The following is a 72089-nucleotide window of genomic DNA, read 5'->3' as shown; positions in this document are numbered from 1 at the left end:
CCAGCCCTTGGAGAGAAAAGACACACATTTTTGGGTCATTGAGGTTCTCCCTGGGAGCAAGTTGGTACCTGCCCTGGGAGAAAAACGGCACAGCATTCCTCCTCTGGAAGCCTCCTTCTCTATTTCTTCACAAGCTCAAAGGCTCAAAGGTCACAATTTAGAACAATTATTGGGGTCGGAGTTCATGGTTATCGTGGGTAGGTGGAAAAACACGAATGTGGAATTTCATGGTCGACAACAACTGTTTGAAAAGAAATAATATCGAAAGTGGATGGTTTCCACTTTACATAAATACTTCAACACCACTTGACATAGCAGTCTGTAAAATCCAATTAAAACTTGTATGTAATTGATCGAGATCAACACCTGCAAAGGAAGAAGGGATCATGTGCAACGACCCCCTATGGAAATGGCATGCAAATCATATGTATATCACGCTTCATTTTTTGTTCCATATTTGCGCTTTAACCAAGGCATTTGATAATGTCAAAATGTCAAAGGTTTCAGTAATAGCTAGCTTTCTTTAAGTTCATTATATCCGCGGAGATACGCTGCTCCAGGTTCAGTAGCGAGGCCCGAGGCAGAAATCAATGTCCGCAAAAAGGTTTTCTGATACCACAGCAAGTAATCAAGGTTACAGCAAAGGGCACGCATTAACACAATTCCACTGAAATATGCAGAGTTCATGTGCATATGTTCCGAGATTAAATAAAAAAACTCAAATGTCAAGCGTAAATGCATGCAGATGGAAGCAAAAATAGGGCAGAGATGCTGATATTGATACTATGACTGCAAGGCTCAGCGAGCTATAGGCATATAGCTAATGATCAGTCAGTGAAAGCAAATTCAAATAATCGTTGTTAATGATGCCTGATATTTGACCTGTCCCATCCATTTTGATATTAATCATCTGATATGAAAACATGAATACCATGTAAAAAGGTAGAGGTTTTAAAGAGATTGCATAGCATCAAATCAGAGACAGAACTAGACTTTAAACAATAGAAGTATAGAAGTATATACGTTTTTACTGTATGTCATTTAAATTAACACATGTTTGGAAAAAAGCACAATGTATAATAACCAAATTATTTTGATCCAATGGACTGCTTTTCCTGCCATTTGCAAAAGGGTTTAAGATGGATTTAAAAGATATAACATTAACTACCTAGGTATCCTTTTCTACATCCATCTCTAGAGGTTCCCTCTTAGTCCCTAGTGTGAAAGGTAGTAATTTGTCACTTTACGCCGGCTCCAATTAGATTAATTGCATTAGACAGGCTAGTTTAGTGAAACCCCCTCCTCTGGAGCTGAGAGACATGGGTTTTCTGTCTTCTTTTCTTCTCTCCGTCCTTTATACGTTGTTTCTATCCCCAAAGGTTTTAGTCATGATCTTGAAATATTTTGAGATCCACTGTTGGATTATACGTTGGTAATAGCGAGATAATATATTTTAAGAAATTATGTATATTTCTGCATAAAATATGTTGTCTCAAGTGTAGTTAAACACCCTTGACAGTAATTATTTCCTTGAAATAGCTACATTTTGTAATGTTTTTTCCTGTTATATTATTTATCAAACATCAATAAAAACGGCACAACCAGATACCTTCCCTACCTACATGTCTCAACTCTGCTAAAGACACGCAAAAAAGAACTTGTTCCCCCCATAAAATCCTCAGTGCCTGCACCTTCCTCTTAAAAGTATAGTGGCCAAAACACATGTTGGCGCTGCCAAAGCCTTAGTTAGCGCTGTCGCCCCTGCTGACTAGAGCAAGAAGATTAGGGGTCATGTCAGCTCCAGATTATTGGAGGATTTTACATTTATAAACCTGTGCTGGCTCTAATTTAACTGCACCTTCAGGGACCTTAAAGTGCGGCTGGAATGAGAGAAACAGATGTGGGGCCCTGTTAATGGGGAAATAGCAGCGCTGGGATGGCCCGCAGTGACTTGAAAAGAGCCAGGAGAAAGAGCTGTGGACACAAAAGACAAGGCCAGACAGGCCCGCTCATGTCCTAATGTTCTGCCTCTTTGTCCTGTTCTGATTTCCCGACCACTTCCACGCCGTTTCTCACTCAATCTCCCATTTCCTCTCTTGGCATTTCCTTCCCCCTTCTCTTTCATTCCTCTCAGGTGGGGCTTTGGCTAGGTTTCATGCCATGTAATGTTGTGTGGGTTCCCTGCCAAGCACTCAGTGTCCAGGGATACTCGTCTGGCACTGGCCCTCTGGCTGAGGCCCAGGCTTCTGTAGCTCGTGCTCTGGTCAGCTGGCAGAGCAGCAGCAAGTTAAACACCTTGGACTGTGAAATCAAAGCCAGTGCAGTGATTTGACTGGTATGATCTTTGCAGAATATTATGTCACTGTCAAATCCCGAGGGAAAGTTGGATGAAATAGGAAGAGATTATGAGATTTGAGATATTTTGTTCTGTTGCTATTTCTGAATGAGAGACAGTTTTAGCCACAGGATAGTTAGATCATTGCAGGGGAAATAAGTCTAAACTGGAAAGAAAGTGAGAGCTGAGATAAGGCTCAGGATTCTTGCTAACTTGCTGGTGAATACTAATCCCGTCTTTTCAACCTCTGTCCATCTAAATCTCCGTCTCTCCCTCCTTTGGGTTTTCAGCCTGAAGTGGGTCAGAGTTTTAAAGGGATCTGCTTCCCATTTGAGGGCCCTCAGCCGTCACCATGTCTAATGACAGAGGGCACAGATTTCTCTCTCTTTCTAAGTCAGAGAAATCTCACCATGGAAGGATCAGCTACCACAGACAGAGCAACTGCAGTTTGCTGGGTTACAGAACTGCCTTTGCATGCTGGAACTAATGAGCACTATGTTTTCATATGCTGGAAAAGATACCCTGCAGAGTTTTCTTGTAACAAAGAGAGAATTCTTTATGCGTATGGAAATGCAGTGCATTTCCTACATCATTTCTACATATGCCAATTAGTTTATGTATTGAAATATACGTTGTCTATATCAACATATGCGTGTCATCTTTTTTCTCCCTGTCTTTTGAGGCCATGCTGTTACATTTTTTATTGCCACGTTTCTGCCACTAAATGTAGATCATTGGAAAAGCAAGAAACCAAGAATTGTCAGCTTACACGCGCTACACACTTGCAGTACTGCAAAGAAGTTGTTAGAGTTAAATGTTCTGAATGATAAGGAGATTTATTTTAAGGTTAATCCGGGTGTCATTCGCATAGAGGAAAAAAGAAAACGCTTTTCTTGAAAATGTCACCTACTGTAACAGAAGCATTTCAATTGAGAAAATAATGGGTCCAAGTATAGAACCCTGGGGAACCTCACAGGAGATGGGGGCTACATAAAATGCATTTAGACTGATTAATTGGCTAACATTAGCTTTTTCAAAATCTTTGTTATGTTGGCTTAAATAGCAGAAGCAAAATCAAAACAGATGTTTGATTTTATATAGAAATGTGTTACAACGTGTTTGTCAAACAGAGACAACTAATAGTATCTCAGGTGAGTGAGCCACTAAAAGCTTGGTTGAAATATGGAGCAATCGTTTCTAATAACAATACTAATTCCGGAAACGATGGTACACCTAAAAACAGCCTTCTCTATCACAGAATATATCATTTCAATCTTATTTTCATAATGAATTCTTTAAAATCCTTAAATTAAGATTTAGCACAACCTCAATAAATTATATTTGGTTATATTGTGTAAATGTCAGTCTGAACATGTGAAATACAGTGTGTCCCTGACTGTACAAAGTTGATAATGATAAGCTGTCTCTTTAAGTTACCGTACTCAAAATGCTTAACTGAATCAGCCTCCTCCACAAAAAACCCACTACCATAGTGTGCCAAATAACACTCACACACACTTATACACACACTGGGGCATACACCCACCCTTGTCATACACTGGCTTGGTGTGAGAGGGGCAAAGCGGTGCCTCATCAGCGGCCAATCAGTGGTTCTCTTCCATATGGCATGGATCGGGAGGCATCACATGCTCGCCGGCTTCCCAGTCCTACTGCCAGACAGGCCTGTTAATTGGGCGACAAGATCAGAGGCAATATTACAAGCCAATTAAAGCGATCGGGACAGATTGCCAAGTGATGAGCTCCACTGCGTAATTGAGAGTGTGAAGTGCTTGTCGCCTCTCTCTGTCCCTCTCTCTATATCCGTCTCTTTCTCTCTCTGGGTTCATGTGAATAAGTGATGAGACTGCGGAGGACTGAAACTAGTTAGCGCATTAGTGATGTCTCTCGAGACCTCTCCATCATTCATCTTAGAGCAGGACGCAGTGGATTTGGGGCGAGAGGATTTGCTGCACCTCCTCATTCTGACCGTTACTGTTGTAGTTAGTGGGCCCATGGCACTGATGTACCAACATCAAGGCAGACAGCAAACATTATACAGTGAAACTAAAGCTCTCTCTAGACCCATCCATTCAAGTTTGAGAGAATTCGACTTTCATGAATCTCTGTTTGTTTGATTTCCATCGTTCCACTGAGATTTGCGATTGGATATGTCATTAGTTTGTTTGTGGGTTGGTTTGTGTGTGTGTGTGTGTGTGTGTGTGTGTGTGTGTGTGTGTGTGTGTGTGTGTGTGTGTGTGTGTGTGTGTGTGTGTGTGTGTGTGTGTGTGTGTGTGTGTGTGTGTGTGTGTGTGTGTGAGAGAGAAAGAGAGAAAAATAGAAGGAGGGAGAAACAGAGAGAAGAAGGAAGTGAGAGAGGGAGTGATCCATATGACAGCTACTTTAATTTGTTCTGGGAATATTGTTGTACTGGTGCAGTCCACTGGGTAGCACCTGAATGCCAAGTTTGCTTAATCATGCAAAAAGAACAGAAAAATGCATTACAGATGTCAGACTGCGTCCCGGTAGAGACAGAGATTTGACAAACACCTTGAACCCTGGGAGAAAAGTGGTGCAAAATTCATTTTTATAGCGTGTAGATGTGCTTGTCCCCATAATATTAGTTGTTCTACTTATCTTTAGCACATTAGCCGAGCATACAGCAAATAATCATTATCTCTATCATATTTTTAAGCAGTAAAGCCTACAGTTATAGAAAATATAATAGCCTTATAATTAAATTCCTAAAAAGAAAAAAAGCTTTTCAATAAGATAGACTGTTTAAACTCTTAAGGTGCAATTTAAAATGCTGACTGTTGATCATCTACTATTGTTTAATGATGTTTTTTGCGTTCTTATAGACTTTCATTCATCATTACGTTCAATATTCACATTTCATTTATTCATTTCAGTGATGAATTGAGAACATTCATTTCATTTTGTGAGATTAGGTATCACCTTTAGGGAGACTCAAAGAGACACATGTTATTGAAGATTGGACGTCTTAGTGTACAGAATACATACAACGTACAGTACATGCAATTCGTCCTCAAAACCACAGCATTAATAAGAAAGAAAACAAATCCTAATTCTTTGTAAACATGTTATATGTTTTGACATTCTTCAGTTATTTTTGTTGTAATAGGATTTTTGTTAAAAAATGGTTTTACTTATTTATGATTTTACTTGAATATTTGATACATGTTCGAAATAAACCAATAAATAAATCAAAACAAATCTTGACGAACTTGTAAATCAAATTTGGCCAGCAATATTTGACATTTTGCCAATGAGACAACATGACATTTAAAACAGCATATTTAAGAAAAATGTTTGTTCTACAACACAATGAGCCTTGGGTTGGCATTGCCTCGCAATACAACACCTTGGCGATGGGCCCGGATGTCAAAACTATTAATCCATATGAGGTCATGTCCCACAAAAATCCAACAATTCCAACTTCATTATATTCTTCTCTACTTGGGAAACCATGTTTTATGCACTTTCCATTTGTAACTCTTTTCTGTCAAAGAATGGTTGTTTGATAATGAAAATGTTGCTACTGAACCTTCAGTTAGCTTTTATACTGCCATTATTTTGAAAATATTCTGCAGGACTGAACCAAAAAATATTACGATAGTCCAACAAAAATACATTCCATCATACCCAAGACAAATTACCACCCAAACCTTGGCTTGGGTGCAAACCATCAGAAAAATCTTGACTTTTTAACGATAATGCATTGAGCGGCTGGTAGACCATCTGAGAATTTGAAAACAGCTGATGAAACACACTAGCTACTATCAGAAGATATGTTTTCATAAACCAATGGCAACAGAGCAGATTTACAGTAAGCTCCTTGTGATTATGTTACGACAGTTATGAAACTGAAGACTTATCTTTGGCAAATGATCCATGTTGTGCGTGGTTTGGAGGTAGCTGCTAGTTAGCGTAGCTCAAAACTAAAGTCTATGCCCTTTGCTATCGTTTTCTCTCTCCCTCTGCCTCTCCATCACCGCAATCTGTTTCTCCCACAGCCCTCAATAATACCACCGTAGCCCTTTAATAACCAACGGCTGTGATTATCCAGTCAAGTCGTAGATTTTCTCTGATATTTTTCCATCAGATTTCTTATAACTAATGGGGTGTCGGTACGTGTTGTGTGTATGATACACTTTAAAGAATTGTGTGGGCTCCTCCTGAGGGCTATGAGCCATTTCAAATAGCAGCTAATGCTAGACTCAACTGGCTTTGTTTGTTTTAAAAAAGAGGGGAGAGTGACATTTAGTGGCTAACCAAGGGGCGAGGAAGGGAACATGAAAGCGAAAGTTTCGTTTTCAAAAGGAAAATGCCAGCCTTAGGTTTCTGTTACAGGCAGGTTATCGTGCCACACACACCCTCGCAAACCACACGCGCGTGCACAAGCACACAAACGACTTGAATTCCATTCGTAACGACCATTTTCAGTCTTCAACCATCAATCTAAAATGTCCTGCAAGGTGCATCCTCGTCACGTCTAAGCACACTTCTCTTTAAATGGGCCATAACTTTAAAGGGGAGTTGACACCAACTTCCCATTACAAAACAGTTACAACTTTCACAACCTTTTTTATGAGCTTTATTGACAACCCTTCCCTTCAACACGGAGCAGCAGCAGTTCAATAGTTGAATTGTCCCCTCTTTTCCTCCCCCCTGTTCGTTCTGCTGATGTTGTTCTACTGCTACTCGGGGAATAAGAGACCTCACACTATGGGGACTTGTAAAACCACTGTCATGTTGATGGGGAGACTCAGCAGTGTGTATGTTTGCATGAGAGTATGAGAGTGTGTGTGTGTGTGTGTGTGTGTGTGTGTGTGTGTGTGTGTGTGTGTGTGTGTGTGTGTGTGTGTGTGTGTGTCTTTGGATGTGGTGTATGAGCACACTGCGGAGACCAGTAAAATGCTGTCTGAATGAAGTCCCAGTGCAGCAGTGGTGAGTAGTGTTTGATGGCCATGTGATTTGTTTGTTCAGCCCCAATGGCCTTTTCTCCTGGCTGAGGGAGGGATAGAGAGGGAGGGAGAGAAACCAGGAGAGGGGGGGGCTGATCGCTTCACACCTTCTCCCCTCCTAGCCCCGCCAATGAGCCATTTAATCCTCCTTCCTACAGCTAAATCAACACCTCTCACACACTTGTTCGGACCACCGCTGCCGACTGTCTGTAGCTCTTTCTGACGGTCCGTCTTGGTGGGATTTCGGTTGTCGACAGTGTGCCTGAAAAGCCGTTAAGTATATGTATTTGGAATAAATAGGACTCTTTGAGATACAGTATGTGGTGCTTTATTCAAAATCTGAATCAGAAACAGGATTATTGGCAAGTAAGTTTACACATTTGAGGAATTTGCCTTGGTGTATATTGTGCATACATAAACAGAGTTAAAAAGAAATCCTACCAAAAAAATAAAACAATTATAAAAGACGATTTAAAATTAAGCTATTATAACATTAACATTTAGAGAAATATTTACATGAAATATAAATATACCAAAAAACTACGTACAGTATAATATGACAAAATACTTGGAATATTAAAATAAAATATGTGCAGTATTGTTTCGAAAAGTGGAATGCAGTGCAGATATCTTACAGGTAAGTTTGTATAAAAAAAATGCAAAATATTGATACTAAAGCAACAATCTCTCAGTTAGTTAACTAAAATGCACCAAAAATGTTTAAACATGACTCAAGCTTTTGCTTTAACATATATTGGATGCAAGTGTTTTTTATTACTAGCATATGCAAAGAACCCTAAACAGGTGCACTGTGCAAACACTCTGGCACATGACTTAGAAATGGAGAGATGCAACCGAAAATAGGCTGTAAAAAGAAGTCGAATTTCAGAAGTAGTGAAATTAAAGAACAATTGAATACACTTAGGCAAATATTGGCGTTTCATAAACAATCAAAAAGCATCTAAGAGCATCATGTTAGCCATTCTGAAGCTAAACACAAGCAATAATATCCTCCAAGATGTTTTTGGTCTTAATTGGCATTATTTAAATTATACAATATTTTAAAGTGGGCATATATAATTTATTTGGCCAGCAAATGTAATAATTCAATCATTATAATAGATCTAAAATATATAAAGATCTTAATTTGATTATATGATATTTATGGGTTGATGTTCCTTACATTTAAAACTTCTGTTTACTTTCATTAGATGATTGTTGAATTTTAAAACAAAATATATTGTTTTGTATCTCAACCTCTTGTAAAACGATCTCAAACCTAAGAGAAGAGCAAAAATAGAAGACATTTGTATATATTATATTATATATATGTCGTCAGCATCCACTTCAATTCCTTTCCCCTTGTCCTAAAAAAATAGTTCTCTTCTCGCATCATTCATGGAACCATAATGGAGAAAAGAGCCAGGGAGAGATAGTGAAGTTAGGAGTGTAGGCAACAAGCAGGCAGGGTGTGTAAATGATATATACTAATAATGGAGGGAGAAAGAGCAGAAGGAAACGAGGTTGGAAAGAGTACGTAGGAGGGCCTTTGATGCTTACGGTAGCTTGTGGGCGGCACATTTAGCCCGGTGTGATAATTGTGTCTCCTGGGTGAGATCCTTGGACCTGATCCCGGCTTAGATCAGAGAGCGAGGCAGATCACTACAAAGCAGAGGAAGAAAGACAAAGCATCAGAAACAGAGAGAGCAACGGAATGCTGTACCTACACCAATAGGTTGATGTAATTGTCAAACTGAATCAATGCATGCACACTTTAATTACCATTATTTGTATAAAAAAAAACTTGTGTGTGTACAACAGAGTGGAAACTGAATTTCCCCCTCGGGGGATTAATTCTTCTTCATAATGTTTTACTGTAAGAATAATAAGTGACTTGATTCATGAGATTAGATAGCACCCCACATGCTATAACATTTAAACTATAGAAGCAGCAAAGACCTTGGATCAAGAACAGATTTAGAGATGTCTTGATTCTATTGAGCGGGATCAGTTTCAGGGTTCTATTATCCATGCTGGCTCATTGTCACAGCTTTACATACTGCAGGCCTTAGTTAATGTTATGAGGAACACCTGTGGCTTTCTTTCCTACAAAGGCAAAATGTCCATTTTAATCTACTAAGTAGCTGTAACCTTAAAGTATATGTTGGTGTGTTACAACTCGTCTTGTTTTTTGCAGTTTAGGCTACCATTTGTATTAGCATTAGCATAAGCATTTTACAAACCAAGGGAAACTGTCTAGATCTAGGAGGGTGGCGACATTGCAAAAACAAAAAAGTCAGACAGGTTAAAGACATTATTAGTCCGAGAAAGAATTAACCTCCATGACTGTGAAGATATGTTTCTCTTAGTGAATAGAAGGAAATGAGTGTCAACAACTTTTAGAAAAAAGGCGGGAAAAACCAATCCACTTAGAATAATACAATCAAAAATGCTAAGTGTCAATAAATGGTGTGACTGCAAACCAGCAGGTTTTCCTATTCCCAACTTGAAGACATAAATGGAGCTAAGCAACTTAATTTAAATAAATGCTGCATTATCATGAAGGGTTGTTAGCATTGTTTTGACCCACTAGCTCACAATAAGGTGATCTGGTCACACTGTTTATCTTTTCAAACTTTTACATTTTCTCTTCAATTCATGCATCCCTACAACTTTTGGCTGAGAGGCTGATGTGTTTCCTTTCATCAGGATCATCCGTTTATTGCCCTGTCAAACCTTGTTGTTGACATTGCCCTTATACAAGATCTCGAGAGTTACTTTTGTGTGCAGAAATTATGCCAAAACCTACAAAATGAAGAACAAAAGAAACAGTGTCAAAGAGGGTTTTGACAGAAAGGTATCTACACACCACACGACCACGCCGAAACATACTATACGACACAGAATCAACAAATTAAATACCGGTATGTATGCAAAGTAAACAATAGTAGCTAACTCTATTTTAGTGTACTTCCACTTGCTTAGTGCTTATGCTCCGCTAAGCTAAAGTGTGAAAAAGCTGTTCTGGGCTTTTCTTTTGCGAGCCAGTGTACAGAGGGGCCACTACTTTGCTCCCTGCTGAAAGACCAACATACTCTCGTGTGAAACACCTCCTTATCTCCCTCTCCCAGAATGACCAGGTTTGTTTCCCTGCAGGCCGGCCGGCGCGCGCTCACACACACACACACACACACACACACACACACACACACACACACACACACACACACACACACACACACACACACACACACACACACACACACACACACACACACACACACACACACACACACACACACACACACACACACACACACACACACACACACACACACACACACACACACACACACACACACACACACACACACACACACACACACACACACACACACACACACACACACACACACACACACACACACACACACACACACACACCACCCAGGGAGCTAGCAAGACTGTTCGCAGACACATGCTGATGCACACATAAAAATGTGTATGCAGCCGGACAAATGACACACACAAACCGGTTCACATGCAAACCCCCCCCCCCTCTCCCTTCATGTCTCTATCTGGTGACAGCAAGAAGAGAGCAAGGGGGGAAACGTGAGCGTTGGCGGTCCAAGTGCCTCGGTGTCGACTGACAGATATAATTACAGGAGCGGTCTCTAAAAACCTCCCCCCCCTTCTTTTCCCCCCCTTACTAACCCTCTACCTCCCCCCCAACCCTCCAACGCCACTCTTACCCCCTCGGCCCTAACCATTATTTATTTTAGCAGCTCCAGCCCGCTTCAGAGGGCTCAGCAGCACTCACAGGGCCCCTGCCAAAAAGTGGCTTTCTGACTGAAAGCTTTCCAAACAAGCTCCGCTGGTCCATTTGGCCGGGGTCCAACGCTGTGCGGTCTCCCTACTACCGCTCCCTCTCCCTCTCTCGCTAAGAAAAGAGGGAGTCTGGTTTGCATTAGGATGAATGTGTGTATGAATGTGTGTGTGGAGCCACATGTGCGCTCATACTTCTAGAAGTGTGTGTGTGTGTGTGTGTGTGTGTGTGTGTGTGTGTGTATGTGTGTGTGTGTGTGTGTGTGTCTGGCGATTTGACCCAGACCCAGAGTGATGGTCCCTGGAACCTGAAGCCACACCGCGCTGTATAAACAATGAGCGGTGTATTTACACAGAGCTAAGAGAGCAGGAGACTGCGGCTCCTCCGGTGCATCACAGCAGAGCCACGTCTCTGATACTACGCAGACAACCTGTTTATGGCCCTGTGTGTGTGTGTGTGTGTGTGTGTGTGTGTGTGTGTGTGTGTGTGTGTGTGTGTGGACCTGCCAGGACCCTTCTCTGGCCTACATCCCTCCCAGGTATCTTATCGTTGCCCGTGCAGATAGGAGTATATGGAGAAGCTGCTATAATGGCCCCTCAGATAAGTCTGTGTACATGAGAGCGAGGTGGGCAGATAACACATGATTAGATTAAAATAGGTGGTCAGACACTGGAAAATAATATGTTATATACATATAGGGGAGGGCCTTATGAGTTGGGATATGGGTTTTTTTTTTATAGAAGTCTGGATACAATGCTTTATGTGATCCAGTACTTGACCTGAACATGTTTTCTCTGCAAAAGAAAGAAGCCTCCAACGACGCAGCCATTCAAGCACTTTACGTCAATACATTCATTAAAAGTTGACTTAAAATGAAACGCTATCAAAGGGAAAGGTGAAGAAGACAGTGTTTTCAGATCAACGATAAATATTGTATTTGTTCTTCAAATGTAGTCTGTGCTCTTATTTCAAAAAGAGTTTCAAGTTGATATGAATGCACCTGAAACCCAAAATGTATTTATTTTATAACTTTCCTTAAGGCCATCACTGTTTTCGATCAGATTATGAACAAGCTTTTGGTCGTGCTATTTGTAATTGTATTCTCCAGTTACACAAAGTTGTCAGACTAACTGTTACGTCCCCACTAAGGTCTAGGGGACCTGGAGACCATAACACACAACAACCAATAAAAATGAGGGAGTCAGCGTAAAGGTTAACAAAAAGGTTTATTCCTTGTATACCAAAGAACTGAACATAAATACTCTTTGTGTGAGGAGGAGGAGGAGGAGGAGGAGGAGGAGGAGGAGGAGGAGGAGGAGATTGTGCCAAACAAAAGAAATAAATATAAGAAAACCAGGCCTATCTCTACATCTATCCTCTGAAACCAAAACCCTCACCAACTAAACTACTCAGAACTGGACAAAACAGAATACAGGGGTGGCAACAATCCGCTAACCTAATGTGTCTAAACATCAGTTACCTACGTGATGAGAAATGTACAGGGTACCCCAGACTTACCTAACTCCTCCACCTCCCAACACACACACACACACATTCACAAAGGTCAGAAAAAACAAAGTAGTATGAGTTTCTAACAAGGCAGTCAAAGTCAGGCTCCTCAGTCAGCAACAGGCCCAGGGTGAGAGAGAGTGAGAAGGCTTCCTGGGTGCCTCCTTTATGATCGGCCCTGGCTACTGATAGGCCAGCTGAGGGGGAGAGGATCCAATCAGCCGTCAGACTCAGGTGCACAGGCAGGTACTGATCAGCTGCTGATTAGCTGTAGAGAAGACAGGGGTTGCAGTGGAATAATCCAAAAATCAGCTCCTAACGTCTATCCCTATCGTCTATTCCTTGACCTCTGAGTGAAACGTCACGGGGTTAAGGGATAGTGGATAGGAGAATTCAAAAGGACTTAGGAGAAGAGACCGCGGTACTTTAGAGAATCCGAATGCACTCTCACTATCCGACGTGTTTATGATGCGCCAGCGGACGTCATGAATGTGCGTCTGCTGCTGTGGGGAAACTATGGAGACTACAGTTTTCTATACAGCGGACTACAACATGGATGTTTAATAAGAACGAGGGACTACTGTAAACTCATCTAGAGACTCTGCACCGTGCTCTGATGCTGTTGTTTTATGCTTTATGAACGGGGACAACAGAGAAACATATTCTTCATGACCAAAGTTGGAATTGAAATAAAAAATGAAAGTGAAACTTATGCTCGTCACCCTCTCCCTCCGGTCCACATGAATACAAATGATCCCAATACGTATGATTGTATGAACTATGAACATATCTTAAAATCAATACAAATGTATTTATTATAAACGTTAGTCCTTAACATCTATCACTGTGTATATCACCATTCAAACATCTTTTAAAAGATGAACAAACCCCAAACAGCTCAGTAAAGACTGTGAGATGTTGACTTTATTTGATCATTTCAGTAAAAACTAACGTTCATATTTCTCTTTTTGATTATAATACTGATGAACGTTCAGAACAAAGCACTTTGGCAACTTACCACATACGTTTTAAAATGCTTAATAAGCACCGTAACTTTCATGATATCATTTCTCGGTCATAATCAGTTGTTTCCGTGAACGGCCGACTGTTGTGTGACGCAAATGCTGCGGCTGCAATGCATTGTGGGGCAGCATTTTCTCCTCTCCTTTAGTAAAGGGAGGTCCAGTGGTTCCTAAACTAAAGGAGGTTATAAAGGAAGTTTGAAACCTCCTTTCCTATCATCTAGAAAATTTGAACGGCACTTAACATGGCTGCCACTGAGGTACTTCCGGGTCATTTCACTCGGTTAGGGGTTCCTAAGCTAAATGGACTATTGGAATGCAACCAGGGAGAAGAGAGAAAAACAGGAGGGAAGGAGAACCACACAAGTACAGCCTGACAGGCAGAAGTAAGGGCTGGCACGTAACACTAACTAATAGAAAAGAATGTGGCTTGATTTGTAGACGTGTCAGAAAGTCATTTAAATAAAATGTCACATTTAGGCCTATATGACCTGTTGTAATGACTTACGGTTATGGTGATAATCGTTTTCCTAAAATTATATTAAATTCAAGCCTCAAGTACAATAGCTTCCCACAGTTTCCATCTGGCAACACTGGAAGAAGATTACAAACATTATCAGATATTTTACGTAAATGCACAACCCTTGATCATTCTGGAATATGGGCTTGTTAACAAAAACATTATGAATCAACTTTTCTTGAGAGATCAACTTTTAGGAAGAATTAGAGACATAAAAAAGATAATAAGGATGTATTTGAGTTCTTTTTGTGTGTCTGGTGTCAGGGCATTTGGGTGAGATGTTGCAGCTGTCCACTCTTCCAGGAATCAGGAACCAGACCCAAACTCACCTGACCTCCAGCGATCGGCGGAGTGTGACCGAGAATACGCACAAATGCATACACAACCGCATACACACACACACACTCAGGCACGAGCCCCAGAGGAACAGAGCAACAGGACACACGCTCTTCAGCGGACCAGCAGAGAGGAAGGAAGTAAGGGCTGGTGGTCACATAGCACACCAACGGTAAACCTGCCTGTCACACTCTGAGAGTTGCCATCTCCATTCACCAGCATAACCTCCGAAATGAATAGACATTGTGATGAAATATGTGGAGTTATTCATTTTGTATTCCTTTCTTTAATCAAACACAAGCCAGTTCTATTCATCGACATGAAAGAAATTAATATCAACAATATACGCTTTGGAAACTTTGAGACTTGGAGTGAAAACTTCACATTTCCTAAGCTACTCAAGATTTTCCAAAAAACATTATTTGACAATAACTATCATTATTTCTGTAATTGAAGTTCTCAAAGTGGATGGAACAAAATGTGTAATACTAAAGCCATTTCAGAGTGTTGGGTAAGAGGTGACAAGGTTACTTTATGTTCCTTATTCAAAGTCCTAAAAGCCACACTCCATTGATAGAATGCTATACACCTTTTGTACAAACAGTCTTAATGTTCCCAATAAAAAGACTACAGATCTTACAAATGAAGACTGTTATAAGGAATATTCTAATTCAATAGAAGAAGGCAACAAAAGCAAACTTTTTACAAAGAGTGCACACCTCTACCAAGGCCATTTACATTTATGTTTTTATCATCCCCGTTATTGAGATTCATCCCAAAATGTTATTCCTTCCTAGGCCCATGTTACACCCTTTTGTGTGATGAAAATCTTTCCATTGTTTGTTCCATAATGTTTCTGACAAACCAAAGTAAAAACGTCAGAAGTTAATGTGAGATGACTCAAAGTCAAATATCTGACTGCACAGTTACATTCAGGTACCGTACCATTAATATGATCTCTGAGAACAAAATGTGTTTGTATTGTGATTTCAATTGGAAAATTGGAAGTTTCATTGCTCATATTAGGAACTTAAGGGCTATACACTCTTGAATAATGTCATATTTCTGATGAGTTATTTTCGATGGATTATGATCTTAAAAACTTGAATTGGGTTTTTATAGCAAAAACATGTTAGTTGTATCCAGATTTGTGGAGCACATTCTTTGTTTACAACCCTAACCCTAAGTAATATGGAAGTTATGTTGTATTTAGAGTGAGATGTGTGGAATGGTCACTATTTAGCCTTAAAATTCTTCAAAAAGCAATTCTTTTTCATTCTACAGTTCAACCCATTTAGCTGTAGAGAAAAAAATCATTTTAAAGGACCTTTTGATTACTTAGTTGCATGGCACAGCCGGATGAATTACGGTCATTGTTATTGTTTGCTCTGCTGAATGACAGCAAACAATAACAGCCGTTTGAATGACTTGTTTTATGACACCAACAAAAATGTACCAAACTGGAACAGCTGGTTTTATGTGTGTGAACGCAATGTCTATTTAACGACCAGCGTTTACGGGCACACTGACTGAGCGCTGTCGCCGAACAGAGAAGTGATTGTTCAGCTAGTTAGTTTGCAGTTGCAGTTTATCAGAGGGGTCAAGGCTGCCGGCTATTGTTTGAATTGTTTGAGTGCAGCCAGTGGTTGCCTCTGCCGCACGTAGACTAGCGTATGAGCAAAAGGTTGCCCTCGCTGATCAGCGAACCCGCTTGTCACCGCTTACATCAATCATTCCTCCGGCTGATCAATTCACCCCTTTGTGTCCGTTCGTTCTTCCTCACTAACTCTGTTTTCTTTCTTCCTCTTCTTTCTCCAATCTTTTTATTACCCTGCAATTACAGCTTATCTGCAGTGGTAAAATTGGCCCCCTCCACTTCCTTATCTCTCTGGCTGGGCAGAGCAAGGGTCTCTTGAGTAAGAAGACAGGGAGGACAGAAGGAGCAGGGAGAGAAAAAGAGAGAAAAAAAGTAAAAAGGAGACCTCAAATGAATGGGCAAGTTGCTGAAAGGAAGCAGGTTTTAGTTATGACTTCCTACCCTCCCTCCTCATCTGAGACAGCCAGCACCATATATTTTCTTCCTATTTCCACCCGTGCACGCTGTCAGGCTGATAAAAACAACCATATTATTGATTAATTCACATTGAGTGAATACAGATAGTTCAAGGTTTAGGAACTTCTTTTATAAAATGCATTAGAAAAGATAGAAGACTTGCTCTTCATTAACTAATCAGCTGCATTAATGCATATTTGCATATTCAAATATTACAGTTTTTCTCCATTACTAACTAAAATTATACATAAAGCACAATTATTTTAACTGACACTCAAAGAGCAAAACATCGGCTCAAATCTCCAACACTCTAAACACGTTTTCAGCTTTTCACACAATTTGCAAATCAACATGGCACTTTGTGCAAACCACTGCACATGTTTCTCCACGTAAGACACAGGCATCTGACAAAGTCACGTGTTAGCACACACATAACACTGATATTCAAAATGCCTCACACATGGACCAATGATCTAGAAACACGTTCCACCTGACCAAACACCTGGTAGCATAATTGTTGGCTCATCAATCAGGATGTTAGCACTAAAAGACCATAGGTGAGTACTTTCTTACAGCAACAATGGAAGCCAACATGGAAGCAAGAGGAAGAGGAAGAGGAAGAGCTGGGTGAGAGTGAGAGGAGGAGGAAGAGTACTCTCTAATGAAATGAAATGTTATCAACCATGGTTTGACGATGAGAGAGGCTGGACGGAGGGTTCAGCCTAATCCAAGCCGATGTACTGTCGCCTCTGTAATCCGGACACTTAGACTTGAAAACAGGTTAGTTACCAGTTTGTAGCTCTGCATAACTCATGATATATCAGTGCTTATATCTGTTGTGTAAAACATATTTACTTCATTACTTGAATTGTTGGCATGTTGCATACTATAACTGTACACACATCCTGCACATTTTACTGTGGTAAACTTACTTTGATGCAACACAGACACTGACCAACCACTATGTCTTTGTTGTTTATCTGAAGGACTGAGAAACAAAGAGGTGGAAGGCTAAGGATGTTCAATGAGGCACAGGAAGCAGCAGCTACAAACTGGGTTTTGGCAAACAATGCCATCACACTTAGAGAGATCCGAAGCAGAGTACCTATGAGCTGAGATGCATGTTGCACAATGTTAGTTTTGAATAAAATGTGATTTTATTCAACAACTCATTTGTGTTTCTTCATTTACTGTATTTCTGTAAACTCAAGCAATCTTTCTCTGCAGAACCCTCTCTGTACAGAGCACAGCCCATAACAGAAGAAAGTGCTTTAGATGATGCTCAGCAGTGTGTAGTTGTGTGGTCAGACCATCCAGTATTATGAATGAAGTGTGTTATATTTGGTGCTAAAGTTTGCATTTGGAAAGTGTTTATGTAGTTTTGAGTGCAGTTCTTCACTTAGCAGGAGAAATGAGGTGTTTTGCACTTTGGGTGTGTGGTTTTGTGAATTGTGTTTAGTGTTCTGAGAAACTGAGCAATTAAAAAACAAATGTGTGTTAGCAATCGAGAAAACTGTAACCCACTTATTACCATCAATGCCTCAAACTGATTTTTGTGTTTGTCATTGAACCATCCCCCCTCTTTCACTCCCAAAAATCGCCGCCTCAGTGTCCCTCTCTGTTAACCCGGCTGGTCAGTGTGTGTGTGTGTGTGTGTGTGTGTGTGTGTGTGTGTGTGTGTGTGTGTGTGTGTGTGTGGGTGTCGTGTGGTGTGTGGGCACGTGTGTGTGTGTGTGTGTGTGGGGTGTGTGTGTGCAGTGTGTGGTGTGTGTGGTGTGTGTGTGTTGGTGTCGTGCTGAGTGTGTGTAGTGGTCGATGTGTTGTCGGTGTGTGTGGTGCCTGTTCGGTGGCGTGTGTGTGTGTGTGTGATTGTGTGTGTGTGTGTGTGTAGGTTGTGAGTGTGGTGTGTGTTGTGTGTGTGTGTGGTGTGTGTGTGTGGTGTGTGTGTGTGTTGGTGTTTTGTGTGTGTAGTGTGTGTGTGTGTGTGTGTGTGTGTGTGTGTGTGTGTGTGTGTGTGTGTGTGTGTGTGTGTGTGTGTGTGTGTGTGTGTGTGTGTAGGTGTGGGTGTGTGTATCCATCTGACATGACGCTTTGTGCGTACGTCAATGTGTGTTCCGTATATGTTCGCATATGTCTTCCTGTGCATGTTTGCACGCACACACGTTTGCACCCATTTATATTCAACTATTTGCATGTGTGCTGTGAATCTGCCTGTGTCTTCCTGCGTGTTTCTGCATCATCAGGCTCTCCCACTGTTTGTTTTCTGGAGACGAGGGGGGGGGGGAGCAAGAGGAGCAGGGCTCTGGCCAGACGAGACAGAAGTGACAGGTATTGATCATCGTTGTTCCAGTCAAGCAGAGACCCTCTCAAGCCTGTGTGCTTCGGGGAGAGTCCTGTCTGCGACCAGGGGGAGAGAGGGAGAGAGGGAGAGAGGGACAATCGCAATCAATGTCTGATCCTCGTCTCCGAGAGGTGGGGTCAGTCTGGATTCACCTCTCTTTTTTTGTTCCTGACTGACAATGGTAAAATAAGATATGTCAGTAAATGAAAAATCCAAATAAGAAAAACTTTTTTCATGTGTCTGTAGTTGAAAAATAGAGAAAAAGGGAATAGATCTCGCACAAATGTGTAGTTTTTTATTACTTTAAATGTAATAACAGAAAATCTCTCTGGGCTAATTGGCCGTATTGAAAGCCTCCCTTGTACCAAACAATGCAAAGGAGGGGAGACTGTAACATTGTTTTCGGGGTGGGAGAGTTGCATACCTCAGGCTTTTCAGCGACTCGTCCTCGGTGCTCCACGGTCCCCCCCCACCTCCTTGCCCTCACCCCTTCCACAGACAAATTGATTTGCAAGGGTCCGGAGCTGGCGAGCCCTCAGAGCACCACCTTTTTTGCATACAGAGCGCTGCGGGGATAGCACAATGACTCGGTCCAACAAAGGACGAGAGGGGCGAGGGATGAGGGGAGAGAGAGGGGGAGAGAGAGGGAGAGAGAGAGGGGGGGGGGGGTGCGTATTTGCGTGTGGGGGTTGGTCGCACCAGGCCAAACTCAGCAGGACTTTGAGCACTGGCTGGTTCAGAGGTCCACCATATCAACACACACGCGCGCACACACACACACACACACACACACACACACACACTCCAGTGCCCTCATGCCCTCAGCCCTCCCTCCTTGTCCCTTTATCCCTGTCTGGTTGGAAAGGTCAGTGCATGTCTGGGAAAGGGGGTCCCAGGATCCCCAAACCCCTCTATTGCTCTCTCGCACACACACACACACACACACACACACACACACACACACACACACACACACACACACACACACACACACACACACACACACACACACACACACACACGCACACAGACGTAAAAGCCCATTCCTTCTGTTTTTGGGGAATTTGCCATAATTCACCGATACTGTACACACTTACAGACACATCAAAGTGTTTTTGGTCACAGTGTAAAGGGGGCCCTGAGAAAAAGTGAATGTGCGCTGGTCAGCATCAGCTGAAGGCCCCCGCCCAGACAGTGCCCCCACCCCTCCCTCCGACCTTAGGGAAAAAAGAGAGTGAACACATTCAAATGGAAAACATAGTCCTTTTGTGACCAGTGTTTTGTCTCCTTGCGGTAAATAGCTACACTGGCCAGCAAACAGAAATGTGCAATTGTAGTAACGACAGATAACAATGTTCAATGCCACTGATAGTGATGTCATATCAAGCGTCCTAGTATGTGTGCTTATACTTTTATAAGATACTTTAAAGCCAAACTAAATGTTAAGATGGTGTTATAATTATTACTATTATAACGCAATGGTTTCTGTTGGTCATATTTGACCCTGTTTTTATTTTTTTAATAAGACAAAATAAAAAAGTAAATGCAGATGTTGTGGTCATTAATAAGTCAGCAATGAGATAGAACTCTATGTCAGGTCAGATTAGACACAAGAACACTTAAGGTATGTGCCCCTTTCATGCACAAAACAACATGCTTATTCAATACTATAATAGAGTTGTAGTGAAAACAGGATAAAGTACTGCATGCACACACACGTCTTCGTGTATGTGTGTGGTTGGGTGTGTAGTGAGATGATCTGCTGTCTGGCTCTCTTCCGTTTTCCCTGATACCCCTGAGACACTGCCATACACACATACACACACACACACACACGCACACGCACACACACACACACACACACACACACACACACACACACACACACAGAGAGAATCATAGACACACACAGTCTACGATATAGAGGGAAACCCTCCTTCATGAACCTCCCGACCTGGAGTCCCTATAAAACCTACTAAGACATGGAGGGAGAGAGGGGGGAGATGGGGGAGATGGGGGAGGGAAGAGTTGTGAAGAGGGGAGAGACTGCTGGCCCAGCTGGGGTGGGGGAGGAGACTGAACACCCTTTTCTCCCACACCTCACCCTCTGCTGCTCTCTGACCTGCTGGGAGGAGAAGGACTTGCCATGTCTGGTCTACTACATGCAGCCGATCTGTTGTAACTCAAGTTCCAATGTTTATTGGAGCCCCAATGAGAACATTCTTTGGCTCAAATATACATATTTTTAAGTGTCAAGCTACTTCAGGTTCATTTGGCACATTGTTGGAAAGTTCATTTACATAGGTAGTGTAGGAATAACTTTGAGGTGCTTCTTTATACTATCCATCAGCTTTCCTTACTTTGTAGAGTCATAAACACAAATCATTTGCATTTTTTCTGCAGTATGGTGCTCTAATAGTCAATAGTAGTCAATGACAGTCAGGTCACAGGTAACCTTGGTGACCAGTTGATGTAAAGGAACTATATGCTATGCTGCTGAAGAACCTGGTATGAATAACACTTCAGAATTATGTTTCAGTATATCAACAAGTAAAAGTGTGTCCTAGACCAAGGCATGTAACCTTCACCTGTTGAGAGAAAAAATATAGTTTTCGAAAAAGGGTTCTTCTTCTTCTTCTTCTTCTTCTTCTTCTTCTTCTTCTTCTTCTTTTTTTTCTTGTTTCTTCTTCTTCTTCTTCTTCTTTTCTTCTTCTTCTTCTTCTTCTTCTTCTTCTTCTTCTTCTTCTTCTTCTTCTTCTTCTTCTTCTTCTTCTTCTTCTTCTTCTTCTTCTTCTTTCTTCTCCATTTCTTCTTCCTGTAATAAGAGACGTTCAGACAAAACAGAAACATGGGCCCATGTCGAGGACAGGTCACAAAGAGTAAAAAGGCAAGAGTGGGATAGAAGTTGAAGGCTATATTGTGTCTAAATAAGTTGTTTGCCATTAGTTTTGTCTGGGTCTGTGTGTGTGTGTTTACATATTTACACATCAGTGATCTCAGTGGATGGGACACAGTGTTCACCTGGCCCTTTGGTCCACTGGGTGGTTCACATACACACACACACACACACACACACACACACACACAATATAAGGGTTTTTCCTGGTCCTGCCCCTGAGCTGGGTCAGGGGATACCCCATTCAGGTCCATTCCATCCCCCAGAACCCCCTGCTGTTTCTGCGCTCCATCCCCATCCCAGCAGCCTCTCACTCCTCCATGCCAGGGATTGTTTCCAAAGATTAGACTTAATATGAATATCCATAAACAGAATGGGACTCCCAGACTGTGAAAGCTATCAAAGACATATTTGCATCTAATCCTCAAAGAACCCCCTCTACCTCCCACCCCTTACAGAGAGCTCGCCACCCCCTTTCGGCCCCCCCAAAAAATCCTACTAAACCTCCCCCGAATAAAACCCTCAGACCTGCCATCCCCCAGTCCCAGAAACCCTCCCTTCTTGCCCCCCGGACCATCCCATCCATTCCCCAACCGTTGGGCCAGACAAGACCAGACCAATTCTGTTGGGGATTATTTGGCTTAGTGATGAATAATGGATGACCATCTCCCCTCTGGCTCTCCACCACAGCAGCACCTCTCAATTGGCCTTGGCATCGAGCCATTCACTGGCCTGTCTGGATGGGTGATCGGCCTGATGGCTGGCTACCCAACCCAAGAGATGTGAACCATGATTGCCATATTATATTGAGAAAAACAAAATATTGGTTCTGAATATTAGTGACCTTGAGACAAATTGGTTACGGCAATGTGAAGGCCACTACTTCAAATGAATCAAGCAACATTTTTTTTTTAAACTATCATCTTTATTTTGGCGGCTGATGTCAAAAAAGGGCACCTTTCTCAACAATAACAATCTGTTGCTTGCCTTAACTCTACTTTTCACTTCAGGAAAGTTTGAAAGTGCATCCCTGTCCTTGAACTCTTTCCTGAAAAGCTGCACACTGGACATGAAATTACTGAATGCTTTCAACAAAATTAAAATATAAACCGATGGTCTTGGACACTAAGTAGACCACGGGGGCAGAGAGAGTGTTGAACAGAGCGTGGGAGAAAGGCCCGAACATTGTCCTTGCCCTGAAAAGCAAGGAAGCCACTCTTCTTTTATTCCTCCTCTCATCCTTGTTTTGCACTTTATCTCTTTTCATTCGCCCCGCTCTCCGTCTTATTTTCAATGGAGCACTTGGGGCCAAAGACATGTCAGTGCTTCGGGTACACACACACAGAGATACACACACACACACACACAAGGACACACCTGGGCATAAGAGCGCCAGCTGAAAGGAGACAAGTTCATCCAAAGGGCCTGGCTAACAGTAACACAGGAGGGGCCAAGTCCCATTGTGGCCCAGGTCCTGCTCAGAAGCTTCTTACCCCTCACTCTTCCTGAAGACGGGCTCCCAAGGTGCAATTGGACAAGATGGTTTTTGTATACTCATTATTTGTGACCCTTTTTTGTCTTTCATTTTCTTGTTTTACGGCTTTGTTTGTTTGTTTCTTTCATGCAAGGGTAGAGTAGCCTTGGGTCTTTTGACGACAGCTGTGCTGCCGAGCGCTGCATAGAAACAACACAAGTTCAGCACAATGACTGACAAGCGCTTTGTAGGACAGGAGGCCCACAATGAATGTGTCCCCACTAAAGACCACCGGTTGGCCCCATAAAGACCAGAATATTAGAGACTGCTTGGTCCAAGAGAGTCGACCGAACTCCTTCGACCCCCTGGAGTAGTTTGTACAAGTGCAACTTCCTGCTGATATGTGGGCAAAAGCTCTTAATATATGTATGTGAACAGTTAAATGGATGGACTTTTGGAAAACCACAAAAGAAAGAATGTATTTTGCAGATGAATAAGTGATTATTAATGAGTATTATGATATAGAAGCAGAAAGAGACCAATGTAGATTTGACACAAGCAATCAAAAAGTCTCACTTCTTCACTCTCTTAGATCCTGCGAGTTGAGTAAGTAAAACAAACAAGCCGAAACACAAAAACTGTAAATACTGCAGGCAGAAGGAAGTATGTGCAGGGTGTAATAAGGTCAGTCTGGCAGGTCAAGCATGTGACCGTGGCCCTGCCGCCCCCTCTTCCCTTCCCCCTCTTGTCCCGCTCTCTATGACCCCTGGGCCTCAGGAATGAACCAGGAGTGAACCAGGAGCGGCGCGGCAATTCTCAGAAACTTCCAGAAACTTCCAAAGCCCTCTCACCCCTCAGCCTGGGCCGGTCTTAGCCTCTGTCATCCCTGCAGCAGCTGGAGTGGCTCAGAGTGGTCTGCCAGTCCCAACAGGGAGGGTCAGCACCGCCACATACATGTACACCTTTAACACACACATGCATACATGAGGATTGTATATTAGGTAAATATAGATAAGAAAGAATGGGAAAGTAAACATATGTAAACTCTAAAAAAGATCCATGTGAACAGGATATAACCAGGGCTTTAACTAGGATTATGGCAATGATGAACCGTATCAGCATGAACACGATATCAGTACTGGACAATTTTGCAAAACTATTGAATACTTTACAGTTTTACACTCAACGACAATGTCTTTAAGTCCTCACGTTCTACAACATCTGAGCAAAGCAACTGTGGTATAGGTAGAGATAGGGAAAGATTGTGGTTGTGGTAAAAAATACAACGGTTAAAATATGGTTCCTATACAGTAGGTCAGGAGACCGTAAAAAGGGGGAAACTGTGATCAACAGTCATGAAGAGGAGATAAAACAAAAGCAAGCAAATAAGGTATTATTATGGCCAGGCAACCCTTTGTTTATTCCAGGGAAAGATATTGGGGATGAGTTAGGGGACTTAAAATAAATAGTAAATAAAGATCTTTTAAATTGAGGCAATGTTGACTGACAAATACTCACTTTTATTGTCAAGTATATTTCAAGCCACCCTAAAAACGCTGGATCCTACACTTCTCATAAAACAAAAGCATCTTACGTTTGAACATTCCTTTCAACATAACTTACTTTTTTGCTTCTTACTTTACGAAACACTACTTTCAACATTTTCTGATTGTTACATTTGTAAATTATGCAATATCTTCTACAAAACTATCTCCTTATGAGAAGCTATTTCAAAACCATCTCTACACAGCCAGGTAAAGCGTTTATTTGCTTTTTGACCGATTGAAAAGGTCTATACCACCCTATGACTCTCCTATAAATATGAAGGTATGGCTTGCGGTTGGTTAGCTTAGCTAGCAAACATATTGAAAGAGAGGAGCAGCTAGCTTGGCTCATAGCTGACAACTCTAAAGTTAAACACGTTATATCTTGATTGTTTAATCCATAAAAAAAATATTGCAGTGTGGGACTTTTCTATACAGGAGTAGTGAGGTAAGTAAGCTGAGCGGCTGCTGGCTATAGCAAAAACATTTACAAGATACAGTACATTTGATGGTGTTATTGAGTTTTGAAGATATTAGATCAACTATAAAATGCAGTCTTTAAAGTAACCATGCACAAATGGCATCACAGTGTTGTGGTTATTTCAGTTGTGGACACAAAAAGAAAAGACAGGAGTAAAAAAACAATAAGACATTTGATGATGAAGTATTTACTGAGTTACTGTCATGTCCAGCCTTACCTGACACTGAAATATGGTGGCATAAAGAGACCAGTGGATGAACTTTGCCTCTTTATTCACAGGACTGTAAACAGGCGTCCTACTGTCTCCCACTTACACACACTCACACACAGACGCGCACGCAGGTGCACTGAAAAGCACACAAAAGGGTACTGATAATATGACCCTGTTTAACTGGTCATATAAAGTCTGCCAGCGGCGTTGCACCTGGAGAACACACACATGACACAAAGATAATAAGACCATAAGCATACACCAACCAAGCCATATGCAGACACATGCATGTGAGTGCGTGCGTCGACATGTATACATCTGTCACATGTCCACATGTAATAAAGCAGGACAGATACGTGTAAACACACCGTTTTTTGGCTGCAAAACGCGGCTGAAACAGTTCGAACATGGAGCCACTCGTGGAGAGCTCCACGCCCCGCGGTTCAAGGTCAGATCAGTCGGCCTCTGGAATCTACTGCCCCACCTCCCTCACCCCCCGGGCCCTGACCCTCCCTTCTCCTCCAACCACCCATGCTCTGTTATGAGCCACCCCTGCAGTATGCCACAGGAAACCCCTTCAGCGATAGACCAACCACATACTGATAGCCTACAGTGCAGCCTTCACTGAAATAGTGCTGACCTGCACAAGGCTGACCCTATGTGTTAGAGCACACACTGTACACACACACACAAAGCAGTATACACACTTGGGGCACTAGGAAATTAATAACATGTTTTTGAGATTGTCCCAAAGGTCAGTAATAAAGGCAATACCTTAAGGCTCATATCTGATTGCGCACCATGAAACCAAAAGAGTCCCCTCAATTATGGTCAGCGCGGTACTCAAGACATTCCTTCCCCCTCACCCCTCACCCCCTGTCCTTCTTTTTCACTCCAGGGTCAAAGTTTTCACCTTATCTGGAAGCCATCAGCAGTACCAGTCCCACCTCTGTGACTCATTTAGTTGAAACTGTTGCACGTCATTAAAATCCTTCTCTCTAGGTTCTGAGAAGTAGGAAAAATAAGGGAAAAAATCACACACACACACACAGACATTTAAAGCAATACTTCACAAGCGAGGTAATCCGGGTCCCTGCCAAGATTTCCACTGCACATATTGTCTCGCGGGCAGACTACTACTCAGATGTTGTGAAGGCGAAGGAGGTGGAGGGTGGGGGGAGGAAGGGGGATTCTGCTGTGATCCAGTTTACTATTTTGGCTGGGGCTTTCTTCTCGCTGTGTGGTCATGGGGGAGATCGGCGCAGCCAGCAGGCACTGAGGACACTGGCTGGCCGCAGCCCGACACAGAAGCCACATGGCCAGAGAGAAAGAAGTTAAGAGAGGTGTACGGAGAAAAGCCAAGCAGGGCTGTAGGGTGAGGAATGTGGGTGAGGTTTATTCCCTTTTATGTCCTCACATTTACTCACTCTGCGTCCTTGTCCCTTATCCTCTCCCTTGTGATTCTCGTGCACTTCCCCCTCGCTCTTGCACTTCAACTTCAGCCTGACCAAACTTCAACTTCATCCATTCCTCTGTCCCTTTTTTTTTTTTAACCCTTCCCCCCCTCTCTGCCTCGATCTCTCCTCAGACAGACACAGCTACCCTCCTGGACGTTTCCTTTCTGCCGGCCTGCCCCAACAAAGGTGCTCAGTCATGTGAAACCTAATCTCCAGCCCCCCAAAACCTGACCCTTGACCCCTTCAGTCTTCACACAGCCAGAGGGGGAGGGGAGCCGGGGCAGGAAAGGGAGGCTTTTGGGAAAAGGTCACATTCCCGAAGACACTTTTGTGTACGCACGTGTGAGTGTCTATGTGTGTGTGTATGTGAGCGTGCATGCACCCGATCCATTATGTGGTTTGTGTTCCAGCATCAGCATGTGCGTTTGATTCTGTGTCTGCACACACAGGGGAAGTTTCCCTGTGTGTGCACTTAAATGCCTTTTAACTTTTCATGTGTGCATGCATGCGTGTATGTTGTACAGTAAGTGTGTGCATGCATAGGCACATTCTATGGGCGTATGTGCATGTTTGTGAGAAAGTACTTTCAGCCCCCAAGCGTTGCTGCCCATAGACAAAACACAGACTTTGTTTTCTAGCCGAGCCAGACCTGTGAGTCTTGTCTGGGCAGAGCTCCTCTCCTTCAAACCCTATACTGGCTGTCCTCAGATCTTTGTGTGTGTGTGTGTGTGTGTGTGTGTGTGTGTGTGTGTGTGTGTGTGTGTGTGTGTGTGTGTGTGTGTGTGTGTGTGTGTGTGTGTGTGTGTGTGTGTGTGTGTGTGTGTGTGTGTGTGTGTGTGTGTGTGGTGTGTGTGTGTGTGTGTGTTTGTGTGCGTGTGTGTGTGTGTGTGTGTGTGTGTGTGTGTGTGTGTGTGCGTGTGTGTATATATGTGTGTGTGTGTGTGTGTGTGTATATATGTGTGTGTATATATGTGTGAGGCACTGGGTGTCAGCTGTCCTGGGTGATTAGTGCTCTTATATTGTTCCAAGGAGCCCGGGCGAGGCCCCCTCTTCACTGCAGCACAGCACAGCTGCAGTCGGCCTCTCCATCTCTGCTCTTCAGCCTTCCTCTACTCTCTGACACTCGGGCTCGGGCCCAAGGAAAAAATGAACCCGAAACAGATGCAATACCTAGAGGAAGAGGAATGGAAAAAGAAATATAGTGTGTATAAAAGATGGAATAAAGAAAAGAAAGGAGAGGAGAGATAAAGAGGGATGGTGTACTGACAGTTGATGCGGGTTGGAGACGGAAGAAGGCAGAGGGATAGGAGAGAGGAGTGGACAGGGAGAAGTGGCACATTAGGGGGATTAGAGAGTCGATCCAACGTGCCGACTCTCTCCTGGACAGGATTTCCCCAGCTATGCCTGGGAGGCCTACCCCCTGCTTTTAAACACACAGGCAAGTCAGGACAGAGAGAGAGGTGAAGTTGGTGGAAGAAGAGCGAAAGGCGCCGAGCGGGGGTGGGGAATCGTTATCTTTTCAAGAGTGTTTGTGAACTAGTTTTGATTAGCATAATGAACTAATAAATCCTTGGCCTTCAACAGAGAGCCAGTGTATCCCCCTAAGACTTGGAAATGAGAGTAACAGAAATACATTTTTTAATTTTCTCCAACTTGCTTTACAAATGAAAAACAAGTTTGATGGATATTATTACAATCGGGACTGAAAGCATTATTCCCTGCATGGCAAACATTTTTGAACACTCCCCTTTCGGCTAGAGAGCTGCGTCTGTTGCCTTTACGAGTTAAGGACATATGTCTACACAAGGAGGAAGAGGAGGAGGGGGCAGGGGCTAGTAGGCATGCCAAGAGTCTGCTATGGGAAAAGTATGTCTGCTATGCATGGGGTGTATGGTGGCGGGATTTGTGGGCCAGAGCATTGTTGCTCTCTTGACATTGAACTTGGGGGATCACAAAGGGGAGGGGGTACCCACCCTGAACACTATAAATGTGTGTATTCGCAAGAACACACACAGGCTAACAATTCTCCACTCCCAACACCCACCTAACCACCCCCCCCACTTCCTTGCGACTCTGCTTTATCTTAACTGTCAACACCTGGCCCAAGCAGGAACCTCTCTCTATCTGTGAACTTTAATCTGGCCCTGCTAGGCAAACAGCGCCGGGCTCGGACAAGGAGAGCGATTAGTCTGTCACGTTGCCCTCCAGTGCTTCAGCGGGGAGAGGAGGAAACAGGGAAGGGAGAGGTAGAAAGATAAAAAAGAGAGATTGGGACATAGGAGGATATATAAAGTTAGATACAACATAATGAAAAAAACATGAAGGAAGAAAACAGAGTGGTGTGTTAAAGGGGAAATGGGAGGAGTGGGGGGGTTATAAGAGGAGATGGGAGGGTTGCTGGAGATATAACGCAGACGCCTCGCTGACCTGACAAGGCCACAGACCGGAGATATGGATGTGAACTTCCAACCTCTATGACGGGTGATATATGCTGAGCCATGCAAACACACCTGGGTACAAAACATCCAAAAACAAATGCTTAAAAACATACTCACAGGGACAGTTTGGGTTGTATAAGGTAATTATCCAGTCTACAGTAGATACGGGTGACCAGCATGGAAGCAAAGCAATGTATTGCTCTGAAAGAGGTTAGCAATTGTTCTTTTATTTAAGCAACTTAAAAAAAGGTTTAGTTTAAGTGTACGATATTTTTGGAATATTTCCACAGGATTTTCAGAACTGTAGCCGGTTCCTTGCACCAAAGTCACCAGACAAATTAGAATTGTACCTCTTAGAACAAGGGAGTGGCAGATCTACATTGTCCTTGATCAGCAACTTAGTTTGTTTGACCTAAGTATTAAGTGTGTTAAAAAATACTGCTCTTTTACAATTGAATCTGGCTAACCCCTAACGATACCCTAGCTTTGGCACGAGCATAGTTTAATATAAGGGCTTAATTTCACCGTTAGAAAGCGCAAGCTGCCAGAAACACAAAGTGCTGAACTTATTCTTAATATAGAATACACTTAAGCTAAACATTTTCAGGTGGCAAATATATGTTCTGTTGCTGCTCTAGCTACTTTAAATAACCCACTTTATAACAAACTCAATTAAATAGTTGGTGTGTTTGTTTGTTCTAGTGGTTGTGAAAAATGGTATATGGTGTTTGTTAAGTAAGACATTGAGCATGCAGACCACAACAAAAAAATCAAAAGCACCAAATTCAGATATGTATGTAATACTTTTTATTTTTTTCAAGACAAAATGGCTGAGTGAAGAGAGTAATGCAGACAATAGCCTTAAAATAGAGTGGCATCTCCGTAACTGAAAAAAAAAATCTGCAAGTCCAGCAAGAACTCATGAATGTTGGTCAATGACTTTTGGTCATCAGACAGAAACTAAACCATCATAATTACATCAGGAGGGAGAAAAATGAACTGATTTGTTTTGCAGTGACTCCGTTCTGAACAGAGCAACGTGTGTGTATAGTCATAATAAATAATGTCGACCAATGTCAAAGGTCAACTTCAAGTTCAGTTCAGAGCAAATAGCTTGTGAGTAAATACAGAACACAGGATGAAATCAAGCTGAAAACACAAATGTACCTCAATACCATCAGCAATGGTAACATGTACCAAACTTTTTCTTTCTATGATTTATTTAGAATATGCCTTGCATATGAGATGTACCATATTTAAATTATAAAGCACCATGGATCTTTTGGCAATGAAAAACTATTTCAAAATAACAGAAAGAACTGTGGCAAAAAAACAAAAATGCTTTATAGATTGATGTTGGATTGATTGCATATGACAAAAGGTCTTTTTCAAAAACAGCTGGAATGTTATCAGGTGGTACATGTGTAAAGGACAGTAAAAAGTTGGCTACCGAGAAAACCCAACAATAGCTTGAATTACTGCATATAAAATGGCAGGAGAGAAAAATATATAAAACAAACTAAAAAGATATGTACAACCACCTGTTTTTACCTCATTGTGGTCACTCCAGCGGGACTGCCTGAAAAGGCCATTACATGACCTCTCACCCCTTGGGGAACTCCACAACATTTTATTTTTCAAAAACATACTTATTTTCAAGCATACAAATTATTCACACTATATTATCCTGCCAAATTAAGAAAATATACGGTGGCAGCTTGTTGGGATTTTTTTCACTACAGAAAAAAAAGGGTACATTGAAACCTTTAAAGAGTACAGGCAAAACAGTTAAAAATACAGGCTCCAACATAAATACTATAAGTGCCTACGCTAAGTGAACATTAATTTCAAATACCATTCTAAATACAGGAAAAAAGTAGACCATAAATGTGTTTTGAACATAGGAACTTACATGAGTGTGCATTTCCTATGTGTTTTAAGTTCTCTCTATATATTTATATATCATAAATCTCTCCCCAATGCAATTTTTGTTCAACCTGAAGAATTGTGTATAGTAAAGGCAAAAAAGATGAGAGACATGTTCATTACAATTCATTACATAGTGATCAAGTCTCGGATGTTACCGAGACAAAAAAGAGAAACAACAACCAAAAAAATAAAAATTAAACAAAATTGAAATAAGGTTTCTCCCCTAAATATATTGAATTGTTACTTTAAAAGACTCAACAACACAATTTACTTAGCTTTTAAAATCCAATTTGTAGAATTGTTATCTTTCTGTACTGAGCAGTATATTTCATATTTATGGTATGAAGCAGGATATTTCTATGGCGGTTCCTGCATTGATACTCCTCAAGGGCCAAACTGATGTTCAGTTCTCGGGAGGAGACATGGCTGGCAACAGTTTCTAGTTCAACTCTTTTTTTCTTTTTTGAATGCAAAGCAATGACACCACACTAATCTGTCAGCATAAGAGCAAGTTTTCCCTTGAGCGTCCGACTGTAAACTGGGAAAATTGAACAGTGCACGTAGGTAGTCCCAGGTCTGAAATCTGGTCCTCGTTTTATACTCAACCGACTGTACCCCCGATTAGAGAGACAGATACAGAATCCAAGGCAGAGTGACAAGTGCTATATCATGAACATTGAAAAGTGATGGAAATAAAAACAAACCACAATGAGGTTTAGATAATGTTAACTGAAAAGAACAGAAAACGTGAACATTTGACTCTTAAAAATGTGTGTGGAAGGGATAATTTGTTGTTTTGTTTTTTACTAAATTCTGATTCTTGACTTTAGATTGGCTTCCATTTAAGATCGTTTCCAAATTAAAAAAAATGTTTCAAAGATCTAATGCAGTAAAGAGGATAAGCGCTATAAGGACATAAACATTTGAATTGTAGAGACACCTGGTCAAACCACTCACCCATCCCGCTACCTTTACCCTATGACACCCACCCAAACCCTCACCCCCACCCTCACCCCAAATCTGTCTGGCTTCGTACAACTAAAACCCACTTTGTGGTCTCCACAGTGGCTGCTGGCTACACTGCTGCCTTTTTGACACCGAAGGAACAAAACTCTGTGCTACTTACAAAAAAAAACCCTGCAACCTTTTAATTTTCAAAGAAAATAAACACTCTGGAAAATTAAGAGCTTTACGTTGGTTAAAACAACTCGTCAGACTACCCTCTCAGTATGGTACACATGTACCGGAAAACATAAAACACCTAAACCGAACTCTACACACCTACTCCTTTTTTAGCATGTAACATGCCAGTAAACAGAATCATAATCTGGAGAATAACAATATACATGAGTCAGGCAGATAAATGATTTACCAGAGGTACACATAATGTTTTTTTGTTTTTTTACGTTTTTTGTTTCAGCTGGTTCCTTATGCTCTGCAAAGTCACAAGATGACAGGGTTGTGCAGGTGCTTGATGCAAGGACCTGCTTATTCCACATGTGCACAAAAATGTCCTGTAATCTTCTATAGCTGAAACTCCGAGCTTATAGCAAAAAGGAGGATTAACTAATGCAGGTAAAATATCCAAGGCACTCTTTGTTTCACACCATATTGTTAATTTCATTGCTGTTTTTCAAAGAAGTATTTAACGGCGCTCGTGCCTAGCATTTGATAGGCAGCCCAAATTTCATATATATTTATATATATCTCTTATCTCAATCTTGCATGGAAAATCTTTCAGAAAGATCCGTTTTAAGTGTGACCCTGCTTGTCGTGATGTTTTGATAATATGACACTGTTCACTATGTAAGAACACAAAACTGTACATGATATGTAAAACAGTATGTACTGTATGCAGCATGGGTTCTCATAACTAACTTTTTTTTACCTTGAACAAATCAAAAATATCAACAGCAACACATGTACAACCAAACCCACCAGCCGAGGACAATTTTCTCTCTAAGTAGCCAAAACACACAGAGCATGCTGTCCAGTTACAAAAAATACAAAACGTGTAAATTATTGCACAATAGAAAGGCTCAAAAAGTTTTGCGTTTGATGCAATAGGATTGCCCCAAATGATGGATCATGCATTCAGCGTTTTCCAGTCGGGGTAAAAACAGGGCTGTACCGTGTACTGCTGTGTAACCCTGATGTCCTTTCCCCTCACTTATTGGCTAGTTAGCCAGGGTCGCTTTTTTAGCCAGGGGAACTGAGAGAGAGCTGCCAGCATGCTGCTTTCTGCCTACTCAGTCTTAATGTCACTAGACAGAGGGCGGTCGTTGTGCCACTTCTTCATGTGTTTCTCCAGAGTGCTGTATACACTGAAAGGCATGTGGCAGATTTCACATTTGAACACGTCCTTGCCCATCTGTCCGTGGGTCTTCATGTGGCGGGTTAGCTTTGAGCTCTGGGCGCACGCATAGCTGCACAGCTCACACTTGTATGGCCGCTCTCCAGTGTGGCTGCGTCGGTGCACTGTCAAATTGCTGCAGTTCTTGAATACTTTGCCGCAGTACTCGCAGGTGTCACTGCGGCGGCTGTCCTTGGAGCTTCGGCCTGCAATTCCCACTCCCGCCGTGGGGAGTGCTGGCCCCGCTGCCGGTGCCGCTGCGCACTGAGGCGGACCGCTCCCCGTCCATCTCACCTGGCGGAGTGGAGAAGCGCAAGCTGCCGTTTTCTGAAGAGTGCTCTGATGAAGAGGCGAATGGCGATTGTCTGGAGTCCCCGCCAGTGAAGTTGATGAAGGGGTCCTTGAGTTGTCGTGAGGCAGCATAGCCAGCAAGCCACTGGGAGTAGACGTTCTCCGTGTTTGGGATAGTGGGCGTTTGGGGGTCAAGGTCCTTTTCCACCTTGATGCGCTTGGACAGGGGACTGAGGGAACCTGGACTGACCCTACCACTGAGCAATTTTCTGGACAGGCTGTCAGAGGATAAAGGGCCAAGACCATTGATGGTGGTGGTTCCAACAACGTCTGATTCCAGGGCCGAGTCCTCGTCACCGGGCTCCCGGGACAGGCTCCGGCGGCGTGGGTGCAGCGCGTCACTGTTCTTGTGGTGGCGAGCCCCTTCTAGGCGCAGACTGAAACGATAGTCATTCCTGTCATCTTCTACTTCGACTCCAGGCTTAGTCTCCATCTCCTCCTCCTCCCCTTCCTCCTCTTCTTCTTCCTCCCCTTCCTCCTCTTCTTCTTCTTCCTCTTCCTCCTCCTCCTCCTCTTCCTCCTCCTCTTCCTCCTCTTCTTCTCCATTTTCCTTCATGAGGCCATTGCTCTCACTCTTGAACTTGGCCACAACTGACTTGAGAGCATCGGTGGCGCTGCCGATCAGATCGCTGGTGCCAGGTTCTGGGGAGCTCGTGGTCGAGAGGCCGTCTTCTGATTTAGCATTGAGCGCCGAAGACTTGCTCTGACAGTGAGTCTTCATGTGTCGTTTCAGTTTGCTGGCCTGGGTGCAGGCGTGGTTACAGAGGTGACACTTGAATGGCTTTTCCCCCGTGTGGCTTCGCCGGTGGACTATAAGGTTGCTCTGGAACTTGAAGGTCTTCCCGCAGAACTCGCAAGACTTGGCCTTGAGAGGGGTGCCTGGTTGGGCTGCGTTGGATACGGGATTGGGGGTGGAGCGTAAGCCAGAAGGTGACTGAGAGGTTGAAAGAGGAGGCGTTGCTGAAAATGGAGGTTTTGAACCTGGCTGGAATGGCTGCAGCAGCCGTTGCATAGGGCTGGGCCGGTTAGGGGAGAGAGGCGGAGAGGCCCCGTTGGCGTTCCCAGCAAGCTCACGTAGACGTCTAGAGAAGTCCATCGGAGGGGCTTCTTGTGGCACAGAGTTGAGCCTCATCACCCTGTCAAAGGCGCTGGGGTGGTGGGTTGCCAGCGCCAGGTCATCAGGGCTGAGGTGGTGGCGTGGCGGAGGGCTGAACAGTGGAGGGGTTCTGGGGTAACGGCCCTCGCGAGGTGTGGTCGCCGATTCCCGCCCAGAGCCAGAGCCGGGCATCCTCAGGAGGCTGTAGGGACTGCCTTCTGCCAAGTGGACGGCATGGTGGGGAGGCTGGGAGGAGGCGCAGTCACCCCCCATCCCAGGAGCTGCAGCCACACGGGGAGTCAGGGGGCTGCCAGGTTTGCTCTCAAGATAGATGCGGAAGCCGTGGGTGTTCTGGGCATGCTGGAGCAGGAACCAGGCACTGGTGAAGGGCTGCTTACAGCTGGTGCAGGTGTAGCTTCTGGGCTCATCTTTATCTGTTAGGAAAAGGACACAGAGAGAAAACATTTAATTGAGCTGTTAAAATATAAAAATGTGCTTTTTGATTATATTACACTATTCAAAAAGATTCATAATACACACTTGTGAGGTTTCAAGTTTCAAAACAAAATGTTAAATATGATCATCATAAACAGAGTGTGACTGAAAATGTGAATGAAAATAATTGTGTTCACCTAGAGAAATAAAATCTCCCTTCTTACATTTGTGATTATTAAGCAAGACTGAATCTTAACACACAACTTAACGCGTATTAACCTGTATCTGAATTTCTCAGCGAAAACATAAGTGATGGATTAAATATGCATTTTAGAAAAATAATTTGTACCAGCATTTACTTCAAGTGAATGAATAAAACAATAATGAAGGATATCTCAGGCAGCAAATACACCATTTACACAGTTGAAAAGGCATTGGAATATTTCAAACAATAATTGACTTTCAATAGCACTTGCACACTGACCGGAGATTTGCCTGACAATGCACGCCTAATCTCGTTAAACACACTCATCTCCCCTCCAATGCCATGTTTACAGAATTAGCAAGGATAAAGTGGGACATGTATCTGATGCTGCATATTAATGCTGAATACAAATAAGAGGTCACATGTTAATAAATTGTAACAACGTTTATCACAAAAAACACATTCACAGCGAGATGAAGCAAAGGGGGAAATTGTGTATGAGTGTTTGTGTGTGGGTGGGAGGCTCCTATGAAAATGCATTTCATGCATTACTTTTCTATTTCTGATATTTCATGCTTTATGGATTTATTTAAATCCTCTCAGGTGAATAGAAAAGGAGAAGAAGGGGAAAGCAGAAGTGAGAGATATGCAAAATAAGAAGCATCCGCCACTTGCAAATGTGCTCCCTCTTTCATCTTTTGGCTTTCTTATCCTTTTTCTCTTTTTCTATTCTTACTCAAGGGCATTTTTCTGAAGTCATTTGCAGACACTGAACCCAAAACCATGGCCATACTGTGCTCTAGATAGAGAACAAGGCAGAGGAGAAAATATGCTACGTGTGTGTGTGTTGTATGATTGCGACTATGACAATCCCTAAGATGGTGGATGGACGGTCTTGCATGTTTTAAGCCTGCTGTGGCTGAGAGACAAAGGGGTGAAGGGGCAGAAAGAGAAGACAGCCGCAGAGGGAATAAAGTGTGTTGTGGATGGAACAGATTGCTGTGTTTTGTGGTTTTCCTTTCTATCTCGTGTGTCCACGGCCACCGTGGCCCCCTCCGAACAATCTCACTTAAAGACCAGAACACGGCATAAAATGTGCACCCAATCAAACCTCCACGCAAACCTTTTTCTCTTGACTGAAAAGAGTTGGAAGGGGGGCATACTGGTAAATTATGGATCATTACAATCTGCAAAAATTACAGTTAATTGCTGCCACCTGCAAGGGGCTTTGACCCACTGTGGAATTTTTCCATCATAAAAAAGCCATTTGCCCGTACACGCTTTTGCTCCCTCTCTCATAAGCACAAATAAAATGTGCCCATTACATTGGCTTTGGCTATATGTATGTTTCCTGATTATGTGTGTGTTTTTATGGCTTTAAATAGAAAGCCCCATATCACTCGTAAAACGGCTGCAATAACCTGGCCTCGCCTGTTCACTTTGCTTTGATTTGCTGCCTATACACACTTCCCCAACCCTGTCTTAATGTGTGAGCAGAGAGTGCATATGCATGAGGGGGAAAATAGATGAATTTTTGTGTTATTGTGAAGGGCAAGCGGAGATGGGTTTGGGGGAGGGGGGATTGCTAGAATGTCGTCTTCTCCTCCGAGACACAGCCACGTCCGTCAGAGGAAATAAAGCACTGAGGGAACGTGGAAGTGAAGGAAGGAGGGAAAAAGGAAGGTAGCAAAGTAGGGAGAGAAGTGTGGCGTGAAGGGAACATTCCTAATGACAACCCACCGCATTTCTGAAGGGCACAGAACAGCACTTCAAAGCCAGTCGTCAATTTATTGTCTTATGTATCAAAAACAGCATGTCTTGTGCTCTGCAATCACAAGCCCATTTATGAACATTTGACAAACCGCGCTCATGCCACAAGCATTGACAATAATTGTTATTCCCATCCAAACAGTGGGGCACATTGATTGGCATCAACCGACCGGACCAATGCTTGCCCAGATTCACAACAACGGCAGAAAGGATATCTAAATAAGCCCACAACTGTCCTTGATAGCTGTCCTTGATAGCTTTCCTCAAAGCGATCGAAGGACAGTTATTCAAAAGGAGAAAAGACATTCTGACAGGGCCTTTGACGGCCTTGAAGGGTTTTCTTTCTTTGCTCGTAAGAAGAGCAGAGAACTGTGCGAGGGAAGAAGGATGATCTTATAAACGAGTCTGTCCTCTAATGGAATAAAAGGAGAGCTCCCTCTCACTCTCTCCGTCTGTTTCTCTCCTTCCATTAACTCTAAGTCTGTGGAGAGTTAGGGCTGGAGAGCAGGAGAGCTGGGGCTAATGCTGGATCTCCAGGTCCCTTTGAAATAGGATCAGCAGAGAGGAGAAACCACACTGACAACCCCTTAGCTGCCATTTCATGGCAGGGGCTGAAAGAGGGGACTTTGGGGGAGAGAAGGCAGAAAGCATACAGGAGAAATGAGAGAGGCCAGGAGGATCAAGAGCAGAAAAAGTGGAAGAGCGATAATCACGAAAAAGAGAAATATAAAGAACTAAAAGAGGTAGAGCACAGAGGAGAGATGTAGAACAGCCAAAGGAAGAGAAAGGGGGTTTAGCAACTCCTTCAAAGACATTTCAACACATTGCGACACAAAGCAGTCAGAGGCTATTATGGTGTCTACGGACACTGTGCCCTGCCCCTAGGAGGAGAATATGATCCAGGGCTCATGCAAAAAGAACAAGGCTGCTTACGCATGGGCAGGGGGGAAGTTATTGTGCCATAAACAGCAGACATGGTCGCTTCTAGCTGCTGACAAAATATTCACACTGCCGGCCCAGACAGCAGTGTTGACCAGACAAAGCAATGCACACATGCAATCCAGGAGGCACAGGCATCATGTACACTTTGCTCATGCAGATTGCTCTATTGTTAGTCACCCAACCCCCTCTCCAACACCAGCCTCACATGCATTCTCTCAATCACCACACACACCCCCTTCCCCCTCTTGTCCCCTCAGCCTAAACACAAACAAACAAAACAACAGACGCCAAGACAATCATGACCTTGACCCCGCGTTGGCAGGTTAACAATGCGTTAAGGGATGGTCATCAACTGTCTCCTCCTCTTTTAATCTCTCAATCAAACTTTAGGCTATTGGCGATTGTGAGTGTTTGTCATAGTAGTTAAAAGTAGGATGGAAAACAGTGTGTATACATGGAACATTATTTCTTCTAACTTGGTTGAATAGGGTTTTATTTTGACAAATACAGAATTTGCAATGTTCCGGAACAGTGCGTTAGTGAGTTTTGGTTTTGTTTGTTTCTCTTAGTCAGTTGTTAGGCTTACAGTGGCCAGTTGGAGGATTTGTATCGGCCAATACTAAATCAAACCCACCACGCATCAGAGTCCTGCATCGGGTCGGGTACCAGCGGGTACCCGATGGGTGACCCGCGAAAAAAGTGATTTGCGGGTGGTATTTTTTCAAACGCTTTTTTCCGGGTTCGGTTCTGGGTAAAACAAAGATGATGCGGGTCGGGTCGCGGGTGTTGCAAAAATAAATAATATTATAATCATAATAATTTAGTTTAATGTTTAAATCCTCAGACCTCTCCCCCGCGGGACCGCGCATAATCATAACCTCTGCAGCGCATCAATTGGCTGTTGAGCGCGCCATATTCTAAATGGCTGAGGTGAAGCTCTCTAGCGGAGAATACAGCATTTTCAATAACACTTCCTCAAGAGCGAAATCCAACGTCTGGGAGGCTTTTGGTTCCTAGATGGAGGAAATAACCAACATCCCACACTTTTTGAGACAAATATGCAACTGCATGTGTTAATAATTGCACGTTTTCACTGCTCATATATATGCGGGTTCGGGTTGGGTTGCGGATCTTGTGCCGACGGGTCGGGTCGGGTTGCGGAACTAATTGGCAATATGTGCGGGTAGCGGGGTGGGTTCGGTATTACACGTCGCGGGTGCGGGGCGGGAGCGGGTCTTGAAAATCAGACCCATGCAGGACTCTGCCACGCATATAGCTTTCAACTACCTCAACATTTCCAGACATATATCCAAGAAGTTAGCAAACTTTTCCTTGACCCCTATTTTTTGTTTTGTCCTTGACCATGCCTGATAGCGGGCCCAGGCCGTCCTGCCTGGTGTGACCACGCAGCTCTCACTGATATTGGTCATTTAGCTAATGGAGGAACGAGCTAACAGGATTAGCTCAAAGGCCCTTCCAAAAGGAGAAGGAGGAAAGGGGAAGGCACAGAGACGGAGACATGGGGGACACAGCATGTCAACCGCCATTTCCCAAAGCTATCAGTCGCCCGGGCCTCTGGAGCACTTACACACACCTGAAAAGTGATTATGCTAATAGCGGGTCTTTGCCAATATTCATAAGTGTTTATAGGTGTTGGAGTGAGTGCCTTGGGAAGACAGAGGATTGTCAATACAGTGCCTCTTAAGAGTGCCTAAGCCGTAACTGGCGTTAATGTGATTACTACTCTGTTTATGTCATTAGGGTATTCACAGTCAGGGCTTGGACAGGGGTGAAGGGGGGAGCAGGAGAAGACAGGTTGAGGAAGAAGGTGGGGAATTAGTAGATGCGCCAAGGAGGCCCCCATTAGGGCTGTTCTTAATTCAGTCATGACTTTCACCTGACTTAAAGGTCTGAATGGAAAATAATTGTTAAACTAAAATCACTTTTCAGGGATTTCAGAGTGTTAGAGCAGCTTTATTTAATTACAATTGGTTGATGTTATATCAATCAGTGCACATGTTTGTCTTTGTGGAAGTACCTGATAGAGCAGCTGGCTGGCTTTGACCTTCCTCCTTACTCCTCTACCTCTCTGTGTTTGTCTATGTTTCCCTGCCACAGCACACACACCGCGGCTCATACACTTGCTTCTTTGTCCCCGGCCAGACTGGTTGTGGTTCGCTCAGCCACTGGCCACAGACAAAAGGCCTGTTTGACCAACACTTGTTCCTGAGACAAAGCCGGAAATACGGTTTACTACACAGAAAGCCAGCCATGGAATAGAACAGGCCTGAATCCCAAAACTTTTTACAAGTCTGATGTGGACTGGGGGCCTGGCTGCTGGTGTTTGGAGTCACACGTTACACAATTGCTAAGAAGCTGACCACTAACCACTACATACATGGATGGAGGAAAGACAGTTAGAAAATATAAGAATGGAGAGCTAAGAGAGCAAAAGGCGGGGAAAGAGAGAGGTAGCTGGGGAGAAGAAAAGTCTAGCTGGCATGAACAAGCGCGGAGTGGAGGTGTAGATCTCCAGATAAAGATGCATGGTGGTCTTTGAGGGCTTGTGCTCAGTATAAAGTAATCTGTTGGCTGTGGCTTTGTCTCCAATCAGACTTTCACACTTCTTACCTTTCCTTTCCCCTTCTCCTGAAAGTTGATAAGAGCAACAGTGGAACTGAGGCGTCACTATGAGCCACTGAAGGAACTAGTATGGACAGATGGCATCCACACAGGGGCCTATGAATGCATGCACCATACAAATGTGTGTCTGTACGTTAGCTGGGGAGTGTTGCATGCGTGAGTCCCTCATGGGTAAGCAGGCGCATTGTTTGCACGTACGACCACATGACTGTGTCCATGTCTGGATGCGCTCATGTGTGCGTGGACATTAGTATGTAACACACTTGCTACAATCATTTCAAAATTAGCATCGCTCTGCGCTGTCTGTTTCCCTCCGTAACCCTACTCCCTTTCATCTTTTCTCGGTTGAACTGCGTTTGAACTGACCATCCACCCACCCAATCTATCTGTCCATTCCACGTCTTGCTTTCCCTCCATCTATCTGTTCCGGCTAAGCCCAGCTGGGTGGCTTCGTGCTTGGGTGCGGCTCGGTCCGGCAGACCTTATAATACCCCGGGCCGGCCGCGTCTCTGATGCAGATCATTATTTGCTCTCTGCTTACCAGCGACGGTGGGAGGCCGCACGCTGTTGTTTCTCATCCTAGCTCTAATGGTACAGTGAAAAGACCTCTGGGCTTCTAAGCTTAACCAGTCTAATTAAATGGACCATCGCTTATGTAAGCATCCGCGGAGATTATTTATTGAGTTGGGATCCGCTTCGCAGGATCAAACCGCCGTCAACAAAAAGCCAACGCTCAACGGAGTTGATATTAAATAAAGGAGTGGAATCAAAGAAAACTGCAAACTGCCAAGTGTCAGTTTAAGCACACATATCCAGGTACATAAGAAGACTTAATCAAGCAGGTGTATTTTTGGACTCGGGCAATATCCCAGATGGGCGAGGAGTCTCTGAGCACTTCAGAGGGGAAATGTGAAAAGTGTTCTGTCAAAACAAAGATAAGTCTCAATAAAATGCAGCATGAGGGGAGGACGAAAGAGAAACATATGCTAATAGGGAACTTAACAGAATACAACTAGGGCTGAAAATAACAATTATTTTCAATCGAAATCTATTCACAACATTCTGAATTAATTGATTAAACTGTCAACAATAGGTCAGATATTAAATATATCCGTTCCTGTTTCTCAGTGCCCAAGGTGTTTTCTTTAAATATCTTGTTTGTCTAAAACCCAGAGATAATCGGTTTAATATAATACAACACAGAGAAAAGCAGAAAGATCCTAAAAACACAATTCCTATAGTTTTCAATAAAACATAACTTGAAACAATGATCCAAACAGTTTCCGATTAATATTTTGTTGATTGTGTGATCGCTTCAGCTCTACATAAAACAGAATAAGAGGGAGACAACGTCTTCGCCTTTTTTTTTTTTTAAATGCAGGCCGCAGCATTCAGATGAGAGCCTCCGCTGTCTTTCCTTACAAGCATCATCCCTGTTTGAAGTGTACAGACAAGAAAGCCTCCGTAAGACATGAGGCCAGCTGCCTGAGCTTCACTATCTCTGCATACTCAGCTTATGACAGCCTGGCGTCCCTGCAGAAAGGATGGAGGGGGACCAGGAGGTCGACTAGCTGCACATTTCCGCATAAATCTCCAGATAGATAGCATCAGGAGAGCAGAAACAGGGGAGGGAGTCAGGGAGGCAGGCAGGCAGCGGAGGATGATAAGGCCCCCGGGGCAGGGCATTCGACACTGTCAAAACTGTTTCGTCCGCGCCTATTGGACGAGTGGAGCGCGTTATGAGCCTGCATACCATTTGCCGGGACGCGATTCAGCTTCACCGGAGCATACAGGGCCCCATATCTGACCTCTCCTGCTTTCCCTCTCTTCATTCTTCACAGACATGCAGGGAGCTGGACAGAACAGCAGTAACACCGCATGGAGAAGGACTATGAAGATCTGAAGTGCAGACATTACAGTCACATTACTACACAGCTCTGATGATCAACAGCTTTACTGGTGAATATTCCGAGCAACTCGAGGCACTAACAGAAATCCTGAGGAGCCAACATGTCAGTCGCAGTTACATTGTCACAAACAACTACAACATACTGTATGTTGAAGCGAAGGGCACTGGCAATTCAGATACAAATCAAACTGTCAGACACTTAACAGCACAATCATTATATCCCACAAAGAACTCAAAGATGACCCCATAACTTGATTGTAGCATAGAAACAATGTAAAGGAGATTATAAAGAAAAAGACTATCAGATTTCTAAGTCTATATTATGTTAATTTCATCTTTAAATCACTGTCAGGTATACGTCATAAAAGAAAATAGTTTCCTTCTTGTTTTACTAACGCAGACCTCACAGCCAAAGCCATGTCGCCCCCTTGTATCAAATATGAATGAACTATATTTATTAAAGACATTCCAACAGTTGCACTTCCCCGCTTGCTAATTCTAGACATGGTGAGTTAAGTATGTTCGCATACTTTAATGAACCACTATCTTACTATCTAGCCACTACTAAAACCGAACCTCTTTTAAAAGCATTACTGCTAAAACCAAAACTCAGTAACGCACTGTTCTGTTCTGTTATATCGAAAATTCTGTGTTTCTCAAAATAATTACTGTTTATTTTTGTTTGTAAAGTTAAGACAATATGAAGTTATTTTTTGGTTGTTTTGTGCACCCGCCGTATGTTTAGCCCCATACTGTATATAGTGGACCTACTACATTTGAAATTACTAGCAAGCTGGCAAAACTCTAGCCTTATACATCTACATTGCCATACACGCATATAATGTGTTCAAACATAGGGATGAAACAATATGTAGAGGAAAATAAAAATTAAGGGGTTAATACAGCCACATGTAAAGGGGGTTGAACAAAAAGAGAGTGAAGAAAAGCTAAGGAGGGGGCAGTGAGGGTTAGAGGCTTTGCCTGATCTACAGGCACAGACCTGCAGTCAGAGTATCTGACCCCCCACACACACTGGACTGGGTAAACACTTCAGCCCGTCTGGAGGATTGAGTCATTCCCTCCTGCTCTCCGTCCCTCATGCTGCCTTGTTACTCCTCCTTCCATTGACGCTATTTCCTTAACACGCTCTGATGACAGCACTGATTGACGTTAAAGTGGCTCTGTCTTATCACAATCACACACACATACACACTTACCCCAACACACATGAACACAGTTTCTCCCTCACCTTTCCTTTCACCTCTGAAATACTCTCAGGCAAATAGTTTCTCTAAATCTTTTTTTTTTCTGAAGCTGAAAGGTACACTACCTTAACACCTGTGCAACGATACACCTCTCATCTCATCCACCCACTCATTTAGTGCCGGGCAGATCTCAAAATCTATCAGGCCAGTGTGTACAAGTCTTTTTTTCCCTCCTCCTGCCTTTGCCTGAGGTGCTCCTTCACTGTAAATAATATTTCCAGAGAAAGTGAGACACATAGAAAGGAAAAAGGAGAGGGGGCAAAACAGGGAAAGATACTCATCATTATCTTAATCTCTGTGGGACGGAGCTGAAGGTGGAGAGGATTGATGGTCTGTGTTTGAGGGTTTGCACCTGGATCGCCTGTAAAATACGCCACTTTTATGACCTGGTGCTCAAGCAGAAGTGCTGTTAGGAAACACAAAGTTACTACTTATGTTGACCTCAGTTGTTTGTTCCTGTACTTTCTCCCAGAAGCCCCGGGAGTTCTAGTGCATGGGCCATCATTTAGACACTCGTGAACTCGTGGGTTGTTTTAAACATGCAGTTATTTTTCACCCTGCCCTACCACCTCAGGGTGAGAAGACCAGGGCATGTGAGCTTGGGCCAACCATAGAAGTTCGTTATGCATACGAGCCTCAAGGCATTGTGGAGGGACATGGCACTTTAAAAACAAGAGGGCCAGTGTGTTGGAGTGTCCCGTGGCCCGGAGCTGTGGAGGCTGAGGGTTTAACACGCGTCCCATCTGCTGTGTGTGACTGTGCACACGGTGGTCGAGTGGTTAAGGAAGCATCAATAGCCGGACTCTTTAGATCGAGGGGTATCTCAGGGTCGGATGTAGCTCGCAAATCCAATTTTCTTAGAACCAGACAAGTGAAATTCAAGAGAGATATGCTTGTGCAAGTAGTGACCGCAGGACTGAAGTCTGGACTTGGATAAAAGAGAAATGTATCACAAGTTCAGCGTGTTCGTTGGGGCAGTATCACAAGTTAAATTCACAGTCATAATGAGTAAGGTCTAAGACACAAAGTTCCCACAGCCTCGAACAGTAAGTCCCAACCAACCATCAATTCATGCAACCTTACAATTCCTGATTCATTACTAATTAATCAAGGACAAAACAGTGCTGGGCCACTTCTCAACCCAAACGCTTTCCAAATCCTGATTAAAATTGCAAAATGGCCTCCTGTTTGCCCTAATTCAAGACATTTTGATGAAAGCAGGAAAAGACGTGGCACAGAGAGGAAGTGGTCAGATATAAAACATACACATGTTTCCTTCAGTGCTCAAGGAGTTGACAATAAAACAGCTAGAACTGCCCTAGAGGATTGATACCAACCAGGGCCACACCTTTTATGACATGTTGTTTTGGACGAATGCCCAAACCAAATGGTTGCCAAATCAAATGGGTCAATGTTGGATTGTACATGACAGGGCACAATATTGTTTGTCAAGACTGTACCGTACCAGCCAGGGGGAAGACTTTGGGGTTAGAACAGATTGGATGCAGCCTGTTATTACCTACATGTAACGTTTACCATCAATAACAGTTTGCAAGATGGATGGGCATCTTAGAGCAAGCCTTGCCTATATAGCGGCCTATAGCCGAACTCCTCCATCGCTACAACCCAGCCAGAGCCTTAAGGTCGGCTGACCAGCTGCTGCTGCTGCTGCTAGTGCCCAAGACCAGGCTCAAAACCCGAGGGCACCGAGCCTTCGCAGCAGCTGGCCCTAGGCTCTGGAACACTCTGCCCCTCCATGTGAGGTCGGCCCAGACCCTAGGGGTTTTTAAATCAACACTAAAGACTCACTTCTTCTCCCTGGCCTTCTAGTCAGAGCGGAGCACGACTCATGACATTTCCCTGTGCTTGATTTTTATATTTGCGGTTGTAATTTATTGTCTTCTGTTTGCGATTGTAGTAATGTGTTATTTATTATTTGCATGTACTGCACTTTGGCTCGACCAAAAAACGTTTTTAAAATGTGCTATATAAATAAAACCTGATTTGATTTGCCTTAGCTTGGCAATGGCAGGCCACGCTCCACACAATTCTTCATCTCAGAGGCTCCCCCGTACCAGATTCTTGCCTACTAATTGAAGACATGTGGTCTGATCAGACGCCATAGCAACGCAAGAGAGGAAGTAAAATGGTGGACAATAGGACCCAGAAAGTTACCAACCAGATCCCTCTGTGTTCGGAAAATTCTACATTGATATCAGTGATATGTTGAGATTTGCGGGACTGTAAGAATGATTTGACAGATAATTGTGTCTTTACAGTTACATCTTGTGCACGCTGACACTGGCCTGTTAAAAATACAGCATGTGGACCCTTCCGCTTATTCTCCCTAGAGGTGCGTCAGGAACATGCATAGGACCAAGCAGTAGCGAGCGTGATATTAATTAAGGAAGCCAACCTGTAGGTTCCTTTGTGCCCAGCTGTAGAGCATAAATCAGGCTTTTAACGAGGCTAGGGCCCTAAGATCTCTAACCGTGCTGGAATGCTACCTGCACAGCCATGCCAAAAATCTGTCTGGGTCTAGGGCTCCTATAGATCATTATGTTTATAAGGAGGGCTATAGCGACCTACCCTGGGGAGGCAGAGAGAGGGCGGAGCAGAGGTGCAGAAAAGGAGGGTGGCAAAGGGGGGGGGGGAGATATTTCTATTCGGTCATCAGGTTTAAGTAAACGTGTGTGTGTCGCAGTGTCAGTGTGCAAGAATGCATGTGTGTTGCAAGTACGTATCACCACAACACGTTTTTATGGGGGTTGTTTGTAGGAAGGGAAAATGATAAGACATACGAAGCTAATAGGAGACATGAACATAGAGACCAAAGATGGGAGAGGGGAGGAAGGCACTAACAGGTACAAAAGCGTCAAGGAGCCATCAGCAAAAACAATACATTCCTTTTCCCTCCCTAGACATACACGTCTTAGAGAAATGTTAAAATGAGCTTTTAGACTTCGGAGAGAGTTGATATGGACAGGATATGTGAAGGAAGCCAGTGTGCCTTTTGGTGACAGAAGGATTTATTCACAGACAGCTGCAGGAGAGGACACACATAAGTAAAGACTGACTGACTTGTTGAATGGCAGGCTGAGTCCACCTTCAAGCTATTGTTTTGGCACAGAAAGGGCCCATGAACTCAGACATTCCTCAACAGGCAGTGGCAAGACATACTTCCAAACAGCTTAATACACAGGCATGATGCAGCATATCATGTAGCCACACAAAAGGGTCAGAAATCTATGCTAAAGCAATGTGTCTGTAGTTTATTGTCATATGCATTAAATTGTACAGCAGCACTTCCTAATGCAATGCCTACACTCTTGGAACGCTTACCATCTAACCAACCGTAAATAAATAAGTCAGCGTGGAAGTGCGGAAATTTGGATTAATGGCTGATCAGGGGATGGGTAGAACTGGTTTCTCCGGCTACGCTCTGCAGCACCACCTGAGATTTATGGGCCAGATGTTTGTGCCATTGCTTCTTGAACAGACTATAAAACTTCATTTGCAGAAGGCTACAGTGGAGTCTAAATGTAAGGCGTCACAGACGTGCAACATTTTTGCTGCGCTGATGCAAATGTCAACTCCGAATGATTAGAAAATGTAATTAACAAACGGCTTTCATTATTATAGTATGAAGGCATTCTTGTGCACAACCGCAGTTTCTCCCCTTTCTGCTTTCCCTCTCTCATGTCACTTGCACAATGACAGCCCTGAGAGGAATGTAGCTCCACTCATTGCCCACATGAACCCAGGTTCTCAAGATCCACCCTGTCATTTTGAGAGCGGCTGACAACCTGTGACTGACGCAGAGGTCACTGGGGCATCGGCCCCAGCGGACTGCTTGCGTTGCATTCCCAGAAATGAACTTTGTTAGGCTTGCGCAAGGTCAAACTGTAAAGATCCTATATGGTCATTCCATACATGTTCAGAGGAGAGGAGAACATTTTGCAGGCGACCAGACGGCTATCTCATGTACCTTTGACACAGACGTATAGGTAAAGACATAAAAATATATGTTTGCTCTTAAAACACATGGCCTTTATTGCTCTCGTCCGGTTTCATCACCTTTACAGTGCACAGAGAGGTAGCTGATGAAAAGAGGAATTAGGGGCAGTGAAAGAACATGGATATAATCTGAAGAGGAAGGGGTGTAGTTGAAGGGTGTCAAGAATGGCGTAAAAAGCTGCCGAGAGGGGAAGAAGGGAAAAACAAAAGAGTGGTGGACAGCTTTACACTGCAGCACCCCATTCTAGATTACATTAGTGGCAGCTGCTTCCTTTGTGTGGTTTTATGGCCAGGCACCAAGAAAAAGCTGCTAAAATTTCATTTAATCTGCTGCAGAAACTCAAGTGTCTGTCTGTACGCCACTCAAACAAGGGGGCCTAAAAGCACAATGCTCTCGGATAACTGAGGCAAAATAACACTAATAATATCTCTGTCCGTGGCCATACAAGCAGACATTTTGTGTAACCAAAGAGGGCCTGCCTGTGCCGCCGGTGCATGGGAAACTGGCCCACTCACCCAGTCCAGGGGCAAGCCCTTAATGGTGGGTGAGGGAGCCAGACAACGTCCCCCTTCTTCCCTCCTTCTCTCCCCTCTTTATCTCCACCTCCTGTTCATCCTTCCAAGTCATTAGCTTATGTTAATCGGTAAAACTACCAAGAGTGACCCCCAATTTCATTTAGTATGCCACTATACTTAACACCAGATGACGACGCAGCTGGTACAAGTGATTTATTAAAGGTAAAACTAATTGTATGAGGGAGCCTATATTTGGTGATGATATCTATCAGTTGCATACAGTGCAGAATGTGATTTAATAAAATCCAATCTTCGTGAAAGGAATTCCCATTAAAATAATTATCTAAATTCATAATCAAAATAGATTTTTGGAACACTCTCTCACTCTTCAGTTCATACTTTGTATTCTATGTTGAAATGTGCTTTGTAACAGTAATGTTTTTACCATGTGAGCTCTAGACGCCAAAAGACTTTCACCAAAAACCTAAGTCCATACAGTGGCCCAAAGGCTAATGGGATCCTAACCATAATTAAACAAGCCACAAACAAAATGATCCAATAAAGAGTCATACCAGCATTATCCTTTAAAAACAAATGCTATATCTCAACTGCCTCTCAATATCCTGCTCTTAAAGTCCCAGATACCCAAAAGTAAACACGAAAAAGCCCCCACAACGTCCTGCTGGCTGCATTAGCTCGATGCAGGGATGAAGCTTTGACAGCGGTGGTAACTGACAGAAAGCAGAGGTACAGGCAGCGGTTAGGGCCAGCTTCCTTCCTGGGCTTTGGGTTCACAAAGCGGCGTGTCCACGTACGTCCACATACATTCAGATCAACTGTGGGGAAGAAGGGGGGGTTGGAAGAGAAGGGTCTGTTGCCACTGCTGCCGTAGCTCAAGGCTAGAAGAGGAGGAGATGCAAGGGGCCCCTTTCCTTCGACCTCTCAGATAATAAGATGGCATGAGTGAGGAGAGCTAAAGCGGGATGGGGGAGGAAGATGGAACTGAGAAGAGCCAGTTGGTCAAAGCACTATGCAAAGATAGCAAAGATAGGGAGGTGGGGAGGGGAGGTGACTGTCCGAACCAGATCTCTGCTCCTTCCGTCTGAATTGGGCAGACTACAGATGAGGAAAGTAAGCTCGGGACCTTTCTCCCAGCCGGTCTTACTGGAAAACTGCTCATCCTCTCGGGTTCAGCTTAAGCTTAAGAGACTGACACCAGTGTGTGAGAATAATGACAATGAAGTAAGGACACCATATAAGTGGAAGCATTTGTCATACCTAGGGTTGGGTATCGTTTGAATTTCCACGATTCTGATTCCGATTCCGATTCCACTTTTCGATTCCGGTTCTTAACGGTTCTCAATTCCGATTCTTTGAGGGGCAGGGTAAAAAAATGATACATGCTTCTTCCACCAAAAAAATTACATTTATTCGAGAAACTTTTACACAGGTTAGTTTACAGTAATATTCACATTAATCAGTCTGTTTATATTCACTGCTATGTAACTGTAACCTGAGAACCACTGAAGCTACAACAGTGCAACAGTCCAACTTTTAAAGAACAGTTCTTGTTGAGAAAAACAAGCATATCTGCCTTCTCAGGGATACCGGGAAGAAATGTTTGAACATTTTAAAGTAAAATGCTTAAATCTGGTGCACTTGAAGCAGAATTACTAGAGACTAGATCTAGGGGGTACAACTCTAAACACCCATATGAAAAAGATCGGTTTACATTTTAATAATCAAATAAGTATGTGAACATAACCAGTAACCTACCATAGCCAATAACAAATACATGTAACGTATTTTATTTTTGTTGTTCATTCATATCTTATTTTACTATTTTATGTATGCATATGTTTTTATCTCTCCAGTTTAAAACGATATGTCTGGTTTACTGTCCTATAGTATACATTGGAATGATTTCAAACCTGTTTTATTCCAATGATTATAAAGGAGTGCCTTGGAAATATGTGTTTACATAAATTGTGATCAAAACGTTTGAGACCCACTGAGATAACTAAGGCTAAAGTTAACTATCTAAATACTCAGAGTCCTTTACCTCACTGAGCCTCTCAGTCTGACTGGAGAGGACTCTCCTCCACATCATTGTAGAAACATCTTCTTCTTCCGTTAGAGCAGCTAGCACCAGATGCTAATAACAACAGCGCGTACCGGTGCACCCTCCCTTTTTCCCTCGCTCGCTCCTACGCTCACTCGCACTTTGGCTGTGAGCTGCGGGTGCCAGATAAGCCAACATCCCCCATTTGCATTACTTACAGCGCCCATCGTACAGGGCAAATGAAAAGTGTAACCGGGATGAAAAGGGTGTTACATTTACTTAATTATGAATGTTGTTACATCAAGGCCGAAAATTAGGATGAGCCCCAACGGTCAAAACATTGTTTTCCCTCCCAGAGCTGTCAGCGCAGCGCCTCCACAGATCTGGCGCCCTAGGCGAACATGGTTACGCTGTAGGAAGTGTAGGTACAACGCTACATTTCCCGCCCCGCTGCAGTCATACAGTAGGCTACGGAGAGCGGCGAGAAACATTTCCTCAGGCATCGAAAAGCGGAACCGAAATTCACATTTCTAAATGATGCCGTTGGAATCGAAATGTTGGAACCGGTTCCGAACCGGAACCGGTTCTCGGTACCCAACCCTAGTCATACCTAGTGTAGACAGACAAGTTCTTCACTGTCAAATGAACACAACATTCTTTGAGTTTTGCTACTTGTTGAGCACATTGAGTTATTTGCTTTTGGGGCTTTGTTTTTTTACAGAGATGTAAACAAGACGAAAGTCTTTCTCTGGTCTGCATCCCCTTAACAATTGTATGTTTTGAGCTGTACTGTACTGTACCGAATATACAAGCTGTTAATAAACTTTTCAATCAATCAACAGAGCATGTTATTAGTGCTACACCTTTGGTCATACTAAAAGCACTACTTACTCTGAGGCTAAAAGGGATTGAATCCCTTTCATGGCAAGAGTTAGATATAAAGTTTGATACCATTCTCATTCATATATGTCCGGTAACAATATAGAGCCAGCGGACAATTAGGCTAGCTTGGGTGGTATTGGGGAAAACACTTTCCTACAGGACACCAGGCTAGCTGTTTCCACCAATTTGAGTTGTAATGCTAAGCTATGCTAAGCTAGTTGGCTGCAGCTTCAGATTTCAAGTAGCCTACACACATGTGAGTGGTAAATACTGGATCATATACTCTACTACTATAAAAACCAAATAAGTTTGTTTTACAAAATAATGACAAACTATATTTTGAATCTCATTTCCTTTCTTGAGACAGGTCAGTAGAAAAGTACATTTGAATATGCCACAGCAATGCTATTGAGTCGATTTTAGCTTGTATTGCTCAGCAAAGGTTATAAATGAAGCAGTTGTAAATTGACCATGCTGACTCAGAAAATAATATGCAAATAGCCTTTCACCCTCGTCTATTCCCTGTAAAATAGTGTTTGCAAAAGGCAACTAACAGAGAAAATAACGTAAATTCAAAGGAAGAGCAACACAGAAAGCACAAATGAGTTCTAATGAAGACATAGCAAGCAGTGGAGTGTTGGGGGGGGGGGGGGGGGGGCAATAGGCGAGGGTAAATTAACCTCTTTAATTGGATAGTGGTAGCCCTCTTTGGACCTTGCAGTTGGATCCAGAGTGCTGACAGATGATGATGGCAGGCCTATTACAGGCAATCTGGCCCTGCGACTTGGCAGACCACAGCAGTACCAGAGCCTGGGGAGAACAGGGCATGTCCAGCATGGAAACACTCCCTGCCAGATCGCTCTCTGGCAGAGGAGGGCTTGCCTCAATAAAGGTATAAATAGAGAACAATTATCCTGGCACTTTGAACTACGGGGCAAAGGGTTGTCATACGGGAGTCTGGTTTCTTGTCTGATAACAAAATCCTACCTGGTCAAGAAAAAGGAGAAGGGCGCTGCTTTAATGAAAGACAAGGAACCAGTCTGACAGGTATGGGAGAGGAGGTGTGGTAGTGGAGACATGCACACTGAACAATTCACACACCATCTAGGTTCACAGTTCCAATGAACACATTTTTGTTTAGCTCTATACATCTGCCCGACATTTTCCGATGAGCCAGATGCAAGACATCAGAGAGGAAATGTTCTAGCCTGTGTGTGTGTGTGTGTGTGTGTGTGTGTGTGTGTGTGTGTGTGTGTGTGTGTGTGTGTGTGTGTGTGTGTGTGTGTGTGGTGTGTGTGTGTGTGTGTGTGTGTGTGTGTGTGTGTGTGTGTGTGTGTGTGTGTGTGTGTGTGTGTGTGTGTGTGTGTGTGTGTGTGTGTGTGTGTGTGTGTGTGTGTGTGTGTGTGTGTGTGTGTCAAGATGCGAAAGCCATGTATATGTCTGGGGATACAAGGAAAACAACCATCAAGGTCAGAGAGGCTGGAGTCTGTCCAAGCAATAGATATGCCCCTTCTTAACAGAGCCCACAGGCTAGATTTCATATTGAATATCAGGACCTGTATGCTCTTGGAGCCATTTTCAAACTGACGACTATTCACCTGACACCTCAAAGACTCAAATGATTGTTTGAGCAGAACAAAAATGTATTGTTTGCTACACCTTAGGGCCGCACCTGAGGATCGTTTTCATTATTGATTAATCTTCTTTCTCGATGTAATCATTGAGCCTATAAAATGTCCGAAAACATTGGGAAAAGTCAATACGTTTGGTGCATATCTACACCACTGGCTGCTGTATTGGCTTGGGGAATGAAGATTCAATGTGTTTCTTTGTCAGCCCAAAACCCCAAAGATACTCAGTTTATTGTGTTAAAAACTGAGAAAACTGTAAAATCTCCTTACTGGTGATTTTACTGGTAAATCAATCAAGCCCACTTCATGTCATGTTCTCCAGGTTAAACAAGTCGTTCATTGTCTCACTGTCCAGCAGACAGTTGATGTAATCCGGACGTGTGCTCTTTAACGCTGACCCCATTAGCCTGACGTCCATGGACCACTCTGGGTCACCACCGCTAAGACAAAGAATCAACCATCTTTACCTCTGTTCTTCTCCTACCTACCATCCTTTTTTCTTGTCGTCCATCTGCCAGTCTCAATGCACACCTTCTCTTTTTATGTCTATCCCTCTCTTTTGTATATTTGTCTTGCATTATGTATTCTAATGCATTTTGAACAAGGCACAGACAACATAGCAGACAACACAGGGTTGCTTTTAGTCACAACATGCAAAGAGTGCTACATGGAACTGTGTAAGTCCATTAAGTCTCACACTTTTATCTCTCTCACACACACACGCACACATACACACACACAATCAGCATCCTCTGTCTGCACTTCATGCACACAAAGTCTCGCTTGCAAATTTCTCACTCTCTCTTTGTATCTGTCGCTGTCCATACACACACATACACGCACGCAAGCACACATGCACACACACACATACACACACACCAGACACATGGCCGAAGAGAGCAGACTACCATCTGGGAGTAGTGGCCGGCTTTGTCTGGGGGGGTGAAAGCGCTAACACGACCCCCCTTTAACTCTCACACACACACACACACACACACACACACACACAACACACACACACACACACACACACACACACACACACACACACACACACATACACACTACCCTTGCAACGGCCCCCATCACCCTTCCCATCCAACTGCTCCAAGTGTGAGAGCTCTTCTCATACAATCTGCACATATACATATGCAAATTTGCAGGGGGGCATTATAAAAACAGCCATCATCACACGCACACACACACACGCACAGACGCGAGATATTTAGTTGGCTTCGGCACCAAAGTAGCCACGCAAGAGTTTTGGAAAAGGAAAACGTGTTTCTGAGAAATAGAGCAAGAGCTGCAGGGCTGGAAGAAAAGAGCACAGAGAAAAAGGGGAAGATGAAAAGAAGAACCTCCTTTATAAATAACAAATTAATGTGAGCATGTGTGAAATGCATGCAAATGGGATTGCATGCATTTACACGGAGACGCACAGAAACACATGCACACACAGACACACAAACATGCATTATCCATGTTTTGCCCCGCAGCATGCATGTGATGAATTTATACATGAAAACTCGCTCAATCAAGATGACACAAGATGCATCACAACTGTCCTTTAAATCAACATCACATGTGTAAGGGGGCCCTCCGAGACATTAACCATGATGCACCAGACATCAGCTGATTATGTGATTTTGACAGGTTTGTACATCCATTTATTCAAAAGGTTGTGGTTTTTTTTGGTTTTTTTAGGACACCAAAAGTATGTTTTTTGGGGTAATGCCTTAGTTTGAGGAATATCAATACACTGTGTTTATTGCTTTGACAGTGTGATGGCTATAGTTAAATGGCACCATATGTGTTTGGAATGGTTCTCCATGATCTCCCGAACCAATCTCCTGAGAAAATAAAGGCATGATTTAAAGCATAAAGAAAGTGTTAAGCATTGCGCAACCAAAATAGAATAAGGATAGTGCTTTTGTTTTCAATGTAAGTTACTTTCTAAAATAAAAGGCGGACTTAACAACCAGAGTGACTGAGTTGTACGTACTGAGCGATACAGTGTTTGTGTCACAGCGGCGCTAACAATAATACCACTTGGGGAGAAAATATGTATTTCCTTGTCTAGTTTAGGAGATATCTGATCCAAGAGCATGTGAATAAGCATTGAAATCTGAGAAAGCATTCAAGGCAACTTTTTGATATTCAACACCTTTTTTTAAAGCCAACCCTTCGTTTATACATTCATCACACGTGTGCATTCTTTAATGTAAACCATACGTCAAAGAATCAAGGGGAAATTAATGATATGATTTTGTGACTTGATGCTAGATGAATCAATTTTTCTTTTTTGTGTAGTGTACATTTATCATACTCAAAGACCACAAGGCCCTGAGCGAGGACAGAAAGCAGAAAATGGAGACACCTGCGAGGCTGGCTGGAAAACCGACACCTAATCCACTCCTTTTCTTACATAAACCTCATCATTGCCTTCAACAAAAGATTCAAACTTTCTAACAAATCACTTTTTTCACCTCAGCAGTTTATGTTGACTTCTGCTTTAGCGGTGATCGCATTCTCGACGTTTTAATTCATGTTATAACCATGTGTCAAAAACTCTAAACATCAACTCCATCGCGACAGGACACAATTCATTCAAGATGATAATGATATAGCCTGAACTGGGACTCAAATTAGGAATTTCTACAGTCCTGCGAAGATGAACTCTCGGTTTCCTCGTGTTCCTCAGATGTGACAGAGCTTTCTGATCTGCCATCTCGAGGCGGGGTTTGTGCGTGAGCTGAAAGCATTTGAAGTGGAATGGCGAACAGCCTGCTCTCAAAACACAAGGGACACATCCCAGTCGTAATTAGGAGAGGATCCGCGTCCATATTTTATGGCATACACAGAAACAAACACATTCACAGACACGATCTCCATTACTGCCACATGTGTACATATATGATCCACGGGCATATTCTACTCATGTAACGCTGAGACAAATAGAAGATTTGTCACCCACACGACATAACGGCCCATTATGAACATCTTCTATATCGAATTCTCCACCCTAGTTTTCAGCACTCTCATGTTTGCTGTAATGTTTTCTGTACACAATAGCAGCGACGGCCTTTAGCTCATGTTGCCCCATCAAGAGGAGCGCACCAACAACAACCAAACACTCTCCCCTCCTCTTCCCACCCTGTTTACGAGCAGATCCGTTCGTCTCTCACTTTGTTCCCACGCTCCCTCCCTTCTTTTTTCTCTCCTCTGCATTGTCCTGTGCCCTCAGGTTAGAGGTTCTCTCTGTTTCCTCCTCTAAAGCCTGGAAAACGGAGGAGGACGAGAGGAGGCGAACTAAATAGAGTGAGAGAAAGAGCGAGACGAGGGCCGGGCGACAAGGCCTGTCCGTCTGCCTCTTCGGCCTGGCTGGCTTACCAGTCTTAACCGGTTCTGACATAGGTGAACCGGAGACGTGTCCTCTTTCGTCTCCGGACAAAAACGAAACCGTGGTGGCATTCCATCCCCAGTCAGCAGGTACCAGGGAAGTGTGCATCCATGTGTGTGTCTGTGTGCATGTGTGTGTCTCCCAAGACCTTTGAGGACTGGACCATTGCCAAGTTCATCTGTTAATGGACAGCTACTAGGAGAGCTGCCCCTCCCCCCCTTCCCCTCCTCTCTGTCCCTCCAGCCTGCTCACGACCCCCCCTTAACCTCCCCAACCCCCAGCCAGGCCTGCCCAGATACAGGCCCTCACTCTCCCTCCTCCTCCTCCACTCCCTTTCTCCCTGAAAGCTATATCATTCCCTTTCTCCCTCTCCTCCTCCTCCTCCTCCTCCTCCTCCTCCTCCTCCTCCTCCTCCTCCTCCTCCTCCTCCTCCTCCTCCTCCTCCTCCTCACTGCCCCCAACACTCTGGGCTTCTCCTATTCAAGATAAACAGAGTGCTTCAAGTTCAGGGGACACCCTGGGACCCTTTAACAAAGCCATCTATCATGCTGTCTGCCTGAGACTCCTTTGGCCATAGTGGGCTCTGCTGCTACGTTTCTCCCTCAATCTTTGTGTGTGTGTGAACATACACAGGCTGGACATACAGCCAGCAGGCCGCTTACTCTGACTAGCTATTTGCTCTAGTTGATCCCAAAGCTGGACAATTTCCCCATTGTGTAAATAGCCCCCACCAAGACTTGGGGAAAGACAACCCCTCCCCTGCCAGTGCATCCCTCCCCTCTCCTGTTAAAACGAGACAAACTCATGACATGAAGGCACGCCACGGAGCGCGGAGCAGCGCGCACGCGTGGGCCACTTTCTCTCCACACCTCGGAGACGGACTCCGCTGACCCCTCTCCGATCCCCCTGAAGTCAAACTGCGGGACGATTAAGCAAACTGTCAACAGCTTAATAGTCTGGGAATAAGAGACTGACGGACAGTATAGGGCTAGGAGCTGTGTGTAAACACTACAGAGATTATGAATGGTACACAAGAGGGGGGAAGAGAGGCAGAAACTGAGAATGGGAAGAGGGAAAAGCTTTCCTATCCTGCAACATTTATGGATTCAATTGTATCTAGGTAGCCTTTTTTGGGCACTTAAGCACAGGTCGGCTGAATGGAAATATTCTGTGGCAGGGCTTTTCCCAAGTGATGGTATCCCATGCATTATGTTCTGCTCATTACGGGGGGCAGCAAGTAGAGAAATATAGACATCACTAGGGGAAATCATTGTGAATTGTCACAGACTGACTGAATGATAGAGATTTTAAGTTATAATCAGTGTCTAGTTTGGTTATGCATAGACAGCTAAAAGTAATGCATTCTCATAAAAACATATACCTTCATGAAGTGTTTTTTGGTTTTAAATTATATTGAAAGATATTCAGTTTAATATGTTACCAAAACTCCTATTTGAGAGACTGATCACAACATTTGCTGCAATTAATCAATTGTCAAAATAGTTGAGAGATTCTTTTGTCGATTGATTACTCGACCGAACATAGCAGCCCTGGCGGAGTTAACATGTTCTTAAGTGCAATGCCATGGTTCCTGTTGGGGCTAACGATGTAACATTTGGCATTCATTATTCATTTTGCTCTTAAATAGTTAAATAAAGTCTAATTTAAAAAATGTGTTGTTGTTGCTTTGTTTCCACCCATGCTGGAAGAGTTCCAGAAGTCATGCTACGTCCAGCGCAGGCAAACTGCTGGCTCCTCTTCCCACCCAGCGCTGACTTGGCCTATTTCAGGAATATTTACAAGTGAAGGTACATGTAGTTAAGGGGCCAGCGAGTTTCCTGGCTAACAATCGTGACACCAAAAGCTCCCTCAAAGCCTGGGAGGGAGACTCACGTCATGATCACACTAACACTCGCACGCATTTTCTATCCCTCTTCCACTCCATTTTCTTTCCAGCTTGTCCTCATGTCTCTCTCCGACACACAGCAGCCCCAAAAGCCCAACAGCTGCTGTCCTCTCCAGCCTGCTAGAGAGGGGGAGAACCGGCCTGCTGGTTTTAGAGCGCTAAATTATCCATTAGATGTTATCAAGTTGTAGCGATGCCATTCTGCTAGGAGCCATCAATCTTTCATAAGTCCCAGGCACGGCGTGCATTGGGATGCACTAGCAGAACCTCCCCCCCCGCTCCCAGCATACCCCCCCCCCCCCCCCATCCAACTCACGGAACTGCACGCAAACTTGGACAAGTACACACAGTCAGGCGGACCGTCAACAAATACCCATGCTGACATAAATGCATCCAGGTACACGCTCTTGCACTCAAGCTCAGCGGAAACAAGCCGCACGGAGCTTGTTTGGGAAACATCCAGTTCTTCATTGATTTATCACATTGTGTCTTTCATCCCCCTCGAGCTCACCCTGCTTTCCTCCCGAAACAAAACTAACATGTTGTGCCGGGCATCCAAAATGACGCTGCCTGTTTCATTTTTCTCTTCTCCTCGCCTCTCCCTCCCTCCCTCCGCTTCTTACCGTGGCCTGGCAGGCAGGCAGGGCAGACATGTTCAGAATGCGCTCCGGTAATGGGCTAATCAAAAATGCAAAACAATTGGCAATTACCGTGCAGGGCCCTAATGGTCATTAGAATTTACAACAAGGTAATGAACTGAGAGTCAGCTCAGTCCATGCATATTCATAAAGCAATCAGGCCTTTGAAGATTAAAGAAGCGCTTCAAATTTAAATGAGGGCGCCAGCATGTTATCAGTGAGATTCAGCCTGTGAAGGTAAAGGGTGCCTGGGACAGGAGTGTGCATTTATGAATATGCGTGCATGTGTGTGGCTGTGTGCGATGAGGGTTGGGGGTCAGTTTGGTGTGGGGGGATGGATGGAGTGGAGGTGTGAGAATGTGCATTTGTGTGTGTGTGGGTGCATCTGTGCATAAGTGATGATGTGTCGATCTCATTGGTGTGCCAACTCGTGCCTGCATGCCTTTGTGCAAAGCAAACTGCGGCACACAAACACCCACCATATAGCCTAAAGTGATTCTAATAACCAAATGAACACTCTCTTAAAAAATGAATGAGGCCCCCATCTTCTGATCATCGTTTAAAAGACGTGGGATTTGAATCTAAGATCAAATGTAACTTGAGCTATTAGGAGGCGATGAGCTTTTTGAACACAAACCCCTCGAGGAATACAGCGAGCGATTAGTATACATTCATGAAAAAGTGCAGCGGTAGACATGGTTTGCATGCGCATGGACACGCTAAAGCACTCGAGGTCTTTCGCGCACACACACAAAGAGAGGGCTGTGGGTTTTCACAAGTGTAACGTCACACACAGGGGCCCTCTCTGTCCTGTATCTCTCCGGTGGAGATAAGGCCGGCGAAGACACAGCTGTAGACGACCACCCATCCACACACAAAATGTACAAACACACTCACACCCACAAAGACACGCACATTGTGACAGGCCGAGCCCAGCGCTGGGACCTACAGCGGGACAGATAGGAGTGGAAGAAACATTATAGAGACAGATAGTGACCAGGATCAGTGGGTTCAGACCAACGCGAGGCCCTCGTCACAGTCCCATGGCCTCAGCATTATCACCATGGGTGTGAGAAAGACAAAGCAAAGGTCCTTCAGCACCACAGCTTTAAATGCTACAGCCACAATAGGAACAGGTTGAACTGACCTGTTCAGTACAGAAGGTGATAATACGATAGAGCAGATGTGGGACCAAGTCCAAAGTCCTTAACTTTGATTTCCATAAACAAGTCATAATGAGCTATTCCCTCATTCCCCAGCACTTTTTGCGAACTGCATGGTTTTTGTACTTGATCAAACTTATCTTTGGTGTCATTGGTGCACGACCCAGTTCTTCATTGTTCTCTCCTGGACCTGCATGCTGTGAGACTTGTTCAAACAAAGTGGATCTGGGGTGATGACACATTTGAATGAAAACTTTTTTGAATCTTTGGGCTTTGGGGAAAGCATGTTCAAGTTAAAAGTCCAAGTTAAGTCACAAGTCATTAGTGGTAAAGTCCAAGAAAAGTTGTAAGTCTTTTTTGATTTTGTCAGGTGGAAAATCATCAAATGTGTGACTCTGAGATACAGACCCTCCGTTGCAGAAAATAATCAAATCTGAACAAGTTTCAGTCAGTGAGGCCTTGAGTAAAAAAAGGGGAGATTTTTTAGAAAAGAAGAAAACTGACCTTGTTAAAATCTGTTCCAGTTCTAACCCCGTTCTAACCTGCCTACTTCGAAAATACCACTTCTGTCCTTTTTGCTCTCATCCGCCACTTCCTGAGCTACAGCTGTTATCACATACACTTTTTCTTCTCTGTTTCTGTTCTGTCTAAAAATAAAGTCATTAACCTGCAGGTGGTGAAGCCGGCGGCTGGCGTGACAGGCCCTGACGCTGTCAGGTGACCCCCGACCCTGCGATGTGACTGCCTGCCACGCTATTGACAAGACAGCGGCAAGACACGCTTATTTCTGAGGATGATTTTTTTCATCCTGCGTGATGCTGTCTTGGACAAACAAGGTTGTTTCTGTCGTATGGCTTTGTTTGACAGTAGGTAAAGGGGATTGAGGGAAGCAGAAAATGTATGTGTTTGTGTGTCTTGCTCTGCTGCCAAATCTGTGAGAGTGAGAATGAGTGGAAGTTGGAAGGCCTTTAAGAGGTGCAGACACGCTAATGTTGCCAAAAGTTTACAATCCCTCGAGACAAACTACTGGAACGATGCGAGGGGGGAGAGAGTTTGAGTGAGACGGAGAGGGAGAGATACAGAAAAGGAAAGAAGAGACAGAGACAGGGGGGAAACGGAGGGGAGGGGGCTGAAATAAGTATCATATGTTTCTGACAGATCTCATCAACTCACAACACATCATGGGGCCTCTGCCACAACACATTTATTACAGACAAAACACAGGTTCACAGGAGGGGGTTTACACTGTATTGGGGGGCATTGTGGTATCCAAAAAACGGACATGTGTGTGTGTGTGTGTGTGTGTGTGTGTGTGTGTGTGTGTGTGTGTTGTGTGTGTGTGTGTGTGTGTGTGTGTGTGTGTGGTGTGTGTGTGTGTGTGTGTGTGTGTGTGTGTGTGTGTGTGTGTGTGTGTGTGTGTGTGTGTGTGTGTGTGTGTGTGTGTGTGTGTGTGTGTGTTCAGGTGCATGCATTTGCCTCTTTTTGTGTGCATGTTTGTGTGTGTATTGCATACTTGCACTAGCCTCCACCTGAATGGCCTGAGGCTGTGGTACCGGGGTTCTTAGAAGACAAACAGAGACACAGGAAGCCCGAGTCAGGAGCCCTGAGGACAGCACACACACATACCTACCCTTAAGTACACACACACATACACTCCCACTGTCAGTCACACACATAGCAGCCACCTCACCATAAGTCCTGCTTCCTAAACCCACAAAACATTGCTTTAACACACCTCCTTCTACCTCCCTCACACACACACACACATATTTAGGCCCAGCCCGTCCCTCAGGCCCTGCGCTCTGTGCCAAGTCTGGCCTGGCATGGTCCACAGAGGGGTGTCCTCAGACGAGGCTTGCCAAGTCAAAGACCCTTTCATGTTCAGCCTGCACGCCCAGAGTAGTAAAGCTTTAACAAACAGCGCGACACACACTCCTTCGCACACACACACACGGAAAGCTATAAACAGTTTAAGTGGTCAAAACCACACTGGAACACGTGCACACATATGCACATACATTACTTTAACACTCGACATGTAAACATCCACTAGACTTCACTCCAATGCAGCCACTAACACTGAATCCAACAACAAAGACTTCGCCGACAAATATTTGTGGGTGATAAAAGCCCGGCGTTCGGAATACAAAAAGTGAAAAATTCATCCTGAAAAAGCATTCCTGTTCACCTTCATTACAACTTAGTGGAATCTGAAAATAGTCACTGATTTTTATCTGAGCCCTGAGCTACTTTAGGATCAAATTAGAGTCAGCTTTTCACAGACAATGGATGCTGATAATATTAGCCAGTGTCCAATAATTACAATAGCATGCATCTGGGCCTTTTCAGTATCAATTAAAGTGATCACCGAAACAAAGGCGCGCACACCACATGTGGACTCACAAAGCACACATTGGAAAAAGATATCACTACCAAGTAGCCCCCCCCGCCACACACACACACACACACACACACACACACACACACACACACACACACACACACACTCCCCATGGTCTGCCCAGCCCCCCAGTTCTGCCTGACAGATACCCAGTGAGTACATGTGTGTGCTTATGAGGGAATGGAGGGGGGGTTGGAGAAAGGTGGCACGGTGCCAACGCAGAGCCTGCTAAATACCTTTGTCTCCACAATACACAGGGACAAACAGGACAGGCAAGCTGCTGCATGAAGACGCAGAACAGCCACACTGAGGTGTTACGAGAAATGCCGCTTGGGCTGTTCCAATGTTTTCCTCCTCGTAGAGAAAAAAGGCAGAATAGGTGGCTGCCATAATTAACTCAGTATTGATTCAGAGTCCAGGTTACAATAGAGGCAGCGTGCTGGAAAGGAGGCAGAAGTGTGAGATAGTGGTCGATTTGAGTGGATACAATGGCCTCATTAACACACATGGCTACACTGGCGACAATGCAAGAGGTGCTAATGCTGGCATGTTTATATACAGCACAGAGTAATGTAGCAAAACGAGAATGTGGAAAGTAAAGACAAGAAAATGTGAAAAAGTTATAATTAGGGACATGATAAAGTCTACACAATGCATCTTAAATCATAACAATGAGAGGCATCTTGCTCTAATTACTCAAGAAGAGCAAACAATCATTCATTGCACTGATAGCAGTTCAGTGAGTGGGATAATGACTGTAAATAAAAACTATGAATCCACTCCACCAAAACGCCTTCTTAATAGTGATTATATCCCGTGACATAAATCCACTTTTACACCACACCGCTGTCACGTAGTTTGTGTGAGAAACCGTCATCTGCTCTTTTTCTGGGCCATCCATAATCTGGAGACAAGCGATGGTGTCCCTATGCATATCTTAAATTGTTTATCATGCAAATGATGGCACGCAGGCGGCTCTGCCCTCTCCTAACGGCCCACCGCTCCAGACAGCAGACCCCAGCCCCAGCTGCAGCCATGAGACTCCCAGACGACCTCAGCTGTCCCAAAGACGGAGACCGAGAGGCACGTCCTCATCTCCAGCTCTGGGAGTATTACAGACAACCCCCACCCCCCAACCCCCAGACCCCCAACACCTCTTGAGTACAACCATACTGGATGTCAACCCCTTTAGTCCAGCAGCTTCTTCACTAACTGAGACCATTAGTAGACCAATCAATAACGCCAGAACAGAAAATGAATTGCATCCATTTAGATAACCCATTCATCGATTGAAAGTAATCAATGAAAGTTATATTTTATGCAAAAATAGCTAAAATAGCTCAATTCTGTCATTTTAACTGAATATCTATACATTTTGGACTGACCAAACAAGACAATTAAAAACATTACACTTGATTTTTGAGAAACTTGGATTTACATTTTACCCTATTTCATGACATTTTAAAGACCAAAAGATCAATCAAATAATCATAGCTAGCAATCCTAAACCTGGCCAAGGCCCTTGTCTGTGTACGCTGCTGTCCACACAGAAATCAATCTGAGCCAAATGACATTTCAGGAGGAGGGTGGGGGAGTGGAAGGGTCACATTCATTTGAGTGTATATGCAGTGCAGCGGGATACAGTACATCTTTAAGGGTGGAACATATAATACACTGGCCTGGAATAAACTGGACATGAAGCCAGTGTGTGCAGGGACAGTATGTGTTCAGATGCCTCATCTCAGTGTCAGCGTCTGACTGAGCAGGGTGAGAGAACATGGCAGCTAGCATATGGAGCATGGGGTGGTGCGCTGGCACTGCCAGTCTGTATCCATCAATCTGTGACACAGAACGCAGAGGTGGGGGGGGGCTGGAGTTTATGGATATGTGCCTGATGTGAGGTACATCCTGAAGTGTAGCTCTATGGTCTTTTTTAGCCAAATATGTTGCAGGTTTAACCTTTTTCCTTTACACTCTATGTTCAATTTTGATTCTCATTCGAAATTCTTGATTTAGTAGATTAACTGAAAAAAGACAACCTATGGAAAGTAAGCTGTTTATAGTATTATGAGGTTTTTATTTGTATTTAAAAAGGTGTGTTCATCTAAGGTAACAAAAATAAAAACTTTTACTAAAAGGTTTTGGGATTTTCTCAATTCATGTAAAGAAACATTTTTATTTTAAACGGTAAACTATAAAACTGGTATTTTGTGTTGATTCTTTGAAAGATCGCACACTAATGGTTGTTGTGAAGGATTACAGTAGCAATATCTAAATAGGTAAAAAGTAGATTTTTGGAAATTGTGAATCGATTCAGAATCTTAGAAAATAAGAATCTTCTTAATCTTGCTTGTCTCTCATGTTTTCTTCGTCTAATGTTTTAAACGAGGAAATGTGTGTTACAATAACCCAGTCAGGTGAGATGTCCCAACAGGACACGGCCTCACTCCACGTCCACCCAAATGAATCCATTCATTACGGCACGCAGCCAATTCTAAAGAGACATAAAGCCTATAAATAAAGCTGTGCTCACAATGCTAGTGACCTTATGATATTATGTGAACTCTGCTGCATGGTGATCTAAATCAGCAAAGAAAAGCATGTTCAAACAGCTGACATGGCCAAGAGGCATTTTGGATGTGTTCGTGTGTGTGTGTGTGTGCGCGGGCATATCTGTGTGTGTGTGTGTGTGTGTGTGTGTGTGTGTGTGTGTGTGTGTGTGTGTGTGTGTGGTGTGTGTGTGTGTGTGTGTGTGTGTGTGTGTGTGTGTGTGTGTGTGTGTGTGTGTGTGTGTGTGTGTGTGTGTGTGTGTGTGTGCTCATAAGCAGGGCAGGCAGATGTTTAACAAACTGCACACTAATGAACAGTGGTCATTCTCTGTGTGAGAGGGCCAACAACAGATAACAGTGGTCCCTTTACAAAGCTGCAGCACAGACTGATACAGTACAGTAGTGCACATTATTGAGTGCTGCCCTCCGTGCATTTAGCCTGAATTGGTTTTAAATTAAATCTGCACAGACAATAAATCCCAAATCTGACACATGATATCGCCTCTGTTAAAAAGAAATGAATAAACACTCGAAAAGGGCGGTGTGAAATCAAACTCCTCTCTGTAAGGCCGGTCATAAGGGATCCACGCTTGTTTGCACAGGGCCTCATGTTTTCTCTACAGCGTCATTTAGCCCCGGTGGACAAACAACAAACCGACCAGCCGCCTTAAGAAGTCCTTAATTACTCAAATCAAGAAATATACTGACAATTAGTGGCTGCGGGGTTCCTCAAATAAACGCTTCTTCCTTGACACTTCGGCGTAATTACATTCCTTTCTATCTCTTTTTAATTTTAGCATCGGACTGAGCCACGCATATTTGAGGGACCGGGAGATATGGCGGTGTAATAAGCCAGGGAGGGGTAGAGATACATCTCTCACCACCACACGAGAGAGCGTGGAGGCCCAGGGATCTGAGCACATCTGTGAGGCAGAAACACACCAAGAGAAATCTTTTTTTTCTCTCTCCCTCTCTTCCCTAATCTGTTTCTTTGTCTGTGTGTCTTTTTCACTGTGTGCTAAAGGTTTCTCACAATCATTTTCAGCTCGGGCTGCTGTTCATGTGGGTCCACGCGCAGCTGAGGGAGATTCACAGCTCTTTAGTGCAGCGGCAGATATTTCACACTCTGGTTATGCAGATGGGATGCAGCTACCAGACGCAAAGAAAACACCAAAGGAAATCAGAGAAAGCAGTTGTCCCCTTTTGAAATAAACTCTCTATGAACTTTACGGAGTGTGACCAATCCCACACCATTAGACATTTCTTGTTTGATGCCAGCCATGTTGAGCGCACACTGTGTTTACCTGTGATATTCTCCTGCTTTGGGATTATTCCTTGCAAGGGTGCAGATAAACAATCCTCGTCCCGGGGCGATGCCACACCCACGTGGGGACGCGCCCTCCGTGGGTGCTGATGGTGGGTGCGCGAGTGCAAGGAGGACGTGGAGAGGGGTGAGGCGAGGGGGGAGGAGGGAGGCCTGTCCAGAGGTTTGTCCATACAGAGGCTCCCGTGGCACTGCCTCCGTTTGTGTTCGATGAACAGCAGGATGTCAGCCAGGGGGAAGCGGGAGTGGCACTGGCCGCAGGTCAGCAGGTCCTGGTCCCCTTTATGGGGCTCACCCTGACCCAAACCCAGCCTGGGGGAGTTCTGAGAGTCTTCCTCCAGTAAAACACCTGACAGTGGCTCAGCTGCACGGAGAAATAAAAGAGAACATTGTGAGATATGGTTCAGAGAGAGCTGGTAAACACATGTGTCAGGAGAGGCAAACGAATAGTACATTGCTACAATGTATTAAGACATCTACAGGAATCAGGTCAGGTTGTGTAAAAGTATTAGAAAAGAAGAAAGACAGCTGTACTTCGATAAGGACTGACATGTTCAGCTCGCAGGCAGCAGCCAAACGATTAAGTTTGCTTGACCCTCTTTATTGTGCTGCCAATCTCGCGTTTTTAATGAACCTAACACCTCTGAGAATCAAAAAATAGATTCTAATTTGAGTTCAAGATGATTGGACCCCATTTCGTTAAAAGTGCTGGGATCTCGTGAACCAAGGTTAGACATTGAGGGGTTGGATGTGGAGTAGGTCCCTGAAGTACCGGCAGAGAGAGAGAAGAGAGAGAAGAGAGCATTTTAAAAGAAGTAATCTAGCCACACGGTAAAGGACATTGGGCGCCCCGACTGGGATGTTGAGATAAGATGTGATGAATTCTCGCCGCCTAATTCAACCTTTAATTCCGTGTCGGGTCAGACGAGAAGGTGGCGAGGGACGACGCAGGATAGGCCCTGTTACCTGTATGTTTGGCTGCATTAAAGATGAGCGAATGTTTGCCCCTTTTTACTCAGGCTTATCTTAACCAGCTTATGCCACGGACATATAGGCCCGGGTGTGTGAGGCTGGGTGAAGTGGAAATATTTTCTTCAAACCAAATCATCTCATTTTGATGCAACGCCAGAGTGATGTGAATAACTTTGAAAACTTTAAATATAATCGTGTTTTGCAGACATCTGACTGCGGTTGAATTTAAAGCAGTTTAGGTCTCCCACTGGAGTGGGTCTGTTTCACTATCAGGAAAATGATTAGGCCGACTTGCCATTTCAGATTTGAATGGCTCCCTGTTATAACAGCTGAGTAATAGTTTCATTTTAGGGATTTTTTCTTTCATTGTCATTTTCACTTAATGTATAAAAATATAATAAAGTATTCCTTTGCTTTGTCACAGCCCAAACATTGCCCAAAAACAAGATTATGTAAATGTTGTCTCAAGTGTTTTGTTGTTAAAAAAATACAAAAATATATTTGTATGCAAAAATGAAGAACTCAAACGATATGGGTTAGAGCTTCAAATATAAATTATACAGGCTTGATACAATTCTAAAGTGCAAAGAAAGGTTTTTTATATATCTGTGTTCATTTGTAGATTTTTTTTTAATAGAAACACAACTGCTGGACTTTAAACACTGTTTGCGTGCATCCCCTTCTAATATAATGTACGTTCCACCTAGAACACACACGAGAATTACAAGCTATATCAAATATAAAAAGCAATTATTTCTGCTAAAACGATCCTCTGCATGTGTTTGGTCAAGCAGCATCACTGGGATAAAGTGGATCAAGTTCAAGTTCATAGTGGACTGTACACAGGAGGACTACAATCACATTGCGCCCCCCACTGGCAAACCTTTTGACAATTACCCCCCTCAAATGAAGGCATGCATGTTGCGAGAGCATAATTGGTTTTCAGCTAAATGGGAAAACAGCATGCAGATACACATTTACGACAAAAATAATTAGGGAGAAAATGAACACAGGAGCTCCTGATCTCCACTTAACTTTAAATATATTTAGAGACGTCTCGTTAGTGTCAGAGTATTATGTGAATGGAGCAGTTCCTGCTGAATAACAGAGGTATTGTGGGAAATAATTATCCGGCAAATATAAGATCCTATCAAGCAATTGATGCCCTGCAATGTTATCACACACGCGCGTAAAATCCACTTCCCTGATTTACTCTACACATAGTTGCAAAACAATATCGCGAACGGACATTCAGGTGGATTTAACACAACATGTGTAAATGACAATAAACTGCGGCGTTAAAAACATGAAGAAGCAGCAGATGTGCGGAATTGTGACACATAAACTATATTCCGTGTATTACGCACACGAGGTCTCCGCTGCGATGTGGACAAGTGGGCATGTAAACACCACTTCCCCGTGTCCAAAGCAGCTCTAACCTCTGCAAATACATCCTAACTAGAAACAGACAAACGGGCGTTGATGTGGTGGAATCGCTTCTCGTGCTTCAGCTGGAAACTTGCAGGAGGAACGGCAGCAGCAGGCTCGCGCTGCGTCCATATAGGCAAAGGTCTCTGGCCATAAAGCCCATGCATGCCCTTTAATGGCGAAAGAAACCTTGAAGGCAGCGTTATACAACACGGTAAACCAACACAAGTTAAAGCTCTCTGTCACGTTGTTTGAAAACTTCCACCAGATGATCCCGAAATCTATTTCAAATATGTTTTGGACATTTCACTCCGGACAGTGGTGTGTGTGTCTGTGTGTCCGGACCACCTATTCAAATTCCCCCAAGGAAGTTGCCCTGTGCAAGGAAAACAAGAGGTGGCTCGCTAACAGCTAAATGAAGTCAAATGAATGTCCACTTACGCGAAAACTCCCGTTTGCTCAAGTGCTGGGGTTTGCCTTGCTTTCGGCGAGACATGTTGCTTTAGTGGCGGCTTTTCAGCTGAGTTCACATTGGGAAATCCGTCCCTACAAAGGTAGACTCCAAATGAAATATCTTCATTGATGCGTCTGACATCCAAATAGGAGGGAAAAAAAGAAAAGGAAAAGAAAAGATGAACTGCAGATCACACAGAGGGTGAGGCGTCGCGCGCTACGGGCTGCTGTGCGGACCTCTTCATGACTTTTTTGCAAAGAGAGAGTGATGGGGGTACGGCGATACCCCCCTGAGCTGCAAGTTCAAGTGCGGACGTGACGTTCCTGCGAACTTGAACGTCAGGAGATGGACGGACTGAGACAGAGAAAACATGGGCAGGGCAAAGCCGGCCAGTGGGAGGGGGACAAGACGTAATAAAAAACCAATGGACACTCATTATGGACTACCTATGGAAGGAGGGGGAAGAGAGAGAGAGAGGAGAGACCCCGGAGACACCAATGGACAGAGGGGATCAAGGGGGCTGGGCTAAGGGAGGGAGGGAGATCGAGAGAGGGGGGAGAGAGAAAGATTGGAGGAAGTACAGGAGCAGCAGAAAGCTCGTGGAGCAAAGGAGGATCAACCCAGCTTTACTGACACATATTTAATATAGTATATTCTTATTTTCAGGCTGGGATACATTTCTGGTGGTCAATAACAACAACATGTTTGACTTCGGACTAAGTGTTTCCCATGGTTACAAAAAATGTAAATAGAGCAACCTGACCAACATTAATTTGAATATTTTAAAGGAATTGTAACATTAAAGTTGTACTGATATATGTGCTAATATTTATACTATTGACAGCTGTATTTTGATGTGTTTAATTGTTAGTTTGATAGGCACCAGGAAATATTTGTGTCTGTCGATTGTTACGTGAACCTACCCAAGGACTGCAGATGGAGAGCAGATTGTAGCTATAGCATCTTTTCCCTCTTTGAGATGTATGCATTGTTATGCATGGTCCTTGTTCAATAAAGACCCAACAAATATCTAATATTAATATGTTTTCAATTTTATCAAAATGATTACATAAAGTATTTAAATTATTTGTATTATTATTTATTGATGTGACAGGAAGAGACCCTTTAATTCCGATGTTTTTATTTGTTGTAAAATGTTTAATTTGTGAGATCAAAGCTTTCTATAAGCGATTTAGGGCTGCAAGTAATTATCTTTATTTTCCAAAATATGTCTATGCCAGTAATTAAAAGTCCAATGTAAAAACCTAAATATACTCAGTTTAATGGGAAATACAAGTGATGAAAACAGGACATTTCCATATTTTAGAGGCTGGAAAAATCATTTCAGACACATTTCTGCCTGAAAAATTACCTTTATAAATTCAAAAACATTAATAGATTGTCAAAGTATTAAGCAATCATTAATTTAGTCAATCGATGAATGGATATCTGAACACATTTTCTATAAGAGAACCAAACAGTGTCTCTATTAGAGAGAGGATCTACTTACTTTGTTATTTGCACACAATGTAATTGTAAACAATTTGTTTCCTTAATGCAAGAGAGGGAGATAAGAAGATCAAATTAATATTAATAAAATATAAGTATCTACTAATAAATAATGTACCAAAAAAATTGATTTTAGCCTACATAAGCCTCCAATGCATTTTGATTTAAAGGCTACAATATAATGATGTAACTCCTTTAACACAGTGTTAAATCAGTTATCTGCATAAACAATACACCTTACTCTATATTCAAAGTGAAACACTGATTGGTTCCCTCTGCTTATTTTTATGCTTTTATATCAGACAGTCTTTATGGATGGATAAGCAGACACATTTCTGATCTGATCACAACACTATTCCTTAAGTTCACTCTAGCTTATGGGGGCATGAGGGAGAAAACACACTGCTGGAAGTGACTGCACTGTAATAATATGTAATATAGGGGTATTATGTGTAGAATTTATATCAAACTATTTATCATCTCCGGTTTAGTTTTTTATAGTTTTGTTCTGATTTGTATAGCATTTACTGTACAAGAGGAGGCAGTAAAGTCTTCTGGATTTACAATCACATGCAACCAGGCAAATGATGTGACATTTATAACTTAAAGAGTAAACTAATTATAACAAAGATATGTGAATATTTCTTGAAATTCCACTGCTGTCGTGAATGTGTTTTATTTGTTTGCATACCACAAAGCATGATGTTTTTATCCTTCAGGGACACCACTGAGGATTAATGCACCAATGAAGGGTGGCTGCACTCTAAACGATAGGCTAATAACTCCTGTGTAATGGAACCTCAACAGGGGTATTTAGCGCAAACAATGAATGTCAGACAGTAGATTACCTTATGTATGGCTCATATGGACCATATTGTTATAGTTATATAAACTAGGCAAACAACCAAAAA

General features: G+C 43.4%; 1 protein-coding gene across 1 annotated transcript; it reads right to left on the bottom strand.

Annotated features, from left to right (window-relative positions):
* Nucleotides 1–30217: 30217 nt before the first annotated feature.
* bcl11ab (BAF chromatin remodeling complex subunit BCL11A b) lies at nt 30218–70065 on the bottom strand. Its single transcript, XM_034239063.1, is given in 4 exon segments — nt 30218–33911; nt 33913–35591; nt 66796–67179; nt 69657–70065. Coding segments are annotated over 4 exon segments (2427 nt in total). The 5' UTR covers nt 69712–70065; the 3' UTR covers nt 30218–33602.
* Nucleotides 70066–72089: the final 2024 nt, after the last annotated feature.

The sequence above is a fragment of the Gymnodraco acuticeps genome, unplaced genomic scaffold, assembly GCF_902827175.1.
Source record: "Gymnodraco acuticeps unplaced genomic scaffold, fGymAcu1.1, whole genome shotgun sequence".
Taxonomy (NCBI): Eukaryota; Metazoa; Chordata; class Actinopteri; order Perciformes; family Bathydraconidae; genus Gymnodraco; species Gymnodraco acuticeps.
Note: the sequence above shows the minus strand (reverse complement) of the source record. Positions and strands in the feature narration are given on the sequence as shown.